Genomic DNA, 70,878 nt, shown 5'->3' with positions numbered 1-70,878 from the left:
CCGCTCTCTCACGGTCTCTCACTCTCCCCCTCCAGCGGAGGAGTGTCAGCTGGATGAGGATGACATGTTGATCCCCATCATCGTGGGCGCTGCGCTGGCTGGCCTGGTCCTTGTCGTTCTCGTGGCCTACCTCATCGGCAGGAAGAGGAGCCACGCTGGCTATCAGACCATCTAAAATCACTTCCTACCAAGAGCCAGAGAGCACAAGCCCACCCCATTTTACCCTCCAGCTACTAACCATCACCTGGATTGACTGAACCTCACTGCGACCCTTAAACTGAACTTTCCCCAATTAGAATCATTGCTGCCCCATACTCCCCTCTGAACTCTCACTAGCCCCACGTTGGGTATCCATGGGGTTGATATGCGCTTTCAGGACTGAACTGCTCCTTTGTATGAAAAAAAAAAAAAAAGTGGGAATCTGCTGAGATTTGTATTTACATAACGAAACACTCTTGACAGTAGAGCTTTTCACTGATCCACCTATACTCGAGACCTGATCCAGAATTCGAAATAATGTCACGGGTTGAATCTGAACAGATTATCACGGGTAGGCCTACATGTAACTTTAATTTACCTGTCCGGAAGAGCCCGTACAGATCCAAACGCGACTGCTACAGTAGAGAGAAATGGAGAATTTATGCTGCTGCTCTTTATGCTGCTGCCACGAGAGTGGCGTTTGTTGATGTTGGCCAGTCATAAGTTAACAAGGCTACAATAGGCTAGTCATAGAGCCTTCCTGCGTGGCAAAAGTTAGGAGATATATAATTACAAGTTAAAGGAGAGGGATGGGCTACAACGACAATAGTCTGGAGTTGTAAGTGTAGGATGAGAAAGCGTAAGCACTGAAGCCTCAGTTAGCCTAGCTCGCTAATATCAGCTAGCTTAATTAGCTTCTCCCGGTTTGATACAGTCAAGCCCGGTACTACGTAATCATATTTGATAAATCATTTAGCTATGGCAGCTATTGGTTAGTTGCTGTCATCTCTCCCTCACTCGCTCACAGTACGGCCCCTCCCTCACCTGCTGGAGCGGCCCCTCCCTCACCTGCTGGAGCGGCCCCTCCCTCACCTGCTGGAGCGGCCCCTCCCTCACCTGCTGGAGCGGCCCCTCCCTCACCTGCTGGAGCGGCACCTCCCTCACCTGCTGGAGCGGCACCTCCCTCACCTGCTGGAGCGGCACCTCCCTCACCTGCTGGAGCGGCACCTCCCTCACGCGTTTTTATCGGCTTTAAAAAAGTATTTTCTGTTGCTTCCCTCACTCGGATCGGGGCTGGATCTGACCAGGTCTATACGGAACGGGTCTAGCTGTCTCTGGGTTCGTTCGGAATGCATCTCTGACTAAATTCAAAACTTGTATTTATACATATCGGGTTCGAGTAGGGAAAGCCCAGGTCCATTTTGGAACAGGTCCAGCTTTTTGGACCCATGAAGACCTCTACTTGAGAGACACCATCACTCAACATGGTGGGGGGTGGGGTGGAGTTCTCATATAACCATATGCTGAATAATAATCCACACTCTGCTATTTGTAGCCTAGGGTTTCATATCATGCATTACATTTACTGGTGTTTAATAACAGGATTTCTGAGGGATTGTTTGTGTACAACCATTGCTGCTGCCGTTTTAATGGCTACTTCTCTGTTTTGGTTGGTGGCCATTTTGACAGTCACAACATAATAGGAGGCCGTTGTTACTCCTGTGTAAAGGGAATATTATGACTGTCGCTGGTTGCTCCAACTAAACTGGTTGCTCCAACTAAACTTAAGGTTTTCAACATCATTAAACATAATACATTTTAATTCTGAATATAATATGAAGTTGATGCAAGTCTCCCCTAACCCGAGTTTGAGGGTCAGATATTTTTGCATCCACCTAATGGGTAAGGCTATGATTTGGGGCTGGGAAATCTGATCCTAGATCTGTGGTTAGGGGCTAAGCTAGGTACCAGCGGCAGTTTTCAGAATGGTGGTGTTTCTTAATCCATTTCTTAGGGGTCCCCTAGTTGGACATAATTTTTTTTGTGCACCTTCTTGGGTTCCTCTTGGACTGGGTTGAGGAACAAGGGTAAAGGTCATTTGACGGTGAAGCAGTTGAGGTCTGCATACCACTGCTTATAGGTACATGTATTAAACAGCGCTTCATGGTCAATCCGACATCTGCATTGGCTGTGCAGCATTTACGGTGATACGGCCTCTGCAGAAGTCAGGGCATTCATACTTGTTGTGCTTCCTGAAGCAAAGCAGAGCTGTTAAGGAAGTGACGCTATACGGAGTCCTCCCCATTATTACAACATTTTGAGAGGCATGTGCTTGATTTGGCCTCTGCATGCCTCGAGGCTCCGCAATTGGTTCACACCCTCCATACGAAGCCTCTGATCACATTTGCTGACTAAGCATAAATTGGATTTAAGATGGTGATTATTTTTTTTCTTTTCTGGGGGGGGAGATGTACTGATGGTACGTCCAGTGATACACTAAGGGGAGGGTTGTTACAGTTTAATTTTATGGTGCTTACAAATGGCTGAACACTAACTCAAAATGCACCTGTGTAACTTGGGACACTTTTTAGTGAATAGTCACATTTTATTAGGTGGTTTTCTCAAGTTACAATTCCAGATATTATTGTTTAAATTGTTCTGTTGGAGTTACTGCCAAAAGAACAGCAACATTTTTAGGGAGGACATAATTTCTCCACCCCCAAATAATGTTAAGCCAAATGGAATATGTGCCTCCCCACTTACAAGAAGGATGGGATCTATGCTAATGTTCTAGATTTGCACACTCTAATCTGAAGGATGGGCTCTATGCTAAGGTTCTAGAGTTACTCGCACTCTTAATCTGTCTCAAATGACACCCTATTCCCCATGTAGTGCATATCTTAGTTGGGTGTCATTAGAGTCATAGCCTTTTGTCTCTACACAGCGTTACCATAGAACAATGAGCCATATTTCACCAGATGTATACATGGCTGTGGTCTATCTTGGTTTAGTTATAAAGATCTTTGGTGTCGTTCTGAGATCTTGCCTTGCCTGTTGAAAGATCAGAGGATGCATTATTTGGAGTAATGAAACTGCATTTTTGTTCCACCCCTCTTCTAGAAGTGTTAACATCCATAGGTAGTAATTGAAAATGGCTTTAAGAATGTTTTAATTGTTTTCTTAAGTGTAGTGGTCAATAAAATAAGCTGAAGGAATGAGGTGTGTGTGTCTTAATTTGTCGGTCTGGCGTTTGCCAACACCTTTTGCTCTATTCTAGAGGACTTGTATTTGGGAACCAATGCTTGGAGAACAAAGCAGGGCTGTAATTGTAATATAGATTGGGGGGGGGGGGTGTCACATTTCTAAGGTCTTTGAAATCCAAGTTAACAAACATCACCGACCATTTCGAATTCCACGGTACCTTCTCCGCTGTGAAATCTGGTTTCCGAGCTGGTCATGGGTGCACCTCAGCCACACTCAAGGTCCTAAATGGAAAAAAAACTGCCATCGATAAGCGACAATACTGTGCATCTGTATTCATTGACCTGGCCAAGGCTTTCGACTCTGTCAGTCACCACATTCTTATCGGCAGACGCAACAGCGTTGGTTTCTCAAATGACTGCCTCGCCTGGTTCACCAACTACTTATCTGACCGAGTTCAGTGTGTCAAATCGGAGGGCCTGTTGTCCGGACCTCTGTCAGTCTCTATGGGGGTGCCACAGGGTTCAATTCTCGGGCTGATTCTCTTCCCTGTATACATCAATGTTGTCGTTCTTGCTGCTGGTGATTCTCTGATCCACCTCTATGCAGATGACACCATTCTCTATACTTCTGGCCCTTCTTTGGACACTGTAGCCTCCAACTCCTCTTAAATGCAAGTATAACTAAATGGATGCTCTTCAACCTATCGCTGCCCGCACGTCCAGCATCAATACTCTGGACGGTTCTGACCTAGAGTATGTGGACAACTACCAATACCTAGGTGTCTGGTTAGACTGTAAACTCTCCTTCCAGGCCCACATTAAGCATCTCCAATCCAAAATTAAATCTAGAATTGGCTTCCTATATCGCAAAAGTAGCATCCTTCACTCATGCTGCCGATCATACCCTCGTAAAACTGACTATCCTACTGATCTTCGATGCCATTTACAAAATAGCCTCCAACACTCTACTCAACAAATTGGATGCAGTCTATCAGTGTCATCCTTTTTGTCACCAAAGCCCCATATACTACCAACCACTGTGACCTGTACACGCTCGTTGGCTGGCCCTCGTTTCATACTTGTCGCCAAACCCACTGGCTCCAGGTCATCTACAAGTCTTTGCTAGGTAAAGCCCTGCCTTATCTCAGTTCACTGGTCAACATAGCAGGACTTACCCGCAGCACGCGCTCCAGCAGGTATATTTCACTGGTCACCCCCAAAGCCAATTTTAAGCACCAGCTGGGCAATGCAGAGCTGACCACCTGGCTGAAAGGTCACTTTGATTTCACCAGTCCCCAAAGGTAAAAACACATTTTGATGCTGGTGGGGAATATAATCGTCAAAGAAATCTTGTGGGAAATAATGTCAATGCCAGTGGTCCAGTTCGCACTTATCATTGATGGGACACAGGATATATCAGGAGTCCATATGTTTGATGGTACACAGGATATATCAGGAGTCAATATGTTTGACTCTAGATGCAGATCTACAACCAATGGAACAATTCCTGGGGCTCTACGACGTGTCATCAACGGCAGGGCAAAATCTAGCCAAGATGGCATGTGATGTGATGATTCGTCTAGGCCTTCCTCTGTCCCAACTTCGAGGACAAACCTATGACGGTGCCAAAAACATGGCTGGATGATTGCAGGGGGTGCAAGACATTTTAAGGAAAGAACAACCGCTGGCTATGTATTGTCACTGTGATCCACACTTTGTGAACCTAGTTACACAGGCTGCCTGTGTAGCCTCTCCACTAGGAAGAGATTCAATGGGTCTGGTGCATGAATTGGGGGGGCTTCTTTAATCAATCTGGCAAGTTCAAGGTGATTTTCCAGGAAATCGCAAAATCAAAGCATTGTTTGTTGAAACCTTGTTGAAACCTCTGTCCCACCAGGTGGACTGTTCGCACCCCTGCCATCCGCTCAGTTCTCAGCCAATAGGAGTCAGTGCTGACAGCCCTTGAAGAAATGGCATCACGCAGCTCATCTGACACTTCAACTAAGGCTAATAGTCTTCATGGAACATTTCTAAAAGGGAACACTGTGCTCGGCCTTGTAATGGCTGAAGACCTGATGGGGGATTTGGAGTGTCTGAACACCTCCCTGCAGCTTAGGAAACAGACCGTTTCAGGCATGTTGGAGGCTGTGGACCATGTCAAAACAAGCATGCAGGACAAGCGAACGGAGGAGCACTTTGATGTCTTGTTCACAAAAGCAACTGCTGTGGCAACAAAGTTGGACCTACAACCTATTCAGATGCTTCATATCCGCAAACCTACAAAGCGTTACACCGGTCAGGCTGCAGCCCATATCCATCCAGATGCCCAGTCTTTGTACAGAGCCCAATTCTACAACACCTTGGACACAGTGAATACTCAATTCATAGAGAGTTTGATCAAGCTGGATTCCACAAGCTGCAGCAGCTTGAACGTGGGCTGCTACGCTGAGACATGGACAAGGTGGTAGACCAGTATCCTGAATTGAATTCAAGACTACTGCAGGTGTAGCTGGCCACATTTGGGGCTAATTACACATATCAAATGAGCTCAGATGTTGCTAGCATTATTGGGGAAATGGTGCCAGAGGTGAGTGGTCTCTTCAGTCAGTTGGAAGCTTTAGTAAGGCTTCTTCTGGTCATCCCTGCCTCCTCTGTAGAGGCTGAGAGGAGTTTTAGTGCCCTGAGGAGGCTGAAGACATGGCTTAGATCATCCATGAATCAAACAAGGCTGAATAATGTGGCCATGTGTCACGTGCACCAGGGGAGACTGGACAGACTGGACTTTGAAGGAATAGGCCAGTCTTTTATTGGTGTCAACAATAAGCACAAAAAGGTCTTTGGATCAATTGCTTGTTGAATGGCAAGTCAAAACACATGTCATTGCCTGGAGAGGATAGGAGAGCAGAGGAAAGGAGATGACTGGAGAGAGAGAAGAATATAGGACCAGAGGAGAGGAGGAAAGAGGGCTGGAGAGGAGAAGATAGGATGAGAGGAGAGCAGAGCAAACACCACTGCTGCCCACCCAAGTTTACTTGTAAATAAAAACAACAATTTGCTAATCCTTGGCCACAATATCTGGACTTGTATTCATATAACAATGCATAGAGTTCTGTTTATATGATTATGGTTATACTTTATTCATCCCTAATCTCTGCCATTACATACAATGAAACAAGATGATAACTTGGCTACATAGCTGATGCCTGCTGGACTGTTCATTAATCACGGTACTCCATTTTGCTATCTGTTAGCCCCAGCCTCGAACTCAGGCCCTGTGTATAGTTAACTGACCCTCTCTGCCCATTCATCGCCATTTTACATGTTGTTGTCTAAGCTGATTAGCTGTTGTTGTCTTTCCCGTTGTTGTCTTAGCTAGCTCTCCCAATCAACACCTGTGATTGCTTTATGCCTCACTTTGTCTCTCTCAAATGTCAATATGCCTTGAATATTGTTGTTTAGGATAGTTATCATTGTTTTAGTTTTCTGCAGAGCCCCTAGTCCCACTCATCATGCCTCAGATACCTTCTTTGTCTCATCTCCTACACGTACGTAGTACTAACTAGTAGCATAACTAGTACGTCCAGTGATGGAATCTCTCTTATCGTCACAAAATGTCTGGGTTTACCTCCACATTACCCGTACCCCACCATACCCATCTGTACATTCTGCCCTGAATCTATTCTACCACGCCCAGAAATCTGCTCCTTTTATTCTCTGTCCTCAACTCACTAGACGACCAGTTTTGATAGCCTTTATCTGTACCCTCATCCTACTCCTCCTCTGTTCCTCTGGTGCTGTGGAGGTTAACCCAGGTCCTGCGTGTCCCCAGGCACTCTCATTTTTTGACTTCTGTAACCGAAAAAGCCTTGGTTTCATGCATGTTAACTTCAGAAGCCTCCTCCCTAAGTTTGTTTTACTCACTGCTTTAGCACACTCTGCCAACCCTGATGTCCTTGCCGTGTCTGAATCCTGGCATAGGAAGGCCACCAAAAAAGATTTCCATTCCCAACTACAACATTTTCCGTCAAGATAGAACTGCCAAAGGGGGAGGAGTTGCAATCTACTGCAGAGATAGCTTACAAAGTAATGTCATTCTTTCCAGGTCTATGCCCAAACAGGTCGAGCTTCTAATTAAAAAAATGAATCTCTCCAGAAATAAGTCTCTCACTGTTGCCGCCTGTTATAGACCCCCCCTCAGCTCCCAGCTGTGCCCTGGACACCATATGTGAATTGATTGCCCCTCATCTATCTTCAGAGTTCGTTCTGTTAGGTGATCTAAACTGGGATATGCTTAACACCCCGGCAGTCCTACAATCTAAACTAGATTCCCTCAATCTCAAACAAATTATCAAGGAACCCACCAGGTACAACCCAAAATCTGTAACCATGGGCACCCTCACAGATATTATCCTGACCAACTTGCCCTCCAAATACACCTCTGTGGTTTTCAATCAGGATTTCAGCGATCACTGCCTCATTGCCTGCATCCGCTATGGGTCCGCTGTAAAACGACCACCTCTCATCACTGTCAAATGCTCCCTTAAACACTTCTGCGAGCAGGCCTTTCTAATCGACCTGGCCCAGGTATCCTGTAAGGATATGGACCTCATCCCGTCAGTCGAGGATGCCTGGTCGTTCTTGAAAAGTAATTTCCTCACCATCTCAAAAAATGTAGAATAGATATAGCCCTTGGTTCACTCCAGACCTGACTGCCCTCGACCAGCACAAAAACATCTTGTGGCGGACTGCAATAGCATCGAATAGTCCCCGAGATATGCAACTGTTCAGGGAAGTCAGGAACCAATACTCACAGTCAGTCAGGAAAGCAAAGGCTAGCTTTTTCAAACAGAAATTTGCATCCTGTAGCTCTAACGCCAAAACGTTTTGGGACACTGTAAAGTCCATGGAGAACAAGAGCACCTCCTCCCAGCTGCCCACTGCACTGAGGCAGGCTAACACTGCCACCACTGATAAATCCATGATAATTGAGAATTTCAAAAAGCATTTCTCTACGGCTGGCTATGCATTCCTCCTGGCTATCCCAACCCCGGCCAACAGCCCCCCCCCCCCCCCCCCGCAGCTACTTGCCCAAGCCTCTCCCGCTTCTCCTTCACCCAAATCCCGATGTTCTGAAAGAGCTGCAAAACCTGAACCTGTACAAATCAGCTGGGCTAGACAATCTGGACCCTCTCTTTCTAAAAGTATCCTCTGCCATTGTTGCAATCCCTATTACTAGTCTGTTCAACCTCTCTTTCGTTTCGTCCGAGATCCCTAAAGATGTGAAAGCTGCCGCGGTCATCCCCCTCTTCAAAGGGGGTGGCACTCTAGACCCAAACTGTTATAGACGTATTATCCATCCTGCCCTGCCTTTCTAAAGTCTTCGAAAGCCAAGTTAATAAACAGATCACTGACCATTTCGAATCCCACCGTACCTTCTCCGCTATGTAATCCGGTTTCCGAGCTGGTCACGGGTGCACCTCAGCCACGCTCAAGGTACTAAACTATATCATAACCGCCATCGATAAAAGATTGTACTGTGTTGCCGTCTTCATTGACCTGGCCAAGGCTTTCGACTCTGTCAATCACCACATTCTTATCGGTAGACTCAACAGCCTTGGTTTCTCAAATGACTGCCTCGCCTGGTTCACCAACTACTTCTCTGATAGAGTTCAGTGTGTCAAATCGGAGGGCCTGTTGTCCGGACCTCTGGCAGTCTCTATGGGGGTGCCACAGGGTTCAATTCTTGGGCCGACTCTTTTCTCTGTATATATCAATGATGTCGCTCTTGCTGCTGGTGATTCCCTGATCCACCTCTACGCAGACGACACCATTCTGTATACATCTGGCCCTTCTTTGGACACTGTGTTAACAAATCTCCAAATGAGCTTCAATGACATACAACACTCCTTCCGTGGCCTCCAACTGCTCTTAAATGCTAGTAAAACTAAATGCATGATTTTCAACCGTTCGCTGCCAGCACCCGCCCACCCGACTAGCATCACTACTCTGGACGGTTCTGACTTAGAATATGTGGACAACTACAAATACCTAGGTGTCTGGTTAGACTGTAAACTCTCCTTCCAGACTCATATTAAACATCTCCAATCCAAAATTAAATCTAGATTCGGCTTTCTATTCCGCAACAAATCCGCAAACTCACGCCGCCAAACATACCATCGTAAAACTGACTATCCTACCGATCCTCGACTTCGGCGATGTCATTTACAAAATAGCCTCCAACAATCTAATCAGCAAACTGGATGCAGTCTATCACAGTGCCATCCGTTTTGTCACCAAAGCCCCATATACCACCCACCACTGCGACCTGTATGCTCTAATCGGCTGGCCCTCGCTACATATTTGTCGCCAGACCCACTGGCTCCAGGTCATCTAGAAATCTTTGCTAGGTAAAGCTCCGCCTTATCTCAGCTCACTGGTCACGATAACAACACCCACACGCAGCACGCACTCCAGCAGGTATATCTCACGGGTCATCCCCAAAGCCAACACCTAATTTGGTTAGGTCCTTCCAGTTCTATGCTGCCAATGACTGGAACGAATTGCAAAACTCACAAAAGCTGGAGACTTACATTTCCCTCACCAACTTTAAACATCAGCTGTCTGAGAAGCTAACCGATTGCTGCAGCTGTACATAGTCCAACTACCTCAACCTCATTTGTTTTGTTTTTTACTTCTCTGCTCTTTTGCCCACCAGTATTTCTACTTGCACATCATCCTCTGCACTTCTATCACTTCAATGTTAATTTGCTCAATTTTAATTACTTGCTACTATGGCCTATTTATTGCCTTACCTCCTTATGCCATTTGCACATACTGTGTTATTGACTGTACGTTTGTTTATGTGTAACTCTGTGTTGTTTGTGTCGCACTGCTTTGCTTTATCTTGGCCAGGTCACAGTTGTAAATGAGAACTTGTTCACAACTAACCTACCTGGTTAAATAAAGGTGAAATAAAATAAAATAACATTTGGTAAAGAATAACAGAGCGATGTAATACAATACACTATTTGTCCTTATTGTAAAAAAATATATAAAAGTTAATCCCATGTGTAAGTGAATTGTTAAAAATATATTTTAGAATGTCAGGAAATTTGTTTTCAAATTTAGATTTTTTTCTGGGGGGGGGGCAGCAGATTTGGTCCCCCCCCCATGTTGACTCCATGGCTACATTGTTTAAATCCTCACATTTTAAACCGACAGTAACTAACTTCATCTACAAAGGTAATTGTCAGGGAGCAGTTCTTTATTGTGGCAAAACAGTAAAAAGGTCCAATTCCAAAACCTTTTACCCTAAAGTCAAAATCTATAGAGGTATGATTACACAAGCATAATTCATGCATTCAATGGAAGATGAGCGCAGAAACATACATGCACAGATCAAGTTAGGATTCGGGCCTAGGTATGCACTTGTTCATGGATTTAAAGCATTTGGATGGTGTAAGTATAGGCTGGTGTAAGTATAGGCTGGTGTAAGTATAGGATGGTGTAAGTATAGGATGGTGTAAGTATAGGATGGTGTAAGTATAGGCTGGTGTAAGTATAGGATGGTGTAAGTATAGGCTGGTGTAAGTATAGGATGGTGTAAGTATAGGATGGTGTAAGTATAGGATGGTGTAAGTATAGGATGGTGTAAGTATAGGCTGGTGTAAGTATAGGCTGGTGTAAGTATAGGCTGGTGTAAGTATAGGATGGTGTAAGTATAGGATGGTGTAAGTATAGGCTGGTGTAAGTATAGGCTGGTGTAAGTATAGGATGGTGTAAGTATAGGCTGGTGTAAGTATAGGCTGGTGTAAGTATAGGCTGGTGTAAGTATAGGATGGTGTAAGTATAGGCTGGTGTAAGTATAGGATGGTGTAAGTATAGGATGGTGTAAGTATAGGCTGTAATTTATTTTCCCAGACGATTCCTGGGTGGGAGTGTACACTTCGTGGAGGAGTGGACTACAGCCCGCGACTTCATTTCAGAGGTGACACCTCATTATCTTCAACCCAACAAGCCTATGCTTACATATTGTGGGCGGCAGGTAGCCTAGTGGTCTGAGCATTGGGACAGTAACCAAAAGGTTGTGGGATCGAATCCCTGAGCTGAGTCATTCTGCCCCTGAACAAGGCAGTTAACCCACTGTTCCCCGGTAGGCTGTCATTGTAAAATAAGAATTTATTCTTAACTGGACTAAATAAAGGTTAAAAAAATATTTAAAAATAAACTCCACTCTAACAAACCCCAACCTATTGTTCCCAAAATCCTACCACAGGAAAATTACAGTTAGCTTTTTACAATGCAAAGAATTGCTACCTGAGAACAAATAAATAATATTCAGTTAGATGGGGTACTACAATCGCTCAGACCATTTTAGCACCTCAGATGTCATCATATGGTTCCTGAGATATTACACATTTCCCCAGGGATTGTGAGATCTAATAATCTTTTTAGCGTCAGGGCAACAAAAATGACCTGGAACACGGCCAGGCGATTGCTTTAGGGAGGTTATTAGTGGTGGTCAGGGGCAGAGTCTGGTCTCCTCCGCCACGATACGCTCTCTGTACGTCTCCCGCAGCTTAGTGATGGTTGCCATGGAGAGACTTCCTGGTTCCCTGAAGATTTCCTGTCAATATCAGGAATAAGAGAAAGGAGGATTTCCTGTCAATATCAGGAAGAAGAGAAAGGAGGCCTTCCTGTCAATATCAGGAAGAAGAGAAAGGAGTTAGTAAACTGTTTGTGGAACAGATTAAGTTACCAATATACACTAATCCCAGACCCTAGATCTGTGCCTAAGGTTACTTTTCTCTTTTGGAGAACCTTACCTGCATGAAGGTGTGGCAGTCGTATGTAAAGGCTCCCTGAGTGATCAGTTTGAAGCACTCACACACCTCGACCATGGAGCGGGCCTGCAGGATCTCAGCCTGGTGGTGGCGAATCAGAGTCAAAGCCACGCGGAACAGGATCTTAGAACCCTCGTAAAACAGGCAATCCCAGATCCGCAGAACTGTCTAGGGAAGACGAGAGATGTGAGAAAGACAAAGATAATCGTTATCTTACAGAGGGTGGTGATGACAGTATTTCAGTCTGGGTCCTGTGTCAACAAGCACACGGAAACACCCCCACCCCCTCACCTCTACAGGCAGAACGTCGATGTAGAGGCAGATGAACCATTGGGAGACCACCAAGGTCCACATGACGTTGTGTTGGACCATGGTCTGCCACACAGCTGGGGCTTTGACCCTTACCAGCTCCCCCAACACCTCCTGGTCCGTCTTCAACCCCAGCATGGCCGGGCTGTAGTAGTCTACAACAACATGGACAGCTCAGGTTAATTCAGTTCTGTTTGTGTGAGATGAGGTTGTGTGTGTAAAATCTAATTTTATTTGTCACATGCGCTGAATACAATGGGTGTACACTCTATAGCCCTTCCCAATGATGCAGAGTTAAAACAATATCATAAAAATAAATATATTAACACGAGGAATAAAATACACAAGAATGGAGCTGTATACAGTAAGTACCAGATCAATGTGCAGGGGTATGAGGTATTTGAGGTAGACATGTACATGAAGGCAGGGTAAAGTGACTAGGCATCAGGATAGATAATAATAATAAGGTATTTGAGGTAGATATGTACATGAAGGCAGGGTAAAGTGACTAGGCATCAGGATAGATAATAATAAGAGTAAAAAAAATAAAAACTGTAGGAGGAGCATATGATGAGTGTAAAGGTGTGTGTGTGGTACATAAATGGAATACAGTGGGGCAAAAAGTATTTAGTCAGCCACCAATTGTGCAAGTTCTCCCACTTAAAAAGATGAGAGAGGCCTGTAGGTACACTTCAACTATGACAGACAAAATGAGAAGAAAAAAAATCCAGAAAATCACATTGTAGGATTTTTAATGAATTGATTTGCAAATTATGGTGGAAAATAAGTATTTGGTCACCTACAAACAAGCAAGATTTCTGGCTCTCACAGACCTGTAACTTCTTCTTTAAGAGGCTCCTCTGTCCTCCACTCGTTACCTGTATTAATGACACCTGTTTGAACTTGCACAATTGGTGGCTGACTAAATACTTTTTTGCCCCACTGTATATCCTGAGAAACATCCTGTGGTTATTAATCTTGTAATGTGAGCCTGACAAACCAACAACAAAACAGGGTCTTACCACAAGCCACGTGATCATGGTGCTTTTGCACAGAAGCACACAGCAATAGAGCCTTCCACAAACAAATAGGTCTACAACTACTGTATGTACAGTGACTTCAGGAAGTAGTTACACCATTTGACTTGGTCCACATTCTTTTGTGTTACAGGCCGAATGTAAAATTTTATTGTGATTTTTGTGTCACTGGCCTACACACAATACCCCCATAATGTCAAAGTAGAATTATGAATTTTGAAATGTTTACAAATTAATCAAAAATAAAAATAAAAGCTTAAGTCAATAAGTATTCAACTCCTTTGTTATGGCAAAGCCTAAATAAGTTCAGGAGTAAAAATTTGCTTAAGAAGTCACAAGTTGCATGGACTCACTCAGTGTGCAATAATAGTGTTTAACCAGATTTTTTAATGACTACAATACCTCATTTCTGTACCCCACACATACAATTATCTGTAAGGTCCCAGTCGAGCAGTGAATTTCAAACCCAGATTTAACCACAAAGAGCAGGGAGGTTTTCCAATGGCTTGCAAAGAAGGGGCCCTATTGGTAGATGGGTACTGGGAGAACCTGCCAGAAGGACAACAGTCTCTACAGCACTTCACCAATCTAGGCTTTATGGGAAAGTGGCCAGACAGAAGCCACTCCTGAGAACAAGGCACATGACCGCACGCCTGGAGTTTGTAAAAAGGCACGTGAAAGACTGAGATCATAAGGTACAAGATTCTGTGGTCTGAGATAAAAATGTAACTCTTTGGACTGAATGCAAAGTGCTATGTCTGGAGAAAACCATGCACAGCTCATCACCCATCTAACACCATCCCTACCGTGAAGCATGGTGGTGGCAGCATCATGATATAGGGATGCTTTTCAGCGACAGGGACTGGGAGATACAGACATACCCAAGATGACTCAAAGCTGATAGACATACCCAAGATGACTCAAAGCTGACAGACATACCCAAGATGACTCAAAGCTGACACAGACATACCCAAGATGACTCAAAGCTGACACAGACATACCCAAGATGACTCAAAGCTGACACAGACATACCCAAGATGACTCAAAGCTGTAATTGTCACCAAAGGTGCCTCAGAGTATTGACTCAGGGGTGTGAATACTGATGTACATTTGATATTTCTGTATATTATTGTGAATAAATTAGCAAAAATGTCTAAATACATGTTTTCACTTTGTCATTATAGGGTATTGTGTGTAGATGGGTGAGAATCCATTTTGAATTCAGGCTGTAACAACAAAATGTGGAATAAGTCAAGGGGTATGCATACTTTCTGAAGGCCCTGTATGTGTTCAGGAAGTGGAAATGTGTCTAATAAGCTATAAGAAGTTTGTTCATTAATATTTTAGTTTTAAGTTATGATTTCAGTTTTACTTGGTGTTGCTGTTACACACAATATTTAAAACTAATAACACCTCACCACACACATCCTCTTCACACAACCACTTATGCACACAGGCATACAAACACAGACGAGCAGACAAGCAGACAGACACAACAGGAGTGTGTGGTACTAACCGGGGAGTATTCTTCCCAATAATGCATCCATCAGCCAGAAGGACTTCTCTTCATCCTTAGTGATGATGATGAGGTAGCCTGCAATGAAATTCATACCCTAGAATAGAGAGAGAAACTATAACTCCCTTCACACACACACACCTGTGCAGACATGGTATGCACACAACACACACACACACTATAGAGAACAGGTGAGGTATAAGCAGTTATGGCTTGGGACAGAACAGGCACAAACAGAAGAGGCGACAGTAGACGTACAATACACACAAGGTTAGTCAGACACAGGAGACAAGTCAAATCCACTCAGTTAACAGATTATTTATACCAGGAGCAGCTCTCCAACCATGTTACTGGAATGTTACCGTCCTGTAAGTTTTCACTCCAACCCTAATCGAGTGCACCTGATTCTAATAATTAGCTGGTTGATAAGCCCAATTAGGTTAGTTACAACTGGGGTTGGAGTGAAAACCTACAGGAGGTTAGCTCTCTAGGAAGACGGTTGGTGTTAAAACCTACAGGAGGTTAGCTCTCCAGGAACAGGGTGTTATAACCTACAGGAGGTTAGCTCTCCAGGAACAGGGTGTTAGAACCCTGGTTTATAGTATAGTGTTGCCATCACTAGCACATAGAGTCTGCTGCCTATATACATAGACTTCAAATCACTGGCCACTTTAATAAACAGAACACTAGTCACTTTAAACATGTCTACATATTTTGCATTACCCATCTCATATACTGTATCTTAGTCTATGCCGCTCTGACATCGCTCATCCAAATATTTCAATATTCTTAATTCCAGTACTTTACTAGATGTGTGTGTATTGGGTGTAAGTTGTGTAATTGTTAGATATTACTTGTTAGATATTGCTGCACTGTCGGAGCTAGAAGCACATGCATTTCACTACACCCGCAATAACATCTGCTAAACACGTGCATTTGAGGAATAAAATTTGATTTGATATAAGGCCCAGTACCTGGCAGTATCCCACAACCTGGTTGTGGTGTCCGTACGCCAGCAGCACATTGTACAGAGCCTTCTGCAGACAGGGCTCAGAGCTCTTCCGGAACTGCACGTTTTCGGGGAATGTCCTGTGCATGTCTACCAAGACAGGACACTCAACCATCAACCAATCATAAAGGAATCATCAGGGTCTTGATCATCAGGGAACAAAACTGAAGAAAATTGACAGTAACATGGACCTCAAAAGCACTCATTTCTGTTTTCTGTTGCAAAACACGATAAAACATTTTATATTGCGTGCCCTAATGAACATGTTCCAGATGCATCCACGGCAGGTGAGCTGAGTTAAGTAGAGGTGAATACAATCATGTGAATATAGTTACACTACCTATGCGGACTGTCTCCTCCAGCTTGGCGTCGTGCTGCTGCTCGGTGCCCAGCAGAGAGTGGTAGTACCCCGGGTTCTTCTCCAGGTGTTCCTGGGCCCCGCTGGCTGCCATCCAGATCTGGGCTCGGTACTCGTTGGGCACACCCTTACGCACATACCGCTTCACTAAGGGAACCGAAACCATGACTAAAGCCAACAATTTTTTTAAATGTATTTTTAATGTATGCACTCACTACTGTAAGTTGCGCTGGATAAGAGTGTCTGCTAACTCAAATGTAAACGTGTGTTTCTCCCTCTCGCTCTGTATGTGTGTGTCTCACCCTTCAGGTTATTTTCCACGTGGACTTTCCCCTGCAGGAGTTTGGACCACTTGACAGACTGCCTGGTGAGAACGGCTACATATTGAGCCATCATCTCCTCATAGGATTCATAACCCTCAGGCTTCTCAAACCCATAGGTGTCAACCCTATAGAGACAGGGTCAGTCCGGGAAGAGACACACACACTTAAATAACTATGGATCATTCAGATCTATATGACCCACATTTCAGACCCAGCAGACTGTATTGATCACAGCCTGTAATAGCACAGTGATAGTCAGATGACCTGACATTGGCCAAGCCTTAGCTACAATAACCCAGACTAGGTGGGATTTCTGTGACAGGTAGCTAGTTTATAGGATCAGAAAATATGCTGTTGAATCAACCCGTGTGAAATTACAACCCGAGACAAGCTGATTGGAGCAAAAACCAAGCCAAACGAGGAAAGATCCCGAGAGAGAGGTCAAACATCCTTAAAAGATAAATATGTAATTTATTGTTTTGATCATTACAAAGAGGTGCCTTGTAGGCGTTATAAACTTGTTACCAACATAATTAGAACAGTAAACAAGTATTTTTTTCGTCACACCCGTAGTATATTGTCTATATTTAGGTGGTCATCATACATAGGTCGGCTGTTATTAAAACATTACTTACAAGACACATGGAAATATACGCGTTACCTGTCATTCGCGTTAATGCGATTGTTCAGGTGAAGCTGGGAAGAGATGTTTCCGTTCGTTTCACTCTCCATAGCGTGAACTCCTCCGAATTGACCGTAACATGTGAAAACGCACCCCATTAGTAGATGGTCTGATCCACCAACTTCAATAGCGCGCAGTTACATTAGAAATCAATGTAACTGCCAGACCGCATAGGGGGAGAGACACTGCGGTAGCTGGCTCGGAGGTGTCAAATGCAGGCCACTATTGAAAGTTTATAGCGCTGCGGGAACCGTGTTTACTTTGCTTTGTTCCGGGTCAATGTGGACCGCGCTGACTTTCAATGTAGCAACTACTTGCTTGTGGAGGACTACAGGAGCGAAGTGGCTACTCGTAACAAGCAAGTAGCAAACATACACAAGCTACTGGGGAACACACGCCCGCCTAGTTTTTATCTTTCTTCCAACCCAGTTGCCGAACGCGGCACTGGTCTGGTGGAAGTTTCGCCGCCGTGTCGGCTCTATACAGCCGACTGGTCGGTGCTCTGCAGGGTTCCATCCCCGAAGGGGTCTCCCCCTTCCCTGGAGAACGGAGATGTTCTCGACCCAACCAACCAGCCATGGATGTACGTCACCTTGCCGTGGAAGTCATAGAAAGCGTCCTCTGCCAACGGAAGTTTCCATGGAGATGTTGAACCCGGATCTGACAAAGACCAGAAACAGCTTTACCGTTCCGGCGCCTTCTTCCTTGGGGGCTTCACATTCAAGATCGGATCCGGAGGTACCTGCGTCTTTGTGCTCGGTTCTCCCTCTCCAGTGGCATCTACCTCGGGTTCAGATCCTCGGATCTCCCACCCTCATCAGACCGTGAGGCTGCCTGAGAGACCGGTGTCGTGCCTAAAATCTCCCCCCTGCCAGAATTCCCCCCCGTCGCTTGAACACGCACACACTAAATTCTTCATTGCTGCGACTTGCTTGCTAGTTGAGATTTCTGCTCTTCTGTCAGTTTAGCCACTGATCTTAGAAGCAGAAAGCAATTTTTATGTGTGTCCTTCAAGGCAGCTGTCAATGATCACGTTAGGCTGCGTTTGATCACAGGGTAGGCACTAGTAATGTCTGCAGTTTTAGGTTTGGCTATTTGTTTCAAGTGTATTAGTCTATAAATAAATCTATTTGCCAACATTCGTAATCTCTCCCATGTCTTATTCGACTAGTAGTTGTTCTGAAATGTTTATTGCTTGCCTACATTTACCTCCCTCTATATTTAATACAACACACATACATTAATTATTCATTTCGGTTGCCTATCCTGACATGAAGTTTGTTCTATAGGTAGAATTTAACTCTGATGTGTGCCACAGAAAGTGTTTGACTCTACTGACAAAATTAAGGAAATTAGAAGGGGGGGATTTAGGCAAGGCCATTTTCTTGCCTGCTGAAATTCTCTCCCCCCTTCTAATTTCCATAATTTTATCAGTAGAGTCAAATACTTTTTTTCCCTTCAATTTTTGCCTAAAATGACATTCCCAAATCTAACTGCCTGTAGCTCAGGACCTGAAGCAAGGATATGCATATTCATCAAATTTTATTGGTAACATACACATGGTTAACAGATGTTATTGCGAGTGCAGCGAAATGCTTTAATTTAATTTCGCATTTAATTTGAAAGGAAACACTTTGAAGTTTGTGGAAATGTGAAATGAATGTAGGAGAATATAGTGGATATAGATATTTTTGTACATGTTTCCTCCAGCATCTTCACAATATTCTTTGCTGTTATTCTGGGATTGATTTGCACTTTTCGCACCAAAGTACGTTCATCTCTAGGACACAGAACACGTCTCCTTCCTGAGCGGTATGATGGCTGCGTGGTCCCATGGTGTTTATACTTGCATACTATTGTTTGTACAGATGAACGTGGTACCTTCAGGCGTTTGGAAATTGCTCCCAAGGATGAATCAGACTTGTGGAGGTCTACAATTTGTTTTCTGAGGTCTTGGCTAATTTCTTTTGATTTTCCCATGATGTCAAGCAAAGACTGAGTTTGAAAGTAGACCTTGAAATACATCCACAGGCTTTGGAAGCTTCTCGTAGGCTAATTTACTTAATTTTCTGGAATTTTCCAAGCTGTTTAAAAGGCACAGTCAACTTAGTGTATGTAAACTTCTGACCCACTGGAATTGCGATACAGTGAATTATAAGTAAAATAATCTATCTGAAAACAATTGTTGGAAAAATTACCTGTGTCATGCACAAAGTAGATGTCCTAACCAACTTGCCAAAACTATAGTTTGTTAACAAGAAATTTGTAGAGTGGTTGAAGAACGAGTTTTAATGACTCCAACCTAAGTGTATGTAAACTTCCGACTTCAACTGTATGTCAATGTCCTGGGAAATGTTCTTGTTACTTACAAACTCATTAGCCCACGTTAGCTCAACTGTCTGCGGGGGACCCACCGATCCTGTAGAGGTTAATCTTTATTTAACTAAGTCAGTTAAGAACAAATGGGACTCCCAATCACGGCCAGTTGTGATACAGCCTGATTTTGAACCAGCCAGCCTGATTTTGTAGTGACACCTCAAGCACTGAGATGCAGTGCCTCAGACCACTGCACCACTCAGGAGCCCCGATCCAAGATGATCCAAGCTCAGTTAATCCCTACCGTTGTGACAGTGAGTCGTCATAATGCTGCATCAAATGTACATGATCTTAGGGGCATTGGCAAACACAATGGAAGTCACTTCATTTATGTGCCCCTAATTGCATGAGCCTATGAATCAGAGTTACACTGTTAGCATTAAGGCGGTGTACCCTAGTAGGAAGACCACTTTGTGCAGCTCACCCTGCACTATTAGCTCCAATATAAATAACATGAGTAAGTCTACTTCTGATAAGCTTCCCAGTAAAGCATTAAAAACAATCAAGCAACTCAGAAAAGTGGTACAAATATTCATATTAACATGCAGCCTGAGAAACAAGGTCCATGAAGTCAATAACTTGCTTGTAACCGATGACATTCATATTCTGACTATCTCTGAAACTCACTTATATAATACGTTTAATGATACAGTGGTAGCAATACATGGTTATAACATCTACCGAAAAGACAGAAATGCCAACGGGGGCGGTGTTGCGGTCTATATTAAGAACCACATTCTTGTAAAGCTTAGAGACGATCTAATGTTAAATACTGTTGAAGTAATATGGCTTCAGGTTCATCTGCCTCTCCTAAAGCCCATTCTTTTGGGAAGCTGCTAACAGTCAGTATCTGGATAACATGTGTGAAATGCTTGATAATGTATGTGATATCAACAGAGAAGTATATTTTCTGGGTGATTTAAATATTGACTGGCTCTCATCAAGCTGCCCACTCAAGAAAAAATGTCAAACTCTAACCAGTGCCTCCAACCTGGTTCAGGTCGTCAGTCAATCTAACCAGGGTAGTTACAAACAGCACATGAATTAAATCATCAACATGTATTGATCACATCTTTACTAAATCTGCAGAAATGAGCTTTAAAGCAGTATACAAATCCATAAGATGTGGTGATCACAATATAATAGCCATATCTAGGAAAACCAAAGTTCCAAAGGCTGGGTGTGACGTAGAAGTCCGTCACTGGCCGCGGGCAGCATTTGGTTCTTTAACGCACACACATATTCATCACTCCTCCCTGCGCCATTATACCATAAGTTAACAATGTGGGTCGACACACAATTTAACTTCTGTCTTGGTGCATGCATTTCACACTTGTCAATGTTCATATTTGAGAGATACAATAATTATTATATTTATCAATGTTGTGGATGAGCGCATTGTTTGTTTGTTCTGTTCCTCTCTCTCCATCTCTGTAGCTTCTGGGTATGCTGGAAAAGGACCCGAGCTAAGGGAATTGGGTTGGCTTTATAGTGCCTGTCCCAAATGGCTCATTAATGCATATGGGCATATTGAAAGATATTGTCAGTAGTGATGTAATGTTGTAAATGTTATGTTGTGATATTGTTTAAAACCGTGTTGCAATGTATATCCTTTAGTATGTTTAGTTCATGGAAAATGTAGGTTTGTATTGTTAATTGATTAATTAATTAGGGTTAATTGTTCTGAGGGGAGGGGCTAGCCCTACAAAAGGAGCCTCTCTCCAGTCTCTAAGGGGGATTTTTTTGGATTGAGCTGTGGATGGGGCAGCATTGTTGTTAAGCTGTCCCATAAGGTAGACGTTGATGGCAGTACTGTTGTTTTCTGTTCCGGAATCACTTGTAAATAAACACCTTTGCACAGAAGAACTTTTGCGGTTCCGCCATCTTTTTATTTTTATAGAGGTTAGGATATCCAGTTTAGCCATCTGGCCTACTCTACGTGACATATGGTGGCAGTGGTGGGATGGCGTACCGCAAATCAGTGAATTCCAACAAGAGAGGTAAAGGAATGCGTACAGGATTGCGTTCTCAGCAACAGCATCAACTGTCAGACAAGGTACCTGAAGTTGAACCGGGGTGGAATACCATGGAATCGTCTGGTGAAGAAGAGGTCAAGTATGAGAAACTAGGAGCCCGACCGCGGGGCCAAAGACAACCAGAACTGGGTGAGCTGCTGACTGAAGGAGCAGTTGGGGGACCAGAACCACACCCAACCATGGTAACCCTTTTTCAGCAACTTTTCACCTGCCTTGAGAGGAGGGACGAAGACCTCAAGCAGGAGTTACGTGGCCTACGCCAATCTATCCTCACAGCTCCCCACCAGGCGGAACTCGTCAGTGAGAGCCCAAGATTGGGTCTTCCAACACCAGGACGACAAAGGCTCGATGCAGCAGGGACTTCAACTCCACAGCAGGCACCCCAAGCAGTAATGAGGCCAGCACCAGGAGACCAGTCCAGCAGTGTTAACGTCCATCTTCCAGCATTCCTGAGGGAGGAGCCAAAGATGTGATTCATATGTTGATGATGTAAATAATATTTGTTGGTCTGAGGTGTGTAATTATTTATGTCACCTTTATTTAATCAGGTAGGCCAGTTGAGAACAAGTTCTCATTTACAACTGCGACCTGGCCAAGATAAAGCAAAGCAGTGTGAAAAAAACACATGGGATATACAAACATACAGTCAATAACACAATATAAAAATCTGTATGCAGTGTGTGCAAATGTGGTAAGGAGGTAAGGCCGAGTGGCAAAGTAATTACAATTTAGCAATTTACACTGGAGTGATATACAGTATGTGCAGATGAGGATGTGCAAGTAGAAATACTGGTGTGCAAAAGAGCAGAAAACCCAAAATGGGGATGAGGTAGGTAGTTGGTAGGATGGGCTATTTACACATGGGCTGTGTACAGCTGCAGCGATCGGTAAGCTGCCCTGACAGCTGACGCTTAAAGTTAGTGAGGGAGATATAAGTCTCCAACTTCAGTGATTTTTGCAATTGTTCCAGTCATTGGCAGCAGAGAAATGGAAGGAATGGTGGCCAAAGGCAATGTTGGCTTTGGGGATGACCAGTGAAATATACCTGCTGGAGCGCATGCTACGGGTGGGTGTTTCTATGGTGACCAGTGAGCTGAGATAAGGCGGGGCTTTACATAGCAAAGACTTATCGATAACCTGGAGCCAGTGGGTTTGGCGACGAATATGTAGCGAAAACCAGCCAACGAGAGCATACAGGTTGTTGCGAAATAGGAAGCGGATTCTAGAATTAACTTTGGATTGGAGATGTTTAATATGAGTCTGGAAGGAGAGTTTACAGTCTAGCCAGACACCTAGGTATTTGTAGTTGTCCACATATTCTAAGTCAGAACTGTCCAGAGTAGTGATGCTAGTCGGGCGGGCGGGTGTGGGCAGCGATCGGTTGAAGAGCATGCACTTCGTTTTATTAGCATTTAAGAGCAGTTGGAGGCCACGGAAGGAGTGTTGTATGGCATTGAAGCTCGTTTGGAGATTTGTTAACACAGTGTCCAAAGAAGGGCCAGAACTATACAGAATGGTGTCGTCTGCGTAGAGGTGGGTCAAAGAATCCCCTACAACAAGAGGACATCATTGATTTATACAGAGAAAAGAGTCGGCCCGAGAATTGAACCCTGTGGCACCCCCATAGAGACTGCCAGAGGTCCGGACAACATGCCCTCCGATTTGACACACCAAACTCTATCTGAGAAGTAGTTAGTGAACCAGGCAAGACAGTCATTAGAGAAACCAAGGCTGTGGAGTCTACCGATAAGAATGTGGTGATTGACAGAGTCGAAAGCCTTGGCCAGGTCGATGAAGATGGCTGCACAGTACTGTCTTTTATCGATGGCGGTTATGATATCGTTAATGAGGAGCATCCACACGCTGCACTTGACACATTTATGAAATTGCCCATTCCAGTTACTAATAAGCACACACCCATTAAGACAATTATTGTAAAAACTGTTAAATCCCCTTGGATTGATGAGGAATTTAAAAATGATATGGTTGAGAGGGATGAGGCAAAAGGTATGGCAATTAAGTCTGGCGGCCCAACTGAGTGGCAAACGTACTGCAAATTAATAAATCATGAGACTAAACTAAATACAAATAAACTATACTATGAAACAAATAAATTATTTTTTAAAGTTTTGGGGCACCTTAAATTAAATTTTGGGGAAAAAAGTCAACTTGGCTCCTTCATTCATTGAATCAGATGGCTTATTCATCACAAATCCCACTGATATCGCCAACTACTTTAATGACTTTTTCATTGGCAAGATAAGCAAACTTAGGGATGACATCACTACTTTTATTTATGAGAGGTATTGACATGTTGAATGCACTGAGCTGTCTGTCTAAACTACTGGCACACAGCTCGGACACCCATGCATACCCCACAAGACATGTCACAAGAGGTCTCTTCACAGTCCCAAAGTCCAGAACAGACTATTGGAGGCACAACAGTACTACATAGAGCCATGACTACATGGAACTCTATTCCACATCAAGTAACTGACGCAAGCAGTAAAATTAGATGTAAAAAACATTTTTAAAAACACCTTATAGAACAGCGGGGACTGTGAAGCAACAATGGCATTGGCACTGGCACAGACACATGTATATACACACACACACACACTATACATGCACATGGATTTAGTACTGTAGATATGTGGTAGTGGTCGAGTAGGGGCCTAAGGACACACAGTGTGTTGTGAAATCTGTGAATGTATTGTAATGTTTTTAAAGTTGTATAAACTGTCTTAATTTTGCTGGACGCCAGGAGGAGTAGCTGCTGCTTTGGCAGGAACTACTGGGGATCCATAAAATACAAATACTAATACCTCAGGTAAATGGATAACTTCAGTAAATTCTACATTCAACCTATACCGTAGGCCTAAAGTCTACTGCTGTAATTCACTACTCTAGGCCTATCTATTGTATGATCTCGAGGGCGCTTGAACATCACAAGCTTTAAAGTGGCAACTGTGATCAGGTGAGACTTTTTGTTGTTGTCTAAACAGAGTGCTTGTTTCGCGTTCCATCCTGGTAACAACCGATGCCAGTGATGAGCCTTTATGGTAATGTTATGGATTTACACACAAAAGACTGGCCTACTTTCCACGCTTCCATAGAGCCCCATAGAGTGTGTAGGTGTCATAATACCCATAAAACCTAGCAGTCAAACAGGAAAATGGTTCCAATCGTTTTTCCACCGTAAAATTTTCCCATAGGAGATTTTAGAAACACTTAGAATAAGAGCTGTGTTTCATGTAGGCTTACACTGGCGTGACATTTTGATAACCATGTAAATCTCTCTCGGTCCAGGTGACTTATCAATATATTCAGCCCTATGTACTCTGTTTCAAAAATGATAATTAGCATCAAAGTAGACATCATGCAAAACTATAAATCCCTGCAAGCTCCTGCATGTCATCTCTAGCTGACACCTTTGCTAACAGGTATTGTGTCCATTTAAAACTTGCACAAGACAGTTCACAGAATTGTCCATTTAAAGTGAAAAATGTATGGTGGAAAAACGATTGGAACCATGTTTGACCACTAGGTTTTATGGGTATTATGACTCATTTGGTGGTACTCTGTAGCAGCCCTCCCAAACTCGGTCCTGTGCCCCACCGGGTGCACGTTTATTTTTTGCCCTAGCACTACACAGCTGATTCAAATAACCAACTCATCATCAAGCTTTGATTAATTGAATCAGCTGTGTAGTGTTCTGTCAAAAAACAAAACTGATCTGGCGGACTCACTAAACACACATGCTTAATTTGTAAATAATGTCTGAGCGTTGTGTGCCCGACTATCCGTAAATAAAATAAATTGAAAAATGGTGCCGTCTGGTTTGCCTAATATAAGACATTTTAAAATATTTTTTACTTTTGATACTACTCTATCTTTTATCAATTACATTTACTTTTGATAGTTAAGTATATTTAAAACCATATACATTCACATTTTTACTCAAGTAGTATTTTACTGAGTGACTTTCCCTTTTACTTGAGTCATTTTCTATTAAAGGTATCTTTACTTTTACTCCAGCATTACAATTGGGTACTTTTTCCACAACATTGTGTTCAGTAGGGTGAAAGGTTAAAACATGTTCGTAATAGCAATAGAGACTTCACTAAAACGTATAGGAGACCGAGTCATCACATTACAGCAAAACATGGTTTATTCAACATTCCTTTCCAAACTAACCATACCTGTATCACTGGTGAACGTCAAAGTGTAAATATTGCTTGTTCACAAAGGCATGAATACTGGGGGGGGGGAATTGCCGGCGCTAAAGATGTCTAGATTGGTCCGCTAATACAGGACTAGTAAAGGCCCAGTACTTTTTTTTAAACTAAATGTATTTGAGTGTTTACCAGCATTTGTCATTTCAGTCGGATAATTCTGTACAAAACAGTTCATCTGAATATAAAAAGTACTTGCTTGATATGTTTTCCAGTTTCTTGAAATAATTTGCAAATGCAACTTATTTCTATGTGAACACTGAAATGGTCTATTCATTCCTTTTCCATAGATTCTTATCCAGAGCAACTTACCATAGTGAGTGGATACATTCTCATACTTTGTTTTGTATTGGTCCCCCGTGGGAATCCAACCCACAACTCTAGCATTGCAAACGCTATTCTCTACCAACTGAGCCACATCACATCCTCACAAACCACTTGATGTCTCCGTGTACTCAGTTACTGTATTGGTCATTGTTTTTCTTCTTGGTGATGGAAAGTCTACCGGTACAAACCTAGATGACCAGCCTATGTACAATACAGTAATGTACATTTACATTAAGTGGTTTGTAAGGATGGTAATTAATACTGCACAAAAACTGGTTGTTTTCCATGTCATTTGATCAAGAAAAATATTTAATGTGATGTGGATGTTTTGTGTCTTTGCCCATAACCCTTCACCTTTTGATGTAAATGTTTGAGGACAGGGTTTTGTTCATTTCTGGATTCCATTAGAATGACAATCATAGAAAAAGGCACAAGGCAACAACTTACAATTCCAACTATTGAATCCTGCAAGATACTGTTCTTAATTATACAACTAAATTTTTTGCCAAAGCAGAGACACCGATTTTTTTTTTGGCCCATGCTACAGACGTCTATATCGGTCTGCTAATACTAGTAAAGGCCCAGTGCACTACTTTTTAAAAATGTATTTTTATAATATATTTTATTACAAAAAAAATGGTATTCTGATTTTTCAGGGGTATTCTGATTTTCCAGCACCCTCCAGCACCCCTACTCCCTGCGGCAATGCCACAGTCCTGCTTTTAATTCATGCCTTGCATTTAATTTATCAATTTGTGTCATTAATTGGCCGGCAGACAATGCAGCCCTTGAAGACCTGATTTTTGTTATTTTATATAATCGGCCCAACACGACCAGGTAGAAAATAATAGTATTTCTGCCCTTTGCGGTCCAGAGAGAGCAGCCCTGCCCTACTGTGCATTCATTTGTGACTATGTTTCGTCATTTCTCCAAGACAGAAAGAGAGAGAGAGACCGTGGCTGTGCCAGGGGATGTAGCTCTCTCCTTTTCTCTTATTCTGTCCTGGAATACTGAGATTCCAAAGGGAGCATCGTCTGGAACAATGATATTCGCAAGGCCTCTGGGACATGTACTGCTGGAGTCACCAGCTAGCAACGTGCACATGGCGATTGTCATCAAACAAGAACAAAAATAAAACTCTGAGTTGATTTCCTGTGTTCTCCTCTCACTCCTCCCTGATAGGTGGTTACCTGATAATTGTGCAGTGTCACAGGTTTCAAGTGTTTCACTGTTTTCTCTTAAATTATTAAAAAAATCCTACAAAGTTCTACCCCTCTTCTAAGAGCTGGGTTGTTATTAGTGGGTTTTGCGTTTGGATTCCGTTACGATCGGCCCGGCGAATTCCACAAAGTCGTCTATGAGAACTGGCCATGCCCCTGACAGGAAGAAAACATATGATTAGAGGGCATTTTACTGACTGTCTTGCTCCAGGTAGAAGTTGCCCTAAGCACATATCTGAGAAAAGCAGGCTCTCTCTACAACTTAACTGTCAGCATTGGGGGAAAAGGCAAAACTGACCTTAAATCAGTGTCTAAGAGCAACTTCATTCTCGATCATCTAGAGCAGTGGTCACCAAACCTGGTCCAGGAGAGCTACAGGGTCTGCAGGCTTTTGTTTCGGCCCAGTACTGAATCACCTGATTCATCTAATTTACAGCTCATGAGAACCTTGATTAGCTGAATCAGGTGTATTGGTGCTGAGCTAGAACAAAAGCCTGCCCACTCAGTAGCTTTCCAGGTCCAGGGTTGATGACTACTGCATTCTGCCATTGTGTATATTCAGTTGAGGGCAATGTTGCACTGCACTTTTGCAGACAGCAATGAACCATGACTACTATGAGCCCTACCAAATACACTCCAGGTAACCAAGGGGTTTAAACTCACCCTCCTCGTCGTAATTTGACATGTCGTCTGCGATTATGTTGCCAAAATCCAAGAGTAAGTTCCACGTGTCTTTGGGACTCGACCTTTTGTGGTGTTCCTACGTAAAACACGAGAAAACCAGACGTTTTATACATGTGCTTTTCTTAATACTAATTTCTGTGTTCTATTTATGTACTTTTCTATGAACCAATTCCTGTGTTCATGCAAGTGAATGACTGAACGAATCCTCACTATCAGTAGCTGAAATTTGGCAGTACGCCCAGAACCAAGTTTTGAGAACGTAAGATATCTCAGTTTCAAGGTGTCAGCTTAGAGAGAAGAAGCCTCGTGAGGTATTGGTCAGTTACATGTTATGAACCAGTATTGGTTGGTCACATGAATGAAACAAAATGGTAATGATTCATTCATTATGCTAAATCATGCAAATAGAACTTGTCTGTGTATAGCCGTATATAAGACAACTGCTGGGACTGCCCCAGCAGAGCTTCTGTCAGACGTTCACTATGGTGCATTAAGTTTGTTGGAACCTCTCCAGCGAACTGACAAAAAACAATGATTCATTTAAGATTGCCTTCGAGTGTCCCTGTGTAAGAATTTCCACAACAATTGCACAGTAGAAAACAAGACACAGGATGTACCTAACAAATAGCATCAAATGTAATGTTAGATAGGGATGCATAGCATTACTCACTCACCAATAGGAAACTGTTCCAGAGGCCCAGGAACTTAAAATGATCTGTCAGTACCAGGTTCCAGTAGGCCACAGCCATCTCTAGATCTGAAACACAGCAAGAATCACACCTTGCTATCTCACTGTAGTTGAATCAGGTGTGTTCTCACTTGGTTGAAACACAAGCCTGGGCACCACCCTTCGATGTCCTCAGGACCAGAGTTGAGAAACACTGATGCAACTACAGCACAGTAACTCTTGTGTACACTGATGTAACCAACTCATCTGTGCTTACCTAAACCCTTCTGTCCAGGGTTCTTGGCAAAGTTGAACGTGACCTGGTAGAAGTCCTTGAACTTGACGCTGTCTTTCAGCTCCTGTTCTAATCTGGGAAGAAGCTTCTTCAGCTTCTCTGGGCTGTCGCACCTGGAGAGAAGAGAAACAGAGTGGGCAAGTCAGTGCATATCTCTATCAAAAGCATACCACAAACACTCACACACAAATCTCATCTAATCCAAGAGGTTCCTAAACTGTTCTTGTGCTACAATCTACTACCCATCATTTGGGTTCCCCAGGGCCATGTTCTGTGGGCACAAACAGGATAACCTTTTGAAGCGAAAGTTGTCCAATAAGAACACTCATTTTCAATATCCATTTAAAAACAAGTTTCCGTAGGACTCAGAGGTAACCTATGCTGACTTGGCTTCCCACCAAACATGAAGACACAGTATTAATAATGCCAATGTTGACTTAGTCAAAATATAGCAACTCACCCCACCATGGGAATAAACACTAACAACCCCACAAAAACATGCTCTGGCTATAACCAATATCACACTGTCATGCCCCCAAACTGAGCTGTGTCGCAGAGTGATGACATCACCACGCGCTCACCCCAGTTCAGACATGCCGTCAAGGAACTCCTTCTTGCTGAACTCGCACTCGGTGGTGGCCCGGAACTTCCACTCCACCACCAGGACTCTGATGCAGGTCGGGTCCAGGGTGAGGTCATCGCAGAACTGCTGTCGATGCCAATCTTATTCTCATCCTGGGGATCTGTGGAAATACATCTGTATATAAACGCTTAATAAACACACACAGTCCAGAAATCACTATCGTAGGGATCTGAGAGACCACAAACACACATTTCCTCTTCTGGTGAACAAGATAAGCAATACAAGGCATAACACCACAAATACATAATACACACACACTTACGAAACCATAACAGACACACAATCTTTGACACACACAATCTCCGCGTGCTCTATTCCTCCAGAACTTCTCCCACTTGCCTTTGTAGCAGTTGTAGAGCTGTTCCAGCTTCTTCTCCACAGAAGATTGCATGGATTCCTTATAGTAGAGGTCTGGTTCTGGAAGTAGAAAATCAATTAAAATCATGCCTGACTAGATCAATAAAATCAGAACGGTATCCTAATACAGTGTGCATACAGGAGTAGCCTATTCTACAATAATGTAACTGCGTGTGCTTGTATTATTTATATAATTGATAAATGAAATTGTAAATGTGGATGGGTACACTACGTCATTCAATGATTACGGTATTGTACAAGGTAGATACAGGAGTAGCCTGTAGTCTACAATAATAATGTCATTGAATGTGCTATAGTATAATTGATTTAAATGATAAAGAAAATTGTAAATGGCGATGGGTAGGCTACTTCATTCAGTGACAACAATGTTTTGCTATCTCGGAGTATGTTAATGAAGGCTTTTCAGCTGTTGAACTATGGCAAGGTCGAACTCATTTCTAAATCTAGCTTTCTTTTAGTCAAGAAGTGATAAGCTAGAGCAACCAATCAGTGTCACTTTGGATGATCTGCCTACCACCCACACTGCTCTCTCTCCACAAGCAACCACATCCTCCTCTCAACGGTTATTGTCACAGCCATGTATATCCCCCCTCAAGCCGATACCACGGCGGCCCTCAAGAACTTCCCTGGACTCTATGCAAACTGGAAACCATATATCCGGAGGCTGCATTTATTGTATCTGGGGATTTAAACAAAGAAAATTTAAGGCTACCTAAATTCTATCAGCATATTGCTTGTAGTACCCGGGCTGGCAAAACACTGGATCACCGCTACTCTAACTTCCGCGATGCATACAAAGCCCTCCACCGCCCTCCGTTTGGCAAATCTGACCACGACTCCATTTTGCTTCTCCCCTCCTATAGGAAGAAACTCAAACAGGATGTACCTGTGACATGTTCCTGGTAGCCTCAGAGAATAATATAGATTTATACGCTGATTCGGTGAGTGAGTTTATAAGAAAGTGCATAGGAGATGATGTACCCACTGTGACTGTTAAAACCTACCCTAACCAGAAACCGTGGATAGATGGCGGCATTCGTGCAAAACTGAAAGCGTGAACCACCGCATTTAACCATGGAAAGATGACCGGGACTATGGCCGAATACAAACAGTGTAGTTATTCCCTCCGCAAGGCAATAAAACAAGCATAATGTCAGTATAGGGACAAAGTGGAGTCGCAATTCAACGGCTCAGACACGAGACGTATGTGGCAGGGTCTAAAGACAATCACAGACTACAAAAAGAAAATCAGCCATGTCACGGACACCGACGTCTTGCTTCCAGACAAACTAAACACCTTTGAGGATAATACAGTGCCACCAACGTGGCCCGCTACCAAGGACTGTGGGCTTTCCTTCTCTGTGGCAATGATACAACATCTCCACTTCGCTGATCCTCAACACTGGGGCCCCACAAGGGTGCATGCTCAGCCCCCTCCTGTACTCCCTGTGTGGCCATACACGCCTCCAACTCAATCATCAAGTTTGCAGACAACACAACAGTAGTAGGCTTGATCACCAACAAGGACGAGACAGCCTATAGGGAGGAGGTTGTAGTGTCAGGAAAACAACCTCTCACTCAACATCAACAAAACAAAGGAGATGATGGTGGACTTCAGGAAACAGCAGAGGGAGCACCCCCCTATCCACATCGACGGGACAGCAGTGGAGAAGGTGGAAAGTTAAGTTCCTTGGCGTACACATCACGGACAAACTGAAATGGTCCACTCACACAGACAGCATGGTGAAGAAGTCGCAACAGCACTCTTCAACCTCAGGAGGCTGAAGAAATTTGGCTTGTCACCTAAAATCCACAAACTTCTACAGATGCACAATTGAGAGCTGTGTACATTTGCAAATACTGTGCCAAATCATATGTGAAGAATGCAACAAAGATGCAGAATCATCTGGCCAAGTGCATGAAGTTCCCTCAGCACTAACAACAAGCAACCTCTGACAAAAGTCCCTCTACTCCCTCTAGTCCCTCCTCTCCCTCACAGAAGGTATTTGCACTGGTGACAGACAATGCTGCGAACATGAAGGCTGCTTGGTCTAAAGTGGAGGAGTCCTACACTCACATCACACCCATTGGCTGTGCTGCTCATGCCTTGAATCTGCTCCTCAATGACATCATGGCACTGAAAACAATAGATACACTCTACAAGAGAGCCAAGGAAATGGTTAGGTATGTGAAGGGTCATCAAGTTATAGCAGCAATCTACCTCACCAAGCAAAGTGAGAAGAATAAGAGCACCACATTGAAGCTGCCCAGTAACACCTTTTGGGGTGGTGTTGTCATCCTGTTTGAAATGAAATGGCCAGCCTCATCAGGAGGATCCTCCTGGATTATGTATTTTGGGAGAGCAGTAGCCATTGCACGTATTGAGGGAGACAATGCCATCCTGTCTGATGTTCAGACTCTGCTCGCAGATGTAAGAGAAGAAATACATTCTGCCCTGCTCACTTCACTATTGCTCCAAGCAGAGGAAACTGCAGTTCTGAAATACATCAAAAAGTGTGAAGACTTCTGCCTGAAGCCCATACACGCCGCAGCATACATGTTGGACCACAAGAGCATCCTGTCTGGTGCAGAGATCAACAAGGCCTATTGTGTCATCACTACCGCGTCTCGCCACCTTGGCCTGGATGAGGGCAAGGTTCTTGGCAGTCTGGCAAAGTACACTTCCAAGCAAGGGCTTTGGGATGGAGATGCCATATGGCAGTCATATGCCAACATATCTCATCAGCCACCTGGTGGAAGGGACTTTGTAGATCTGAGGCTCTTTCCCCTGTTGCCTCCATCATCCTCCAAATCCCACCAACATCAGCCGCCTCAGAGCGCAACTGGTCCTTGTTTGGGAACACACACACCAAAGCATGCAACTGGTCCTTGTTTGGGAACACCCACACCAAAGCATGCAACTGGTCCTTGTTTGGGAACACACACACCAAAGCATGCAACTGGCTGACCAATACAAGGGTTGAAAAATTGGTGACCATCCATGCAAATTTGAGGCTTTTTGAGCCTGACAACGAGCCATCGTCAACTAGGTTGGAAAGTGACCGTGAAGATGAGGCCTCAGTCTGATGTTCAAGAGGTGGACATTGAGAAAGTCCAAGGAGACACAACAGTGGTAGGCTTGATTACCAACAACGACGAGACGGCCTACAGGGAGGAGGTGAGGGCCCTCGGAGTGTGGTGTCAGGAAAATAACCTCACACTCAACGTCAACAAAACTAAGGAGATGATTGATGATCTTTTCCAAAAACTAGACATCTTAGTCCTCAGAATAATAGTTGATTTTGCAGATGCATCATGGTTTTGTAACTCAATTTGCTACACATTATTATTATTTTTTAAACTAGTTACCCAGGATCAACACTCTCACACTCAGTAATCAGGAGAATATATTCAACTGGTCTCAACATGGTATTCAGATCTAAATGTAATGTATTAAAATCTAATGTATTTATAAAGCCCTTCTTACATCAGCTGATGTCACAAAGTGCTGTACAGTATTGAGCATACAAAGGTACATATTATTTCTCATCTCATTCGGGAATGCACAAACACCATATACTTATTTTTAAAGTCTTTCTCTAAACAGTGCAAATCAAAATGTATTTGTCACATGCGCCTAATACAACAGTTGTAGTAGACCTTACAGTGAAATGCTTATCACACTCAACGTCAACAAAACTAAGGAGATGATTGTGGACTTCTGGAAACAGCAGAGGGAACACCCCCCTATCCACATCGATGGAACAGTAGTGGAGAGGGTAGTAAGTTTTAAGTTCCTCGGCGTACACATCACAGACAAACTGAATTGGTCCACCCACACAGACAGCATCATGAAGAAGGCGCAGCAGCGCCTCTTCAACCTCAGGAGGCTGAAGAAATTCGGCTTGTCACCAAAAGCACTCACAAACTTCTACAGATGCACAATCGAGAGCATCCTGTCAGGCTGTATCACCGCCTGGTACGGCAACTGCTCCGCCCACAACCGTAAGGCTCTCCAGAGGGTAGTGAGGTCTGCACAACGCATCACCGGGGGCATACTACCTGCCCCCCAGGACACCTACACCACCCGATGTCACAGGAAGGCCATAAAGATCATCAAGGACAACAACCACCCGAGCCACTGCCTGTTCACCCCGCTATCATCCAGAAGGCGAGGTCAGTACAGGTGCATCAAAGCTGGGACCGAGAGACTGAAAAACAGCTTCTATCTCAAGGCCATCAGACTGTTAAACAGCCACCACTAACATTGAGTGGCTGCTGCCAACACACTGACTCAACTCCAGCCACTTTAATAATGGGAATTGATGGGAAATGATGTAAAATATATCACTAGCCACTTTAAACAATGCTACCTAATATAATGTTTACATACCCTACATTATTCATCTCATATGTATATGTATATACTGTACTCTATATCATCTACTGCATCTTTATGTAATACATGTATCACTAGCCACTTTAACTATGCCACTTTGTTTACATACTCATCTCATATGTATATACTGCACTCAATACCATCTACTGTATCTTGCCTATGCCGCTCTGTACCATCACTCATTCATATATCTTTATGTACATATTCTTTATCCCCTTACACTTGTGTCTATAAGGTAGTAGTTTTGGAATTGTTAGCTAGATTACTTGTTGGTTATTACTGCATTGCCGGAACTAGAAGCACAAGCATTTCGCTACACTCGCATTAACATCTGCTAACCATGTGTATGTGACAAATACATTTGATTTGATTTGATTTGATTTTGAGAAGACATGGAATCCTGAGAGGAAGACAACCAAAGCTTTAATTTCTAGACTATCATTTTACAGATGTATGTTGAAAACAATTTTTGGGAGATGCGATGGATCATTGGGGATCATTCAATCTTCCCTTTCTTTTGGTGTTCAGTGAAATCATCCCATGTGAGTCAACTCATTTAATTAAAGTTCAATTCGTAACTAAATCGTTTTTTGTATTTCTATTGGTATGCATCCTGCATACCTTAACAAATGATGTCTACTTATGATAAGGTAAAAGGTTTATGTTTCTGTCTCCATATGATATGGTAAATATATCCAATGCAAAAACCATCTACATTTAAATGGTATTTATATTGATTTGCATATATTTCCGTTAATTCCCATATATTCCCATTAATTCCCACGGACAGTTTCCACCTCTGAATATTCCCCAAAATATGCAACCCTAGGTCTACCGTATCAAAAGCTTTGCCCAACTCAATGAAAATAGCAGCACAATATTGCTTAGAATCAAGGGCAATGGTGACGTCATTGAGGACCTTTAAGGTTGCAGTGACACATCCATAACCTGAGAGAAAACCAGATTGCATATCCGAGAGAGAATACTATAGACATCAAGAAAGCCAGTCAGTTTTTCCAACACTTTTGATAAACAGGGCAAAATAGAAATAGGTCTATAACAGTTAGGATCAGCTTGATCTCCCACTTTAAATAAAGGACGAACTGTGGCTGCCTTCCAAGCAATGGGAACCTCCCCAGAAAGGAGAGACTGGTTAAAAAGGTCAGAGATAGGCTTTGTACAGAAACATGAAATAAGTTTTTTTTCTAAAGAAAAAAAATGTATAAAATGACCTGAGGAGGAGAATTTGGTGTGAAAATTGACTAAATTCAGTCAAATGTAACATGTATTTAAAATAAGACACTTTTCCAAAAACTAGACATCTTAGTCCTCAGAATAATAGTTGATTTTGCAGATGCATCATGGTTTTGTAACTCAATTTGCTACAGATTATTATTATTTTTTAAACTAGTTACCCAGGATCAACACTCTCACACTCAGTAATCAGGAGAATATATTCAACTGGTCTCAACATGGTATTCAGATCTAAATGTAATGTATTAAAATCTAATGTATTTATAAAGCCCTTCTTACATCAGCTGATGTCACAAAGTGCTGTACAGTATTGAGCATACAAAGGTACATATTATTTCTCATCTCATTCTGGAATGCACAAACACCATATACTTATTTTTAAAGTCTTTCTCTAAACAGTGCAAATCAAAATGTATTTGTCACATGCGCCTAATACAACAGGTGTAGTAGACCTTACAGTGAAATGCTTATTTACAAGCCCTTAGACAACAATACAGTTAAGAAAATACCTAGAAATGAAAGTAAATAATAATTAAAGAGCAGCAGTAAAATAACAATAGCGAGGCTATATACAGGGGGTACCGGTACAGAGTCAATAGCGAGGCTATATACAGGGGGTACCGGTACAGAGTCAATAGCGAGGCTATATACAGGGGGTACCGGTACAGAGTCAATAGCGAGGCTATATACAGGGGGTACCGGTACAGAGTCAATAGCGAGGCTATATACAGGGGGTACCGGTACAGAGTCAATAGCGAGGCTATATACAGGGGGTACCGGTACAGAGTCAATAGCGAGGCTATATACAGGGGGTACCGGTACAGAGTCAATAGCGAGGCTATATACAGGGGGTACCGGTTAGGCGAGGTAATTGAGGAAATATGTGCATGTAGGTAGAGTTAGAGTGATTATGCATAGATAATAAACAGAGAGTAGCAGCAGCGTAAAAGAGGGGTCTGGGTGGCCCTTTGACTAGCGGTTCAGGAGTCTTATGGCTTGGGGTAGAAGCTGTTAAGAAGCCTTTTGGACCTAGACTTGGAGCTCCGGTACCCTCTCCACTACATGCATGTATTGTAATAAACGATAGAAATGTACGTTTGACTCCACAATCTAAGTTCATCAATCACAATAAATTAAAGGATTGGGGTATAACACACATGGTGATGTTTCCTCTGACCACTGATCTGAAGTCAATGGTGCAACTACATCCAAATGTTAAGGTAAAGATCCAGTGAAGACTAGCTGTTCCTAAGTCAGTGTATATATAGAGATGGCTGAGCTTGTATACCAGCTATATCACTGAACAGGTGACTCATTATGACACTGACCTCTGATTTGCGATGATTTCAAATGGATCCTTAAGATCACAAGCTGTTTCTTTGCCATTTTAGCAGTTAAAAATAGTATTTTGTGTGTCAGTTTCAAATCCCGGAAAAGGGTCTTAAAACGCCGAACACCTGGAGACCAATGGAAGAACGCGGGAAAGGAGGTCCTGCCCTAAGGGCGTGGCTTTAGTAGCACGGATTGCCTGCGTCATGTTAAAACTATCCAATCCGAAACATCAGATATTAGACACCGCCAAGATTGGTTTGAGAGAAAGGATGGTAAACTGCTTAAGAGGAATTTCGAGTTTACTACTAACAAAGTCAATAGACTTTTGGTCGTTGTCGATTGAAAGGGGGACATTTATTAACGTGACATGCGAAAGGAGGATTTGTCTATCTAGTTAGCGATATAATAGCCTACCTGCTTTAAAAGTTGGAGGTAGCTTGTTATGTTAGCAAGTGAGCTAACCATTTGCTACTGCTAATTTAGTGCATTGACCGAGTTGTCTAGCATGCTACTACTGTAGCTACTTCCCGTTGTTTATACCAACTAATTTATCCATCAACTGATCATCAAAATATTAGTCGTGCTCTTGTAACTAACCAGTTATATAACTGTATATCTTTCGCTCGCATGTTTGTTAAGAATTGCAAACGTAGCTAGCTAACATTTATGCCGTTTTATATTAGTTATGTTTGCAGATATATTCTCTAAATAACGTTACCGTTATAATATCCTCAGGCAGTGGTTTGCGCTGGCTAAGTTTACTCTTCCAGTCTTCGCTTTTCGACCACTTATTAATGGCACGTTTTATTTAAGCTTTATTATAACTAGCTATACATTTACTTTTTATTTTATCGCCCGTGGCCTTCAAGCGCGAGTAATATTATTCATAGTTATTAGCAAGCTAGGTGACTAGCGAGGTTACTTTGAAAAGCATCCATTTTGAGATTGAGACATGATTGACCAGAAAGCTGACTAACTGTAATTCCATGTATGGTCCATGTATGCTCCGCAATAAAACATACATCTGTCTGATGCGAGGATTATTGGGTTGCTTAGAAACCTAAATGTATTAGCTAGCTATTATTTCAGAATCACGATAATTTGGCGTCTAGTTTTGTTTCCTGTTTGGCGATAGGGATTTAGACCTCCTCTTCCTCTGTCCTCGATGCCAACAAAAACAGCCGCCGAAGAAGCAGAAGAAAAGAGTGCACTTGTAAGTGCACTTCAAGTTAAACCTTTTAATTGCTCGGTCATTCCTGCTTGCAAATGCATGTTAGCTTCTATTAGTATAACCACATAATCTCAAATTGGATCAGTTTTCTTATACACAATCGTTTTGTACTCGGAATCGTCTCAAAACGTGCCTCAATGAATTAGCTAATGTTAGCTAGCCTGTAATATCACTAATGTTAGGTAGATAGCTAGCATCAGTTAGTCCCTTGTGCGAGCTAGCTAGTCATCGCAGGGTGGTAAATGGAAACTAATTCTCATTACGACAAGTAATCAGCCATCCAGGCACCTTTTTATTGTTGTAGCTGGCTAGCAATTTCTGCTCTGCTTGTAAACTTCGTGGGGAATTTCGGGTCTAGGACGTGGTCAACACCTACTAACGTTAGGCCTTACAGTTTGATGAAATTATGAAAGTTATGATAAGATATCATAAATATTAAAACATGAATGTCTGATACTCATCACAGCTGACCAGTCTCAGCACTTTGAAATATTCAATCGAAGTTGACTTGCAAAGATAATTTAGTCGACTAGTAATGTTTTTGTTCTGGCAATAGCGAGGCTGTAGCCAGCTAGTGGTGCTTTTGTGCAATAGCTATGTTGCTTATAAACAGGCAGACTTTGCTTCTTGATCAATAACGCAATCTGCTGCCTACCTTTGCAAACATTTCATGTATAATATGCAGTTCGTATAAATGTGCAATAGTTTGCCTGTGAAGAAAATGGTTATATCAGGGATTGTGAACTGTCCCATAACACCCATAGGCCTATACAACTGTCACACACGGTGAGGGATTAAATGTTAGTTTTTTAAAAATGCAAATCACGATTTTCTTTTTTTGCTCTCCATACCAAAGCCAGTCTACTTTCTCCAATGCCATCCTGACCTGATGGAATTTTAAGCAGGTTAACCCCAATTTAAAATAGTTTGTTTTCCAGCAGTGTATACTTCTATACACCCAGACGGCTACAATTCCAGAGCTCTAATCAAATCAAATTTACATTTTATTGGTCACATATGTTTGTGCTTCTAGTTCTGACAGTGATCTAACAATTCCACAACAACTACCTAATACACAGATCTAACGGGATGGAATAAGAATATGTACATATAAATATATGGATGAGTGATGACTGAGCGGCATAGGCAAGATGGTATAAAATAGTATATACATATGAGATGAGTAATGTAAGATATGTAAACATTATTAAAGTTGCTTTATTTAATGTGACTGGTGATCCATTTATTAAAGTGGGCAATGATTCAAGTCTGTAAGTAGGCAGCAGCCTCTCTGTGTTAGTGATGGCTGTTTTTCAGTCTCTCAGTCCCAGTTTTGATGCACCTGTACTGACCTCGCCTTCTGGATGATAGCGGGGTGAACAGTCAGTGGCTCGGGTGGTTGTTGTCATTGATGAACTTTATGGCCTTCCTGTGACATCGGGTGCTATAGGTGTCCTGGAGGGCAGGTAGTTTGGCCTCGGTGATGCGTTGTGCAGACCGCACCACCCTCTGGAGAGCCTTGCGGTTGAGGGCGGTGCAGTTGCCGTACCAGGCGGTGGTACAGCCGGACAGGATTCTCTCAATTGTGCATCTGTAAAAGTTTGTGAGGGTTTTAGGTGACAAGCCAAATTTCTTCAGCCTCCTGAGGTTGAAGAGTCACTGTTGCACCTTCTTCACCACACTGTGTGAGTGGATCATTTCATTAGACATCCGGCTCCATCATGGTTGCTCTCTGTTTCAGGAAAGTAATTGGTGACTTATCAGAGGAGGATAATGGCCAAAGATGTGAGTCTGATCAGAGACAACCAGGTGCAGTGTTTTTCCATGCTGCTCCTGATTCAATACAGAGACCAGCAGTTGAGATTTTACTGGAATAGATGTTGATGATGGTCTTTCCCACAGGTTGGTCTGATGGAAACCAATGGAGAATTGAAGGTTTTCATTGACCAGAATCGGAGTCCTAGTAAAGGTGAGCAAAACAGTGTGTTGTGTTCCAGATCGGTTTCATTCAATACAGGTCTCTCTCAGATATGTCTCAACTCAACAGCAGGGGGCAATGAGACTGCACAGATGTAGCTCATCTCATTTTACTCCTTTGAAAACATTCTGCACATCTAATCATAGGCTCCATTATCAGACAGGTGTTCTATAGATTCTGGGTACACTCAGAATTTCCTTTGGGTCAGTAAGCTTGCATCCTATAGGGCCTCCTGTCCCCTGAAGCCATCTACCTGAGAACTGGATATGAAAAGAGGCAGCCATTTTGTGGACAGTGGTTCCAGGTAACCCTAGTGTTGACTCTGTCCCCTCTCAGGTGTCCTGTCTCTGGTTGCTGTCCATCCTGTGTCAATCCCCATGGCTAAACAACTACTGCCTAAAACCCTGGGACCCTCCAATGTCAACATTGCTCCACACATGGTGAGGTTGTCCGTTTCCCAGGCCCCCTATTGCATCTACCACAGAAATATCTCAACCACAGACTTGATGACAAAGTATTTTATTTTGACACAGTGTGGTAGAGTGCAGGTTGTTATTTGCTCTCAGACATTGCAAGCACAACCTTCTTAACTGCAAGCTCACCACTTAAATACACTTGCTGAAATCTCTACACAGTTTAAACCACACACAGAATCCATGGTGTCTAAGCCCCATCCATTATCATTGTGACGTGACCGGGGGGTGAGCCTAAGCTGATCAACCTCTGCAGTCAGCAGGATTACTCCCATCATCCCATTACATACATGGTAATATATAATATATAATGGGGAACAGCTTATGCTTCACCCGATGACCAGCCGTAGACAGTGGAATACCTACCTGGCCTGCCTCCCATAACAACTATAAGCAGGAAGTTCTCTTCACCTTATCACCCCAGAGTAGATTCACTCCACCACAGGCACTTGGTACATTATGATTCTGCATAATGCTCTTTCCATCTTTCCTGCTGGTCTTGAGGGAGACACACTTGTCACACCATGATGTCGAGAGTCAGTTCAGATTGCTCTGTTGTAGGTATATGTACTGTATGATGACTGCTTGGTGCAAAGCAAGTTGCTCTATGGGAATAATAAAGATTTTCTATTTTACTCTAAAACTGAAATGGTTGGGCCCTCTCTTCCCCCCCCCCCCCCCCCCCCCCCACCCCCTGTAGGTGATTGGTACGCCCCAGAGGCCCAGTGTTTCCAGTGCCATACTTGTGAACAGCCCACAAACACCCAACTCCCAGTTCCTCACACAGAGCCAGCCGGCCGACGCGTCGCCATGGTCCTCGGGGTGAGTCACTACCCCCCCCAACAAAAAAAATTATACCCCACATCCTGGCAGGTCACTTAAGATGCACCCCCTCCTCTCTGTTCATTGATAGAGAAGCTATTTGAGCACCTAGCTGGTTTTAGGTGTTTAGGTATTGTGTGCTTCTGTGTGCGATATACCAGTGGAATCTAGAAGTAAACAGCTTTTTGATCACGTCTTTGTCCACAGGAAGCGTGGTAAGAAGGGGGAGAAGAATGGCAAGGGCCTGAGACATTTCTCCATGAAGGTGTGTGAGAAGGTGCAGAAGAAAGGTGTAACCACCTACAACGAGGTGGCAGACGAGCTGGTGGCGGAGTTCAGCGCTGCAGACAACCACATCTCCCCCAACGACTCAGTGAGTACTGAAGCTGTATGCACACACTGCATAGGGCTATACCTCAGAGCAGGCAGGGGAGGTATTTATGACATCACTTTTTCTCAGGTAGAATTCTCCGTTATGACATCGCACATTCTGTCTGACTGAATAGGTCTTCATCATCGATTTTGCTGCTGGGGGTCAGGAAGACCCCTAGCTCTATTAAAACCATTGACAACTACGTGCCATTTTCAAGGGATTGTTAAATAAATGTAATAGCTATTTGGTTTTAATATCATCTATTGAATATCTATCAATAAAAACGTGGTCAGATAAAGCAGATGCTAAGATACAGGACTGTTTTGCTAGCACAGACTGGAATATGTTCCGGGATTCCTCCGATGGCATTGAGGAGTACACCTCATCAGTCATTGGCTTCATCAATAAGTGCATCAATGACGTCGTCCCCACAGTGACCGTACGTACATACTCCAACCAGAAGCCATGGATTACAGGCAACATCCACACTGAGCTAAAGGCTAGAGCTGTCGCTTTCAAGGTGCGGAACTCGAATCCGGAAGCTTATAAGAAATCCCGCTATGCCCTCTGACAAACCATCAAACAGGCAAAGCGTCAATACAGGACAACGATCTAATTGTACTACACCGGCTCTGATGCTCATCGGATGTGGCAGGGCTTGCAAACCATTACAGACTACAAAGGGAAGCACAGCCGAGAGCTGCCCAGTGACACGAGCCTTCCATACGAGTTAAACTAATTTTATGCTCGCTTCTAGGCAAATAATTCTGAAACATGCATGAGAGCACCAGCTGTTCCGGAAGACTGTGATCACGCTCTCCCTAGCCGATGTGAGTAAGACCTTTAAACAGGTCAATATTCACAAGGCCAGATGGATTACCAGGACGTGTACTGCGAGCATGCGCTGACCAGCTGGCAAGTGTCTTCACTGATATTTTCAACCTCTCCCTGCCCGAGTCAGTAATACCAACATGTTTTAAGCAGACCACCATAGTGCCTGTGCCCAAGAACACTAAGGTAACCTGCCTAAATGACTACCGACCTGTAGCACTCACGTCTGTAGCCATGAAGTGCTTTGAAAGGCTGGTCATGGCTCACATCAACACCATTATCCCATAAACCCTAGACCCACTCCAATTTGCATATTGCCCCAACAGATTCACAGACGATGCAATCTCTATTGCACTCCACACTGCCCTTTCCCACCTGGACAAAAGGAACACCTATGTTTGAGAATGCTATTCTTTGACTACAGCTCAGCGTTCAACACCATAGTGCCCTCAAAGCTCATCAATAAGTTAAGGACCCTGGGACTAAACACCTCCCTCTTCAACTGGATTCTAGACTTCCTGATGGGCAACCCCCAGGTGGTACGGGTAGGTAACAACACATCCGCCACGTTGATCCTCAACACAAGGGCCCCTCGGGTGCGTGTTCAATCCCCTCCTGTACTCCCTGTTCACTCGTGAATACACGGCCAGGCACGACTCCAACACCATCATTAAGTTTGTTGATGACACAACAGTGGTAGGGCTGATCACCAACAATGACTAGACAGCCTATAGGGAGGAGGTCAGAGACCTGGCCGTGTAGTGCCAGGACAACAACCTCTCCCTCAACGTGATCAACGAGATGATTGTGGACTACAGGAAAAAGAGGACCGAGCGCACCCCCATTCTCATTGACGGGGCTGCAGTGGAGCAGGTGCAAGCACACCAAGACAGTCGTGAAGAGGACACGAAAAAACCTATTCCCCCTCAGGAAACGGAAAATATTTGGCATGGGTCCTCAGATCCTCAAAATGTTCTACATCTGCACCATCAAGAGCATGGTTGCATCATTGTCTGGTATGGCAACTGCTCGGCCACCGACCACAAGGCACTACAGAGGGTCGTGCGTACAGCCCAGTACATCACTGGAGCCAAGCTTCCTGCTGTCCAGGACCCCTTTACCAGGCGGTGTCAGAGGAAGGACCTAAAAATTGTCGAAGACTCCAGCCACCCAAGTCATAGACTGTATTGGAGCGCCAAGTCTTGGTCCAAGAGGCTTCTGAACAGCTTCTGCCCCCAAGCCATAAGACTCCTGAACATCTAATCAGATGGCTACCCAGACTATTTGCATTGTCCCCCCCCCCTCTTTTACACCGCTGCTGCTCTCTGTTATCATCTATGCATAGTCACTTTAGTAACTCTACCTACATGTACATATTACCTCAACTAACCAGTGCCCCCACACAATTGACTCTGTACCAGTACCCCCCTGTATATAGTCTCGCTATTTTTGTTTTACTGCTGCTCTTTTAATTACTTGTTACTTTTATTTATTATTTTCCATATTTTTTAATTGCGTTGTGGTTTAGGGGCTCGTAAGTAAGCATTTCACTGTAAGGTGAAATACCTGTTGTATTTGGCGCATGTGACTAATACAATTTGAATTGATTTGAAAAGCATAGTCTGAACTACTACACATTTCCGGTTATTCCGCATTTATCTTTAACATCAGTTATACAGCAAGTAACTTCATGCTTTTCATGATCAGTAAACATCAGTTGTTCATGTGTTTTCAGATATGTGAGGGTAGCCTATCCATTTGGCATTGTAGCTAGGTAGCTAAGCAAATAATGTGTCATTTAGCTTGCTTCATCAGAGATTAGGCTTTTGGAAAGAGCTTGACATTGGCAAGTCCTCGTCCTGGTAAAGTTGTCAGTCGGACTACTGTCGTCTCCACTATAGATAGCAAGCAAATATAGCCACCTAGTTCATCCCCTGAAAGTTGGCTTGTTAACTAGCCATATTGATGTGATCTGTTGTTCGGTAGCTAGCCAATTTGACGTTGGCCATCATTCATCTAGTCTGTCAACAGCAATCGTGATTAAACACAGAAAAATACACACCTCTCTCTGACAGAACACCTCATTATGGCATCACTCTCTTACAGAACTCCTCATTATGACACCCCTTTCTGACAGAACACCTCATTATGGCATCACTCTCTTACAGACCTCCTCATTATGACACCCCTCTCTGACAGAACACCTCATTATGGCATCACTCTCTTACAGACCTCCTCATTATGACACCCCTCTCTCTGGCAGAACACCTCATTATGACACCCCTCTCTCTTACAGAACTTTACTATCACTTTCTCTCAGACAGAACACATCATTGTGGCATCGCTCAGACAAAACAAACCTCTTTATGACGTCACAATTTCAAAGACACTACTAACCTGTTTAGGAAAAAAAGATTCTCTGATATGGTCTTCCTCAGGCCTAATTTACTTGCGCTACTACCGCTTCAGTGTTTGGACATCAAACGTCCTCTCTCGTCCACATAGGGTTTTGCGTCCTCATTCACCTCCTCGAAAACTTCTGCTGTGATTTTGAAATCCATGTGCGGACATTCCGGGAGGTAGACGGCACGGAAGTTGTAAATTAGGCTTTAGGACACTGGTTTTCTTACGAAATCGCCTCACAAATCCATTGTAAGCTCTCTGCACACACACAGGAATCAAAGTCAGAGATTAACCTCTTCCCCCTCTCCTTGTAGCATGTGTACGACCAGAAGAACATCAGACGACGTGTGTATGACGCGCTCAACGTGCTCATGGCCATGAACATCATCTCTAAAGAGAAGAAAGAGATCAAGTGGATTGGTCTGCCTACCAACTCAGCCCAGGAGTGCCAGAACCTAGAGGTAAGTCTAGGCGCACACACACACACCTGGCCAACTATGAACTCTCCTCACTCCACCTTTTCTCTTATGCTCTGACACCCTGTCTGCGTTCTGCTCTTCCTTTGTAGGTGGAGAGACAAAGGCGACTGGAGAGAATCAAGCAGAAGCAGTCACAACTCCAAGAACTCATATTACAGGTGATCGTAGGACAAGCCTGCCTCATAGATGACAATACAATCAATGATTAAGGGAAGCATAAAATACAGGACCACGGGTTGACTTAACGTCATTCTAACGTTCTCTCCATGATGTTCCTCTCCTGCAGCAAATAGCCTTTAAGAACCTGGTGCAGCGGAACAGACAGACGGAACAGCAGGCCAACAGACCTCCGCCCCCCAACTCTCTCATCCACCTCCCCTTCATCATCATCAACACCAGCAAGAAGACAGTCATCGACTGTAGCATCTCAAACGACAAGTGAGTGACTGTGTGTGTGTTGGTGTATGCCAGTGACAAGTGTGTGTGTGTGTTGGTGTATGCCAGTGACAAGTGAGTGACTGTGTGTGTGTTGGTGTATGCCAGTGACAAGTGAGTGACTGTGTGTGTGTTGGTGTATGCCAGTGACAAGTGAGTGACTGTGTGTGTGTTGGTGTATGCCAGTGACAAGTGAGTGACTGTGCCTGTGTTGGTATATGCCCGTGTAAATTGATCATCAATTTAAGTAATGTAAAGACATTTTATTTTATCTAACATCGAGGCCATGGCAACACACCGATTGAGTTTTTCATGGTTGACTGTTTTTAATTAATTTATTCATGTTCTAGCCATGCTATTATAGTCTTAATGTCTTCCTCTCCCATTCTGCTGTGTTCAGGTTTGAGTACCTGTTTAACTTCGACAACATGTTTGAGATCCACGACGATATTGAGGTGCTGAAGCGCATGGGCATGGCCTGTGGCCTGGAGGTGGGCAAATGTTCCCCGGAGGACCTGAAGGTGGCACGCAGCCTGGTGCCCAAAGCCCTGGAGCCCTACGTCACAGGTCAGAGGTCATAGGGATCAGGGGTCATAGCGCATACTTAAACTTCATGCCCAAATCATCTGTCATAGCTTGAGCCATCGAGCTACACACAATCTCTATTAAAGTAAGTAAATTGGGCAACATTGTAAAACGGTGATAATTCGGGGTACATTGGCTATGAGAAACAAGGGCCTGTGTGGTTCTCTCTAAGGTCTATATCAAATCAAATATTATTTGTCACATACACATGGTTAGCAGATGTTAATGCGAGTGTAGCGAAATGCTTGTGCTTCTAGTTCCGACAATGTGAATGTGTGTACTACTGTCTGTCACAGAGATGGCCCAGGGTCCCATCAGTAACGTCTACATCACTGGAGGATCCTCCACCAACGGGCGGCGCCATCACGGCCAGGGCAGGTGAGTCTCTCTCCTCTTTAGTCAGGCTTGCCATCTGCACTTTCACATAGAAATATATGGTAACTCTTAGGGAGGTAACAATTCACCAATACGCATCGGTCCCCGATTCAAATGTTTAAGATACAAGTGCATCAGTCCGTGGACCCCAACCCGATCCAAATGTAGCCGTCAGAAAATCGATACAAACATTACGAATCAGCAGTTCACACATTTCTTTAGCTCATATTACATGGGCCATATTACATAATCTCTTGTGAGAACTGATGCTTCCTCTCCTTCAGTGTGGAACTGCATGTAACTGTGTTGACAGTCATTGATCTACAAGACCTTTTGCCTGCTGAACAACCTCAGGGAATATTGGTAGGCTAGTCAAACTGCGCACTGTGCCCGGCTTTGCACACTGACCAACGGGAGGTAAAAGGCCTGTTCCTGATCTTGCACATTGCGCAGCAGCTTAAGCATTCAAATGCTAAAATGTCTTGCGTGATATTAGGCTTTATTAGTTGAGTGACAACCTGTGTAATTAGTTGATTGTTATCTATGCGTTGTTGAAAATGGTGTTTTACCAGAAATATAAAGTCATCGTCCCGGAGACAAGTCATCTGGCTATACCTGCTGAATGGTGCTTACAATAGATTTTATTTTGATTGTTCAGGTTCACCATCAGCAATTGTTTTGGTAGTGGGAAGTGTAATTTGTAAATAATAAATATTGATATGTTACTAGCTCAAACACAATCTGCAAAAATGACAAGTTAATTAGTGAGTGATGGTGATTTCAGAACCACAAAATGGGCTACATTGCCACACCTAAGCCGATAGTGGTAGTGAGTGGTTGATGCTTTGTCTCCCTTATGGCTCAGCTCAGGTGCCTACATAGTACGTACACCATAGTAGTCGGCTCAGATCAGGTGCCTACATAGTACGTACACCATAGTAGTTGGCTCAGACAGATCCAGCTCACGAGCTCCATCAGCAGCAGGTTTTCATTTAGAATGGGAAATGAATGTGTTTATACAGCAAATGTTTGTGCGATTCGTTCTCTAATCAAACTAAAACGTTTAGTTCCTGTATGGTATCAGAGCCCATGTGTCTAGATATAGTGCCTTCGGAAAGTATTCAGACCCCCTTGACTTTTTCCACATTTTGTTACATTACAGCCTGTATCTAAAATAAATTAAATAAAAAAATCTCTGTAATCTACACACGATACCCCATAATGAGAAAGCGAAAAATACATTTTTGCAAATGTATTAAAAATACAAAACAGAAATACCTAATTTACATAAGTATTCAGACCCTTTGATATGAGACTCAAAATTGAGCTCAGGTGCATCCTGTTTCCATTGATCATCCTTGAGATGTTTCTACAACTTGATTGGACTCCACTTGGGGTAAATTCAATTGATTAGACATGATTTGGAAAGGTGCACACCTGTCTATATAACGTCCCACAGTTGACAGTGTATGTCAGAGCAAAAACCTTGAGGTTGAAGGAATTGTCCGTAGAGCTCAGAGACAGGATTTTGTCAAGGCACAGATCTGGGGAAAGGTAGCAAAAAATGTCTGCAGCATTGAAGGTCCCTAAGAACACAGTGGCCTCCATCATTCTTAAATGGAAGAAGTTTGGAACCACCAAGACTCTACCTAGAATTGGTCACCCGGCCAAACTGAGCAATCGGGGGAGAACGACCTTGGTCAGGGAGATGACCAAGAACCCGATGGTCACTCTGACAGACTTCTTCTGTGGAGATGGGAGAACCTTCCAGAAGGACCGCCATCTCTGCAGCACTCCAACAATCAGGCCTTTATGGTAGAGTGGCCAGACGGAATCCACTCCTCTGTTCATCATGTAGCCCGCTTGGCGTTTTCCAGAGCAAAGTACAGAGAAATCCTTGATTAAAACCTGCTCCAGAGCGCTCTGGGTCTCTAACTGGGGTGAAGGTTCACCTTCCAACAGGACAATGACCCTAAGCACACAGCCAAGACAACGCTGCAGTGGCTTTGGGACAAGTCTCTGAATATCCGAGAGTAACCCAGCCAGAGCCCGGACTTGAACCTGATCGAACATCTCTGGAGAGACCTGAAAATAGCTGTGTACCAACGCTCCGCGTCTAAGCTGACAGAGCTTGAGAGGATCTGCAGAGAGGAATGTGAGAAACTTCTCAAATGCAGGTGTGCCAAGCTTGCAGCGCCATACCCAAGAAGCCTTGAGGCTGCCAAAGGTGCTTCAACAAAGTACTACTGAGTAAAGGGTCTGAATACTTATGTAAATGTAATATTTCAGTTAATTATTTTAATTATAACTTAACAAAAATGTGTAAACCTGTTTTTTGCTTTGTCGTTATGGGGTATTGTGTGTAGATTGATGACGGGGGAAAAACATATCATAGATTAAGGGAGGTGATAAGAACAAGGCTGTAACCTAACAAATAGTTAAGGGGTCTGAATACTTTACGAAGCCACTGTAGGTATAGAATTGTCCTGAAAGGGAAAGATGCACATCCCTACTAACTCTACTACTCTCTTCTTCCCCCTCTGTATCTCTCTGTAGTGACAGTGGTGCAGATGGTCCCCTGGCCTCCAGCTCTAATGACTCTCACTACAGCAGCTCCCGTGTTGAGACCCCCGTGTCGTACATGGGGGATGATGACGAGGAGGACGACTACGACGAGAACGACGATGAAGATTAACTTTCTGCCGCGCCAAGCCTCTCGAACAAGCAGTCTGTCTCTTTTTCTCGCCCCCCCCTCTCTCTCTCTCTATCCCTGAGTATCTCTCCCTGAGTATTTCTCCCCCTCCGAGTATCTTTTTCTCTCTCTCTCTCTGTAAGGGGCGTTGAAGAATGTTTTTCTGGGTATGAAGAGTGTGCAGCCCTCTTCTCCTCAGAGGGGGTGGTCCTGAATCACATGCTGCACATTGGCTCTCTGGGAAGTGTAGTCTATGGCTTTGGCACTGTGCTGCAGCATTTCTCTGTCTATGATCACCCTCTTCTTGGCCAGCCACCCAGCTGGAGAATAAAGGGAAAATAAACATCTTCCAGACAACTCACTGCTGTTGGAGAATGTATAGTGTTCCTTGTGTGTGAAATAGTTAGCTTTGTTATGTTTTGATTTCTTTGGACAGATTCAATGGTGAACCACTGTTTCAAGATGGCTGCCAGTGCAACTGCCCCCAGACCGCTGGCTCAGAGACACTCACTGGATCCAAAATGTCCGGTTTAGTCGCCACAACGCCCTAAGAAAGTTTGGGACTGCATTTCGAAAGTGTGGACACTGTTTTGTTATCCCCCTCTTTTGTGGCATTGATATCAATGGGCTGGTGTGTTGGGCTAGCTTCCTCTCATTCTGTAGGCAGCTGCTTTTCTGGTCCTTATTTGTTTAAGTTTTGGAGAGCGCCCTTCCACACCATGGTAGTGTTTACAAGTGACGGGCACGAGCGAGGAAAATAACTCTCCTACCCACGCTCCCCTATAGGAAAATGTTAAGCTTTGTGTTTAAATTATGTAAACTGATCCTATGAAGATTGTAGTTTATAACATCCTTTACAGGGCAGTGGCGGAAGGAAGACCTGGACATTATTGATGTATCTAAGATGTGGGTTGTATAGGTCTGTCTCCATGGACCCCCTTTGAAGATCTCCTCTTTTTTTTAAACTGAATAACATGTACTGACTCTTCCAAAATACCTTTTCTGTAATCTAATATAATTTTGTCAATTAAATATAGAGAATGTTTTAACAAGTTTACTTCAGTTAGTGGTTTTGTGCGGTGTTATAATCTGAAAAGCATATGGTATTTTGCACTACTCAATTGGCTTCAACAGCTGAAATAGCACCGTAATAACCTCAAATAGGTCAAACATTTTTTATTTTTTTATTTTATTTTACCTTTATTTAACCAGGTAGGCAAGTTGAGAACAAGTTCTCATTTACAATTGCGACCTGGCCAAGATAAAGCAAAGCAGTTCGACAGATAAAACGACACAGAGTTACACATGGAGTAAAAACAAACATACAGTCAATAATGCAGTATAAACAAGTCTATATACAATGTGAGCAAATGAGGTGAGAAGGGAGGTAAGGGCAAAAAAGGCCATGATGGCAAAGTAAATACAATATAGCAAGTAAAATACTGGAATGGTAGTTTTGCAATGGAAGAATGTGCAAAGTAGAAATAAAAAAAAATGGGGTGCAAAGGAGCAAAATAAATAAATAAATTAAAATGAAATACAGTTGGGAAAGAGGTAGTTGTTTGGGCTAAATTATAGGTGGGCTATGTACAGGTGCAGTAATCTGTGAGCTGCTCTGACAGTTGGTGCTTAAAGCTAGTGAGGGAGATAAGTGTTTCCAGTTTCAGAGATTTTTGTAGTTCGTTCCAGTCATTGGCAGCAGAGAACTGGAAGGAGAGGCGGCCAAAGAAAGAATTGGTCTTGGGGGTGACTAGAGAGATATACCTGCTGGAGCGTGTGCTACAGGTGGGAGATGCTATGGTGACCAGCGAGCTGAGATAAGGGGGGACTTTACCTAGCAGGGTCTTGTAGATGACATGGAGCCAGTGGGTTTGGCGACGAGTATGAAGCGAGGGCCAGCCAACGAGAGCGTACAGGTCGCAATGGTGGGTAGTATATGGGGCTTTGGTGATAAAACGGATTGCACTGTGATAGACCAAACATATGATATCCTTTGGGAATTTTCCTCTGGGAAATCTGATGTGCTGTCTCTAAAGCCTTGTGCACATTTGGTATTTTGATGTGACTCAAATCCTTTTTCCTGCAGTCAACAGCCAAAAAGCACATGGAATCAGATATTTCATGCCACATTTAAAACCACCTTTGTAAGGTTTTTAGACAGTTTGGTATATCTTGTTGCTTGCTAGCTACTCTGTTGACAATTTTGACAAGAACATGTGTTAACTAGCTTGTTAATTGTTTACAATCAAATTAGGGAATGTGCTGAAGGCTAGCGGGAGATATAAACATTTTGCTTTCACCTTTCTGATCCTTCCATATCTATGAAGGCCAGGGGCCATTCTGATGTTTCGAGAGGTGTCAATTTTAGACTGCGCCTTACTCCCTCTCCCTTTTCTACTGTGCTGCTCCCTTGTGTCTTGTTCTTTAGATAACAGGTGCTGCTCTGGCCTCCATGACACAGTCTGAATACATCAGTCACAGATTGGGCTCTCACTCTCAGCCTGAGGTATTAGGGAGTTAGTGGATAAAGGCATTACTGTCTGAAAGGTGCTGAGCCAGGTGTGTGTGAGAGATACGGGTAAAGCGCTCGGGTCAGGAGGAGGATCTTGTGTCCTCTGTCCTGCTGCTGGCACGGCTCTCCTTTTCCTTTCTCTCCCGCTGTTCATCTTTCCTCTCATCATTCCTCTCTAATCCTCCCCTTTTACTGTTTCACTCCCTCTTTCTCCTCTATCACCTTTTACTCACACTTCAACATATTCTTCGTAATCTCTTTATCTCACACTAACCCTCCTTGCCCCCCACTCTCCTTCACCATGCTCTCCCTCTGAGTGTCCTCGCTGTCGGCGACAGCCTCTCTCCCTCCGTTGCCATGGATTTGGGCAGCCTGACCACGGTGGTTGCCAACTCTGCCTACATAAGCGCCCGCGGCAGCTTCGATGGCTCCAACCCGGCAGCCTCGCGTGACAAGAAGTACCACGCCCGCCTCAAGCTGCCCCATATCACCGTGTGTGAGGGCCTCCAGGAAACCCTGGACCTAACCTTTCAGTCAGTCTGCGTGGAGCAGCCCATCGGCAAACGTCTGTTCCGCGAGTTCCTGGAGACGGCGCCTGAATACCACGGTCCTTGCCACTTGTGGCGGGACATTGAAGAGTACGACTTAGCCGAAGACACAGACCGGGCCCAGAAGGCATCTAGGATTGTCCAGCGTTACCTGGAATCCTCTGCTAAGCTCTACTGCCCCTTCCTGACCCCGGAGACCGTGACCCAGGTGAAGGAGGCACAGCAGGGGGCTGGGGACACCCTCTTTTCCCAGACACTGGTCTCGGTGCTGGGCTACCTCCAGGAAGTTCCCTACACCTTCTTCCTGGAGAGCATGTACCTGAAGAGGTTCCTGCAGTGGAAGTGGCTGGAGATGCAGCCCATGGACCAAGACTGGTTCCAGGACTTCCGTGTGCTTGGGAAGGGGGGTTTCGGAGAGGTGTCTGCCTGCCAGATGAAGGCCACGGGGAAACTGTACGCCTGCAAGAAGCTCAACAAGAAGAGGCTGAAGAAGAGGAAAGGCTATGAGGTGAAAAGACGGGGTGGGAAGGAGGTAGTTTCTGAGGGTCTTTGGTATGGTCCATCATCTCTAGTCATGTGATACTTCCTGTATGATATCCCAAGAGGAAATCAGTTAATTAGAATACAGGTCGCTTCTGTAGCCCATTAACGCTTGATCAAGCTGAGTCACAATGACTATTGACATGGAAGGGTAGTGCTACAGTGTGTGGCCAGGTGTCATACCCTCTGTGACTGTGTTAGAACCCCTGTAATCTTGAGTGAAACATTTGCCTCCGTCTTAGCTCTCTGTGTTAAACACAACAAAGGGATAGAGGGATTACGGAAAAGCTGTTCTCAATGGAACTGCTGGGGAAGGTTAGTCCATGTCCTTTACAGCTAGTACAATGCCCTGTTAAAATTCCCCCTTGCTGATATGATTAGATAGGTCAAAGCAATGATTCCACTTCATATCTTTCACCTATTCAGGTGTTTGGTCAGTGATTGCTTCAAGGATAATTGAGCAGGGCCTACTGCTGAGATACTGTATATAACAACCAGATTGTCTCCCTAACAATGGGAGTCTTGGGAGCTTATCACTGTATTCCCTCAGTGGACAGATTTTGACTGGAGTGGATCCTCTCGCTTTACCTCTTCCTCGCTGCCTACCGGTATGAATTTGTGAGTGATGGTTGCTATTGTCATGTTTGTCCCTCTACTCTAGGGGGCGATGGTGGAGAAGAGGATTCTTGCCAGGGTTCATAGTCGCTTCATCGTGTCACTGGCCTACGCTTTCCAGACCAAGGATGAGCTTTGCCTGGTTATGACCATCATGAATGGAGGAGACCTGAAGTACACACACACACACACACACACACACACACACACACCTTATGATAGATTTGTAACATGTTTGTTCTCATACATTTGAGTAATTTAGCAGACACACTTATCCAGAGTGACTTACAGGAGCAATCAGGGTTAAGTGCCTTGCTCAAGGGCACATCAACATATGTTTCACCTAGTCAGCTTGGGGATTCGAACCAGCGACCTTTCGGTTTCTGTCCCAACGCTCTTAACCACTAGGCTACCTGCCACCCCAGGTACCACATCTATCTGGTGGATGAGAACAACCCAGGGTTTGAGGAGCCCAGAGCCTGTTTCTACGCAGCTCAGATCATCCAGGGCATGGAGCACCTCCACCAGAAGAGAATCATCTACAGAGACCTCAAACCTGAGAACGTGCTGCTGGACAATGAAGGTACACAATGAGAGGTGTGCATGTATAGACGAACACACCCACACGCATGTGATGCTTGTGTGATGTGACGCTGTCTGTATGTCCTTAGGTAACGTGCGTATCTCTGACCTGGGTCTGGCAGTGGAGCTGAAGGAAAACCAGACAAAGATCAAAGGCTATGCCGGAACTCCAGGTCAGTCTCGGGCTGCAGCGGTCCGACCTCATCTCACAATGGGGTTTCACGTTTAGTCTCTCCAAGAGGTTCCGTATTGGCTCTTGTGACTGTCCTTTTGATATCTGCCCCCAGGGTTTATGGCCCCAGAGCTCCTGAAGGGGGAGAAGTATGACACCTCAGTGGACTATTTCACCCTAGGGGTCACACTGTTTGAGTTTATGGCCGCCAAGAACCCCTTCAGGGAACGCGGAGAGAAGGTAACCTGCTCTATCCCTCCTCCCTTTCATCCCTTCACACTGAATGTGCACACCGGATAACAGTGTAGTTCGTCAATTCTGGTCGTATAGAGCCACTGGGGTCTGAAGGCTTTCGTTCCATCCCAGCATTTACACACTTGTCTTTGATTCTTCCTTCAAAAACCATCATTATTTGAATCAAGGGTGTGTCTGTGCAGGTTTGGAACAAAAGCCTGCACACCCAGTTGGTTTATGGCTTTGATGTACTGTTGCTAACCTGCGGTCATCTTCTGGTCAGGTTGAGAAGGAGGCACTAAAGGAGCGCATCATGACCGGGACAGTGGTCTACCCAGAGACATTCAGTGAGAACGCCAAGTCCATCTGCTCTGCTCTGCTGGAGAAACAGGTGGACAAGAGACTAGGTTTCAAGGACGGGACCTGTGACGAGATTAGGACACACCCCTTCTTCAGCGCCATCCACTGGACGAGACTGGATGCAGGTACCAACTGCTATTTCTAAGTGCTAACTGAACCAAATGTTAAGTTGTGTTTGTGGGCTGGATTTGGGCCATGATAATTTTGCTGTGTCACACTCTACAGCTGCCACAAAGACAGACTCCCAATCTGAAGCACACCATCCCTCCTTCTGAAGTTCACTCAGTAAGAGTCTCTCTAACCCCCTCCCTCTCTCCTACAGGCATCCTGCCCCCCCCGTTTGTCCCTGACTCCAAGGTGGTCTACGCCAAGGACCTGGATGACGTGGGGGAGTTCTCCTCGGTGAAGGGAGTGGGGCTGGACGACCCCGACCGCGTGTTCTTTGACGAGTTCTCCTCTGGGAACATTGCCATCCCCTGGCAGGAGGAGATGATTGAGACGGGGATCTATGGTGAGCTCAATGTGTGGGGACCCGCAGGCACCATACCCAACGACCTGCGCAGAGAGTCCATCTTGGAACAGCCCAAGTCATCCACCTGCTGCTTGGCGTGATTGTCTCTTTGGAAACGGAGGACGAAGAAGGGAGCTCAGACGTTCCGGATCAGACCAACCGTAGCTCGTTGAAGTTGTGTTTAGTACACGCGGAAGTGCTGCCAACTGAATATTGTTTTGAACGCTTTATGTTTAGAGTAGAACAATGAGAGAAACTGTAAAAAAGGAAGAAAAAAACATACACCTCAAAGGGCATTGATGGGAAAATGCGTCGCCATCGTGACAACACCTGGACCCAGACAAACACTCAAGTCCAGAACAGCAAATCAGGTTCTACACAATAACGTTGCCATGGAGATGGAACACCTGAGTGGCATGGCATTCTGACTGTTCATTGGTTGAGATTGAGAGAGTGTTCCGCTGCTCTTAGAGTGAAACTGTTAGATGGACTTTGGACCTTTGTACTTCAGTTGCGCCCAGCAATAGATATTCTGTATTCTCAAAGCATACTGACAGATCATTTAGCAGCATCAAGATATAAGTGGGTGTGAGTGAGAGAAAACGAGATGCTTACTGATTCTGCTCACTACAACACTAGTGAAATGTGCTAAGAAACATGAAATATTGCAGTTCTCTAAATATGTCGATATACACTGAATCTACCAAACATCAGGAACACCTTCCCAATATTAAGTTGCCCCCCCCTTGCCCTCAGAACAGCCCCAATTGATCGGGCATGAACTCTACAAGGTGTCACAGGGATCCACAGGGATGCTGGCCCATGTTGACTCCAATGCTTCACACATTTGTGTCAAGTTGGCTGGATGTCCTTTGGGTAGGAGGACCATTCTTATTACATACGGGAAAATGTTGAGCGTGAAAAACCCAGCAGCGTTGCAGTTCTTGACACCAACTGGTGCGCCTGGCACCTAATACCATACCCTGTTCAAAGGCACTTGATTTTTTTCTCTTGCCCATTCACCCTCTGAATGGCACACATACACAATCCTTGTCTCAGTTGTCTCTAGGCTTAAAAATCCTTCTTTAACCTGTCTCCTCCCCTTCATCTACACTGATTTGAAGTGGATTTAACAAGTGACATCGATAAGGGATTATAACTTTGGAAAGAGCACTTGTTAATGTTTTGTGTACTCAGTGTAAGAGCTTACCTTCTTGAACTAGTCTGTTTTCATGTATAGTGGAAAAGGGTTTGTTTACCATTGTCATAAATGCAGGTGATACTGTCTCTAGTAGATGTCTATGTATATATAGTAACTTTCAGAATATCTGTGTTGATGCCAATGCAGACTATGCGTAAGTAGCGAGAAATTAACACATTTTTCACACTGTAGTGCAAAGCAAATTTATTTACAAAACATTTGTCAATGTATCAAATGTATGAAAAAAACATTGGTAGATAAAATTGCATTTTGAAAAGTCACATGGTTTAGATTCATTTTGGTTTCTGGGTTTTTTGCAGGACACGGGTTGTAAATATAATGTAGCTCACACCAATGTCCTTGAAACCCAGAATCTGCTTTTGTTATCTGTCTAATAAGAATGTACCCACACAATGGGCTCCAGGCAGTCTGTAGTGAGCTCCTGTTTCATCCATCCACAGTGGAGAACAATCTCTCTTATTTCTCCTTCTCAACACTTTTCCTCTGAGTCTCCTCTACTCCCTGGTATCTCCATTCTATCCTCTCTTCACTCTTGTGCCGTGGCCTTGAAGATCATCACGTCCCCCTCCTTTTGCTCTGTCATCAGTGTTGTATCAAAACAACTCTTAAATCTCTCTGTGAACTTCAGGTCTGACTGGAACCTCACCTTATTGGCCCACATCAGCGTGGTGCCACTTCCTGGTTTGCAGAAGTGGTGCATGGTCGCCAGCAGCTCCTCCAGGTAGTTGTGGTGATACACTACATCGGCTGCCAGCACATAGTCATAGTGACAGGAAGTGCTGGGGAAGTCTTTCTCAAGGTCGTGACCCCAGGTGAGGGCAGTCACCTGGGGCGTGTAGCGACAGCGGCCCTTGGAGTTCCAAGAGAGGTTAAAGGTCAGGTTTGGAAGGATTTCGGGTAGGTCGGTGGCCGTTACCCAGGCACCTGTAAAACAGGACACAAGGGGAACAGTCAGGGAAATGGAATCAGTCTGTCAAACCATATCACCAACTGACAGACTCATCTAGTAGTCTGGCCAATGGCCATTATACAGTTAGCCAGACTGAAAAAGTGACAGATGGACAGACTCACCCAGTAGACTAGCCACAATAGACAGTAAGCCTGTCCCTGCTCCAATCTCCAGTACCGCTTTATCCAGGAGATTCACCTGCTGCCGGTTATTCTCCAGGAACTGACTTAGAGCCACCGCCTACCCATACACACGCACAAACACATCATCACCAGCAGTGACCGCATTATTATCATCATCACTGCGATCAACATCTACACACAATGATAGATAGAGCAACACAGATCAGTCAATATGAATTAAAGTCCCAGTGCAGTCAAAATTCTGTTTTCGCTGTGTTTTATATCATATCACACAACAGCTGATGAAACTAACACTGTAAATGTGTGCTGATTGAAAATACAATCTACGCGGGAATTTCTGCTTTCCATGGTGACATCACCATGCAGTAAATTGGTTAATAGACCAACAGTGTGCCAAACCTCTCTGCCAATAACAGCTTCCACTCCACACGAAGACCACTCCCAGACAGTCCTAGCTAAATTGTTGCTTGAGAAATATACTGAACAAATATATAAATGCAAGTGTCAAAGATTTTACTCAGTTACAGTTCATATAAGGCAGGTATTCCCAAACTGGGGTACGTACGCGCAATGCCATCATGGTTACGCCAAATAAAAAGGTGAAAAACAAAAAGTTCACATTTTCAAACAGCACATTTTATATTTTCCAATGGGGCTATACGTTTGGGTGAGCATTTTTTCTCACCTGAGTAGCCTTGTTTCACTGCCAAAAATAAATGTTTATTTTATTTTTTATTTCACCTTTATTTAACCAGGTAGGCCAGTTGAGAACAAGTTTACAACTGCGACCTGGCCAAGATAAAGCAAAGCAGTGCGACAAAAACACAGTTACACATGGAATAAACAAACATACAGTCAATAACACAATAGAAAACTCTATATACAGTGTGTGCAAATGTGGTAAGAAATAACAACACAATGTCAAATACAGGAAGCCTAGTCAAATAATTAACATCCAACCACATTAACTGTTACTCTATTGCAGGAAACCTTCACTCTTGCGCAGACATTTAGAAACATGACAATTTGAAAGATAAGCCACAGCAGTTTTTTTGAGTGAGAATAAAGGTGACTTTTGAGTAGTAAGACATGTATAAAAGCAACAGATACCATTAATAAGAAGGGGCTAGAAGCATCTTATATGGTGAGCTACCGAGTGGCTAGGACAGGCAAGCCTCATACTATTGTGGAGGACTTAATTCTTCCTGCTGCCACGGATATTGCTGGGACAGTGCTGGAGGAAAAGGCCAAAAAAACTATACAGACAATGTCTTCATCAAACAACACTGTTTCATGATGCATCAGTGACATGGCAGGAGATATTTTAAAACAATTACTGCTTCGCATACAAGCTAGTGAATTATATGTGTTACAGCTGGATGAGTCAACAGACGTGGCGGGCCTGGCACAGCTCCTGGTATGTCTGTTACGTTTATGGGGGTCAATTAAGGAAGACATCCCCTTCTACAAACCATTGGAAACCAGGACAACATGAGAGAATATTTGAAACTACTGGACATCTTTGTGACATCAAATGGACTTTGGAGATCAAGATGTGTTGGTACCTGTACTGATGGTGCAAAAGCCATGACAGGGTGACATAGTGGAGTGGTAACACGTGTGCAAACAGTTGCCCTCGACGCCACTTGGGTACCCTGCAGCATCCACCGAGATGCTCTTGCTGCCAAGGTAATGCCTGACAGCTTGAAATGTGTTTTGGACACTACAGTGAAAATGGTTAATGTTGTTAAAGCAAGGTCCCTGAACTCATGTGTATTTTCTGCATTATGCAATGATATGGGCAGCGACCATGTAACGCTTTTATCAAGGGGCAAAGTATTGACACTTTTTTTTTAAATTGAGAGACGGGCTTCAAGTTTTGTTTACTGACCATAATTTTCACTTGTCTGACCGCTTGAATGATGATGAGTTTCTCACCTGACTGGCCTATCTGGGTGATGTTTTTTCTCACCTGAATGATCTGAATGTAGATTTACAGAGAATCTCCGCAACTATATTCAATGTGCGGGACTAAATTGAGGCTATGATTAAGAAGTTGGAGCTCTTCTCTGTTTGCATTAACAAGGACAACACACAGGTGTTTCCATCATTGTATGATTGTTTGTGTGCAAGTGAACTCAAGCTTACAGACAATGTCAAATGTGATATAGTGAAGCACCTCAGTGAGTTTGGTGAGCAATTACGCAGGTACTTTCCAGAAACGGACGACACAAACAACTGGATTCGTTATCCCTTTCATGCCCTGCCTCCAGTCCACTTACCGATATCTGAACAAGAGAGCCTCATCGAAGTTGCAATAAGCGGTTCTGTGAAAATGTAATTGAATCAGAAGCCACTGTCAGATTTCTGGATAGAGCTGTGCTCAGTTTCAACATTTGAGAGTGCGCTGACCCTGGTGCTAGAGGTGGTACGCAGCTGGAGGTGGAATGTTTGAAGGGGTATGGGACTATAAAAAATGTAGGCCCTAAGCTATGGATTTGACATGACTGGGCAGGGGCACAGCCATGGGTGGGTCTGGGAGGGCATAGGCCCACCCCACCCACTTGGGACCTAGGTTGACCCACGGGGAGGCAGGCTCAGCCAGTCAGAATGAGTTTTCCCCCACAAAAGGGTTTTATTACAGACAGAAATACTTCTTAGCACCCCCTGCTGCATTGCCTAAGTTCAATCATCATGTTACTGAGTGTCTTTTGAACTCACCCCTGGCCAGACAAGGGCGCCATAGGAGTCCAGAGACTCTCTAATGCAGATTTCATGACCAGCGATAAGGAAAAACTCCTTCCCCAGGGTGTAGGAAACACTGGACTCCCTGGCCATCTGCTTACAGTCAGACACCACTGTAGAGGACAGGACCACAACATAACCAGGTACACTACACACCACACTGGACGGCCAACTGTTAATAACCAGTACTACACATGGTCACAACATAACTAAGACTGACTGTTACACACAACAGCATCAGAACCACAACACAACCACACTGGACTGCTGATATAATTGACCGTGACCACTAGAACACATTCACCATTCCTTACTGTTAGGGTTAGGAAACCACTGCTTGCGTTCATCTTGTGTTCCATTTTCCATCACCTGTGGTCTCTCTTCTTCCTTGTTCTCACCCGGCTCTCCGTCTGTCCTCTCCTTCTTGGGATCCTCTTGGTCTGGCTGTTTGACTGTAGAGGGGATCTCCATCGCCACAGAACACTGTCGACATTAGACAAAACTTTAGTTGACCTTGTGTGTGCGTCCATCCTTACTTGTGTGTGTAAATACTGTATTGGTTAGGCTACATGTTACATGTGTGTAAATCCAGCTTAGGAAGCTTGGACTGGGCTATGATGAACTGGGCTCTTTTCCCTTATCTCCCCTGGGTCTGGTTGTCTGGGTTCGGGCCCAGAGAAATACTTATTTATAACCAACCATCAGCAGACCACTCGGACTCTGGAGGGAAATACCTGCCATAGCTTAGGACCCACACCACTGAATTTCCTAGGTTCCATGCACTTAGTTTCTCTTCTCCACACACAATCACCAGACATCACATCAAACATTGTTAGCTAAGATGGTGTTAGAAACGGAGCAGCATTAGTACCAAGGTTTTTACAGACTCAAATTCTGCATTTCCATACAGGATTTACCCAGTGTTTTACCCCAAAGGCTAGGACTTTTCTGTTTCCATCTACGCGGGCCGGCACCCGTGTCTCACTGGGCCATGGCTCCGGCAGACCAGCTCTCACTTGGGGAGAAAGCCAGGCCACTGGTACTTTTCAGCTTGCATTTACATAACACTTGTTAACCATAAACTTCAAGACCTTCTCACAAAGCAACTGTTCTGATTATGCAGAAGTTGTTGATTCTGCTCTTCACAAGTCCTCACTGTCAGCCCTAGCTATGGAAACACAACACAAGGGTGTATATACACTAGTGTAACACTGGTGCTACAGTAAAAAAACAGCAGAAGACACTGATGCAAACACATGAATAGACACATATTGATGTTCACGGGGGCTTGCAGACTCATGCTCCAGAGAGATTAATAAAGTTCCATGGAATTGAACAGAATAAACAGGAGGGTGTTGTATGTGATACAGACCTGTATGAGGTGGTTGTCTCTGTCTCTCTCTGTATTTGTGACTGTCCTACTGCATCCTGTTTATACCTGGGCAGCATCCCTTCAAACACGCCCCCAAAATCACTGAGCTATAATAGAGAGAGAGAGAGAGAGAGAGGCAGAAAGTCAGACGGACTAAGCTAATATGATAGTGACAGACCGACAGACAGAGTGAGAGCAAATGAAATACTGCCTAAAGTGAAACTCCCTCTTTGATCCCACTCTCATGGAGCCAAGTAAAGTCCACATTTTCAGAGACGTGTGTGTTAGACTGAGGCTTCTGCGTGATGTGACACATCTGCCATAGTGCTCAGCAATAGCGGCTCTGAGTCAGAGCCCTTCACTGGGGAGACATGGGTCAAACAGAGCAGTATCATCGCGCCCACCCTGTTTGCTGTCTTCATTGCTGTCTTCATCTTCCACCACATTGGCCAAGACCTGTCACAGGGAATTAAAATCATGTACCGAACAAATGGCAGGCTGTACAACCTCAACAGGTTCAAGGTCAAAAAACAACGTCTTCACCATCACCATCATGGTGCTTCGGTGTCCTGACAACAATGCCTTTGCAGCACACTCCGAAGCAGACCTCCAGTGTGTCCTGGATGCCTTTGCAGCACACTCCGAAGCAGACCTCCAGTGTGTCCTGGATGCCTTTGCAGCACACTCCGAAGCAGACCTCCAGTGTGCCCTGGATGCATTTGCAGCACACTCCGAAGCAGACCTCCAGTGTGTCCTGGATGCCTTTGCCAAGGCCTACAGGCTCCTGGGTCTAGCCCTGAATTTAAAGGAGACTCAAATCCTTCAACAAGCCCCCTACTCCGCCCACAATACAGGTTGACAATAACACCCTTGAAAATGTGGAACCCTTCCCATACCTCGGCAGCCTTCTCTCCTCCAAAACCTACAATGACCCTACAGTGAAATACACCTGTTGTGTTCGGTGCATGTGACAAATACAATTTGATTTCATTTGATTTTTGATTTGACTGAGTGACAGCCAACTTGGCTGCCCCCTGCAGTTGAGGACAGACACACAAACATCCATCTTCGCGCCGCTCCTAATCTGCTTGTTTTTTTTGCAGTGACAATGTGCAGGGAGTTATTTGACAACATCTATTTAGGTACAGGTATATTAAAACACTTCTGGTTTTTTTCCCTATCAAGAGTATCATCGAATCCGACTATCAACTGTAAATTTACACATACGAACACGTGTATGGCCATGTCGGCACACATCATAATTTACATGTTTGTACACTTACTTAAGGCACTATTTAAAATGTATAGCACACGACTACCATGTAGTCTTATAGTCTCCACTGGCACAGCCAGAAGAGGACTGGCCAAGCCTCAGAGCCTGGTTCCTCTCTAGGGCCAGGAAACGAAAGGTCGCTGGTTCGATTCCCTGATAAAAGGTACAAAATAATCTGTTGATGTGCCCTCTACACCCGGCTTCTTCACCCGTGGGATCATCTGGGACCAGCCACCTGGACAGTTGATGAAACTGTGGGTTTGCACAACCGAAGAATTCCGACACAAACTATCAAAAATAGTCTCAGGGAAGCATATCTGCGTGCTTGTCGTTCTCACCAGGGTCTTGACCTGACTGCAGTTCGGTGGGAAAATGCTCACCTTTGATGGCCACTGGCATGCTGGAGAAGTGTGATCATCACAAACAAAATGTGAAAGGCTTGCTTACAAGCCCTTAACCAACAATGCAGTCTTAAGAAAATATAGCTAAGAAAATATTTACTAAATAAATTAAAGTAATAAAATAACAATAACGAGGCTATATACAGTTGAAGTCGGAAGTTTACATATAACTTAGCCAAGTACATTTAAACTCAGTTTTTCACAATTCCTGACATTCAATCCGTAAAAATTCCCTGTCTTAGGTCAGTTAGGATCACCACTTTATTTTAAGAATGTGAAATGTCAGAATAATAGTAGAGAGAATGATTTCTTTCAGCTTTTATTTTTTTCATCACATTCCCGGTGGGTCAGAAGTTTACATACACTCAATTAGTGTTTGGTAGCATTGTCTTTGAATTGTTTAACTTGGGTCAAATTTTTCAGGTAGCCTTCCACAAGCTTCCCACAATAGGTTGGGTGAATTTTGGCCCGTTCCTCCTTACAGAGCTGGTGTAACTGAGTCAGGTTTGTAGGCCTCCTTAATCGCACATGCTTTTTCAGTTCTGCCCACGAATTTTCTATAGGATTGAGGTCAGGGCTTTGTGATGGCCACTCCAAATCCTTGACTTTTTTGTCCTTAAGCCATTTTGCCACAAATTTGGAAGTATGCTTGGGGTTATTGTTCATTTGGAAGACCCATTTGTGACCAAGCTTTAACTGATGTCTTGAGATGTTGCTTCAATATATCCACATAATTGGCTTTCCTCATGATCCTCACCAGTCCCTCCTGCAGCAAAGCATCCCCACAACATGATGCTGCCACCCCCGTGCTTCACGGTTGGATTGGTGTTCTTCAGCTTACAAGCCTCCTCCTTTTTCCTCCAAACATAACGATGGTCATTATGACCAAATAGTTATATTTTTGTTTCATCAGACCAGAGGACATTTCTCCAAAAGTATGATCTTTGTCCCCATGTGCAGTTGCAAACTGTAGTCTGGCTTTTTTATGGCGTTTTTGGAGCAGTTGCTTCTTCCTTGCTGAGCGGCCTTTCAGGTTATGTCGATATAGGACTCGTTTTACTGTGAATATAGATACTTTTGTACATGTTTCCTCAGGCATCTTCACAAGGTCCTTTGCTGTTGTTCTGGGATTGATTTGCACTTTTCGCGCCAAAGTATGTTCATCTCTAGGAGACAGAACACGTCTCCTTCCTGAGCGGTATGATGGTTGCGTGGTCCCATGGTGTTTATACTTGCGTACTATTGTTTGTTCAGATGAACGTGGTACCTTCAGGCATTTGGAAATTGCTCCCAAGGATGAACCAGACTTGTGGAGGTCTCCAATTTGTTTTCTGAGGTCTTGTCTGATTTCTGTTGATTTTCCCATGATGTCAAGCAAGGAGACACTGAGTTTGAAGGTAGGCCTTGAAATACATCCACAGGTACACCTCCAATTGACTCAGGATGCTCTCAATGGTGCAGCTGCAAAACATTTTGAAGATCTGGGGCCCCATGCCAAATCTTTTCAGTCTCATGAGGGGGAAAAAGTGTTGTCGTGCCCTCTTCATGACTGTCTTGGTGTGTTTGGACCATGATAGTTTGTTGGTGATGTGGACACCAAGGAACTTGAAGATCTTGACCCGCTCCACTACAGCCCCGTCAATGGGGGCCTGTTCGGCCTGCCTTTTCCTGTAGTCCACGATCAGCTCCTTTGTCTTGTTGTGTCGTCAGCAAACTAAATGATGGGGTTGGAGTCGTGTTTGACCAAGCAGTTGTGGGTGAACAGGGAGTACAGGAGGGGACTAAGCACGCACCCCTGAGGGGCCCCAGTGGTGAGGATCAGGGTGGCAGACGTGTTGTTGCCTAGCCTTACACCTGGCGGCGGCCCGTCAGGAAGTCCAGGATCCAGTTGCAGAGGGAGGTGTTTAGTCCCAGGGTCCTTAGCTTAGTGATGAGCTTCGTGGACACTATGGTGTTGAACTCTGAGCTGTAGTCAATGAACAGCATTCTCACATAGGTGTTCCTTTAATCCATGTCTGCAAACTACAAAATAACTGTCATCAAGTGGTGAAAGGCTTCAACAGTATAATACAATCAAATCAAATTTTATTTGTCACATACACATGGTGAGCAGATGCTAATGCAAGTGTAGCGAAATGCTTGTGCTTCTAGTTCCGACAATGCAGTAATAACCAACGAGTAATCTAACCTAACAATTCCACAACTACTACCTTATACACACAAGTGTAAAGGGATAAAGAATATGTACATAAAGATATATGAATGAGTGATGGTACAGAACGGCATGGGCAAGATGCAGTAGATGCTACCGAGTACAGTATATACATATGAGATGAGAAATGTAGGGTATGTAAACATTAAGTGGCATAGTTTAAAGTGGCTAGTGATACATGTATTACATAAAGATGGCAAGATGCAGTAGATGATATAGAATACAGTATATACATACACATATGAGATGAGTAATGTAGGGTATGTAAACATTATATTAAGTGTTTAATGTGGCTAGTGATACATTTTTACAATCAATTCCCATCCATTTCCATTATTAAAGTGGCTGGAGTTGAGTCAATATGTTGGCAGCAGCCACTCAATGTTAGTGGTGGCTGTTTAACAGTCTGATGGCCTTGAGATAGAAGCTGTTTTTCAGTCTCTCGGTCCCTGCTTTGATGCACCTGTACTGACCTCGCCTTCTGGATGACAGCGGGGTGAACAGGCAGTGGCTCGGGTGGTTGTTGTCCTTGATGATCTTTATGGCCTTCCTGTGACATCGGGTGGTGTAGGTGTCCTGGTGGGCAGGTAGTTTGCCCCCTGTGATGCGTTGTGCAGACCTCACTACCCTCTGGAGAGCCTTACGGTTGTGGGCAGAGCAGTTACAGCCCGACAGGATGCTCTCGATTGTGCATCTGTAGAAGTTTGTGAGTGCTTTTGGTGACAAGCCGAATTTCTTCAGCCTTCTGAGGTTGAAGAGGTGCTGCTGCGCCTTCTTCACAACGCTGTGTGTGTGGGTGGACCAATTCTGTTTGTCCGTGATGTGTACACCGAGGAACTTAAAACTTACGACCCTCTCCACTACTGTCCCGTCGATGTGGATAGGGGGGTGCTCCCTCTGCTGTTTCCTGAAGTCCACAATCATCTCCTTTGTTTTGTTGACGTTGAGTGTGAGGTTATTTTCCTGACACCACACTCCGAGGGACCTCACCTCCTCCCTGTAGGCCGTCTCGTCGTTGTTGGTAATCAAGCCTACCACTGTAGTGTCGTCCGCAAACTTGATGATTGTGTTGGAGGCGTGCATGGCCACGTAGTCGTGGGTGAATAGGGAGTACAGGAGAGGGCTCAGAACGCACCCTTGTGGGGCCCCAGTGTTGAGGATCAGCGGGGTGGAGATGTTGTTACCTACCCTCACCACCTGGGGGCGGCCCGTCAGGAAGTCCAGTACCCAGTTGCACAGGGCGGGGTCGAGACCAAGGGTCTCGAGCTTGATGATGAGTTTGGAGGGTACTATGGTGTTATAATAATCTTCAGAGGACAACACTCTCTGTTTAGTGACTGTGACTAACACGGCTTGAATGTGTTGAATCTCCAGATATGATTGGATAAGGTCGTCATATTCATATAATGCGTTGTGAAGCTGATCTAGAGTTCAACACCACGAGAGTTGTGTTGATGGGAGTTGCATTGTGGGGGCTGTTCAAAGTGGCCCGGTTCTCTAGAAATGAACAATGAACCTGTTTCGGATCATCCAAACAGGCATCCCTTTAAGGTTGCCTTTCTCAACCACTGGGAGGGAGATAGGGAGAATTTGTGTAATGACGTGTGTGTTATGCCTCTGTGTGTGGTAAATATTGATGAAAATAGAAAGATTAGACAGGGTTGATTGTCACCTGAGAGCTGATAATCCTGCCTCTGTCTCAGTAGCCCATAAATAGCCTCTGTAATCACACTCATACACAGCTATGTGAGTTCCAACATGCTTCATACTGTGTGTGTGTCAAAGACTGCTAAGCTCCTGGGGGATGGGTGTGGATGGGCGTACTGTTGTTCTGTCTATTCTCTCAACTGCTCCTACAAACTGGCACATATTCGCAAACAGATGCATACACACTGTCATCCCTGTGGGCAACGAGAGACTGAGAGTTGTAATATAAGAGCTGGATGTGAGCAGCCCTGGTCGTCATGGGAGACTGTTGGCTCAGGAACTAATGCTTGCTTGGACAGAGTGGCTCTTCCCTGATCCTACAGATGACATGCAGAAAACACTGGAACGTTTGGAATTGTGAGGCAGATGAAGAGAGAAAAGCCATGTGTGGGTTGTATATGGGCCATGTAGCTAGTGGGTCGTTCCACAAAATGAGTGCCTTTTGTGTCCCTTTGACATTGAAAATAGAAATTGTGCACAAATATAGAATTTTAAAAGCCTGTTTTATTAAGGGCCTGTTATATGAAGTGCCCTTTAATATAGAATTTTAAAAGCCTGTTATATTAAGGGCCTGTTATATGAAGTGCCCTTTAATATAGACTGAATGGAAAATTTTATAAATCAGATTGTTAATACAGATTGTTAATACGAATGAAGACTTTTTAATGTGTCCAAATGAAGCATTTTGTCATGTCTCTCTGTGACTTCTAGGAAGATTTTAACTGAATTAATCCCAACATTTCTCCAAGATTTCACCGTCATTGTATATTGTTGATTTGACAGAGTCAATGTCTGAAGATTATTATTTATTAGTGATTCATTATTTTAAGGTCAACCTGTTACGTGAACTGAACTTTCATTTTAATATGGTGAAATTCTTATTATTCTTTTTATTTTTTATTTTTTACATCAATTAGTCAAATGATAGTGTAAAATCAGGTGAGTTGGTTACATTTACATTTTGGTCATTTAGCAGATGCTCTTAGGGATCCCCCTCCCCAACGTTTTTCATATCACCCTCTCCTGGTTCTGGAAAACAATTGCACACCCTCCCCCCTCATAGAATTAACTCCAAATAATGTTTACGACCACAAATAAAAATAATTGTCAGGACCCTGTGTTAATAAACGTGGATATCGACTGTGCCACTTCAGCGTGCTTTTGTGGCACAGCTGATGCTACGCAGGGCTATGGGCGAGAAGTTTGAGGTTTCGCTAACCACCACCGACAGCTAACTCTCCCTGCCTGTTTCATTACACTACAATCAGAGCCGGCTGCAGACAATGATCAGCTAGGTGGAAATGACATTTTCAACTTTTTTATGCTATATTTATAATTGATATTATCCAGGCTGTATCACAACCGGCTGTGATTGGGAGTCCCATTGGGCGGTGCACAATTGCCCCAGTGTCATCTGGGTCAGGCCATTTTCCTTCAGCAGGTTTCTGTGCCAATGCACCACAGCCAATAAGCAAAGCATACCGACTTCGGACGCTTCAACTTCATGGTTTGTGTTTTCAGCAACACAATCTGCACAGTTTGGATTCTGGAATTATATTTTGCATAACATGTGCAGCTACAGTGGCAGATTTAGGCGTAGGCAACATGAGCAGCTACAGTGGCAGATTTAGGCGTAGGCAACATGAGCAGCTACAGTGGCAGATTTAGGCGTAGGCAACATGAGCAGCTACAGTGGCAGATTTAGGCGTAGGCAACATGTGCAGCTACAGTGGCAGATTTAGGCGTAGGCAACATGTGCAGCTACAGTGGCAGATTTAGGCGTAGGCAACATGTGCAGCTACAGTGGCAGATTTAGGCGTAGGCAACATGAGCAGCTACAGTGGCAGATTTAGGCGTAGGCAACATGTGCAGCTACAGTGGCAGATTTAGGCGTTGGCAACATGTGCAGCTACAGTGGCAGATTTAGGCGTAGGCAACATGCGCAGCTACAGTGGCAGATTTAGGGGTAGGCAACATGTGCAGCTGCCCAGGGCGGCATGGGGCACCAGCACAAATTAAACAAAAAACACACAAACTAAATCGCACAACTAATTGCATTAGTAATTGCAATAGTACTGTACAAAGTTAGAGGTGCGCAATTTGATAGAATCCCCCACTCCCCCTACCTCGGGCTTCCAGTGGTGAGACCTGGTGAGATCTGGTGAGACCTGCGCAAATGTCACCATTCTGAATATATATATATTCCGAATGGTGACATTTGGTACACACAGTTGAAGTCAGAAGTTTACATACACCTTAGCCAAATACATTTAAACTCAGTTTTTTAAATATATATATATATTTTTTACAATTGCTGACATTTAATCCTAGTACAAATTCCCTGTCTTAGGTCAGTTAGAATCACCACTTTATTTTAAGAATGTGAAACGTCAGAATAATAGTAGAGAGAATTATTTATTTCAGCTTTTATTTCTTCCATCACATTCCCAGTGGGTCAGAAGTGTACATACATTCAATTAGTGTTTGGTAGCATTGTCTTTGAATTGTTTAACTTGGGTCAAATGTTTCAGGTAGCCTTCCACAAGCTTCTAACAATAAGTTAGGTGAATTTTAGCCTATTCCTCCTGACAGAGCTGGTGTAACTGAGTCTGGCTTGTAGCCCTCCTTGCTCGCACACACTTTTTCAGTTCTGCCCACTAATTGTCTATAGGATTGAGGTCAGGGCTTTGTGATGGCCACTCCGATACATTGGCTTTGTTGTCCTTAAGCCATTTTGCCACAACTTTGGAAGTATGCTTGGGGTCATTGTCCATTTGGAAGACCCATTTGCAACCAAGCTTTAACTTACTGACTGATATCTTGAGATGTTGCTTCAATATCTCCACACAATTGCCATTCCTTGATGCCATCTATTTTGTGAAGTCCCCCAGTCCCTCCTGCAGCAAAGCACCTCCACAACATGATGCTGCCACTCTCGTGCTTCACAGTTGGGATCGTGTTCTTTGGCTTGCAATGTCACAAATGGTGACATTTGCGC

At 43.9% G+C, this 70,878-nt stretch overlaps 5 protein-coding genes and 1 pseudogene across 12 annotated transcripts in view; 3 read left to right on the top strand and 3 right to left on the bottom strand.

Moving 5' to 3' along the window:
- LOC109870481 (lysosome-associated membrane glycoprotein 1-like) overlaps positions 1-3,194 on the top strand; it is a 9,282-nt gene extending 6,088 nt beyond the window's left edge. For all 3 annotated transcript variants that reach the window (XM_020461003.2, XM_031800399.1, XM_031800394.1), the window contains exon 6: positions 36-3,194. In XM_020461003.2, the coding sequence (XP_020316592.1) occupies positions 36-175 (140 nt within the window). In that variant the 3' untranslated portion in view covers positions 176-3,194. The remainder of the gene's footprint in view (positions 1-35) is intronic.
- Positions 3,195-10,431: 7,237 nt separating this feature from the next.
- Positions 10,432-18,282, bottom strand: LOC109870462 (growth hormone-regulated TBC protein 1-A-like). 2 transcript variants are annotated; one of them, XM_020460983.2, is made up of 8 exons: positions 17,239-18,281; positions 16,557-16,702; positions 16,237-16,401; positions 15,862-15,986; positions 14,888-14,984; positions 12,317-12,489; positions 12,008-12,193; positions 10,432-11,808 (listed from the first exon to the last, which is right to left on the bottom strand). In XM_020460983.2, the coding sequence occupies exons 1-8, from the start codon at positions 17,355-17,357 to the stop codon at positions 11,704-11,706; spliced, it is 1,116 nt and encodes a 371-aa protein (XP_020316572.1). In that variant the 5' UTR covers positions 17,358-18,281; the 3' UTR covers positions 10,432-11,703. The 2 variants fall into 2 exon arrangements, with proteins under 2 accessions (XP_020316572.1, XP_031656241.1); XM_031800381.1 differs by having other exon boundaries at positions 10,435-11,878; positions 17,239-18,282.
- Positions 18,283-25,824: 7,542 nt separating this feature from the next.
- Positions 25,825-30,012, bottom strand: LOC109905147 (DCN1-like protein 2; annotated as a pseudogene).
- Positions 30,013-37,324: 7,312 nt separating this feature from the next.
- LOC109870437 (transcription factor Dp-1-like) lies at positions 37,325-50,834 on the top strand. Of its 5 annotated transcripts, none has more exons than XM_020460958.2 (12): positions 37,325-38,318; positions 40,078-40,145; positions 40,239-40,305; positions 40,651-40,754; positions 41,488-41,609; positions 41,817-41,982; positions 45,531-45,677; positions 45,785-45,853; positions 45,982-46,133; positions 46,531-46,697; positions 47,012-47,093; positions 49,647-50,834. In XM_020460958.2, exons 2-12 carry the CDS (start codon positions 40,110-40,112, stop codon positions 49,783-49,785), a joined length of 1,251 nt encoding a protein of 416 aa, XP_020316547.2. In that variant the 5' UTR covers positions 37,325-38,318; positions 40,078-40,109; the 3' UTR covers positions 49,786-50,834. The 5 variants fall into 5 exon arrangements, with proteins under 5 accessions (XP_020316547.2, XP_031656229.1, XP_020316560.2 ...); XM_031800369.1 differs by having other exon boundaries at positions 37,334-37,377; XM_020460971.2 differs by having other exon boundaries at positions 37,349-37,377; positions 40,078-40,121.
- Positions 50,835-52,004: 1,170 nt separating this feature from the next.
- On the top strand, positions 52,005-57,338 carry LOC109870420 (rhodopsin kinase GRK1). The gene is made up of 7 exons (XM_020460931.2): positions 52,005-53,350; positions 54,044-54,171; positions 54,423-54,580; positions 54,669-54,752; positions 54,867-54,991; positions 55,269-55,470; positions 55,668-57,338. The coding sequence occupies exons 1-7, from the start codon at positions 52,652-52,654 to the stop codon at positions 55,955-55,957; spliced, it is 1,686 nt and encodes a 561-aa protein (XP_020316520.1). The 5' UTR covers positions 52,005-52,651; the 3' UTR covers positions 55,958-57,338.
- On the bottom strand, positions 57,320-61,127 carry LOC109905140 (protein-lysine methyltransferase METTL21C). The gene is made up of 3 exons (XM_031800355.1): positions 60,892-61,127; positions 58,150-58,267; positions 57,320-58,002 (listed from the first exon to the last, which is right to left on the bottom strand). The coding sequence occupies exons 1-3, from the start codon at positions 61,006-61,008 to the stop codon at positions 57,605-57,607; spliced, it is 633 nt and encodes a 210-aa protein (XP_031656215.1). The 5' UTR covers positions 61,009-61,127; the 3' UTR covers positions 57,320-57,604.
- Positions 61,128-70,878: the final 9,751 nt, after the last annotated feature.

Source organism: Oncorhynchus kisutch, linkage group LG2, assembly GCF_002021735.2.
Source record: "Oncorhynchus kisutch isolate 150728-3 linkage group LG2, Okis_V2, whole genome shotgun sequence".
Taxonomy (NCBI): domain Eukaryota; kingdom Metazoa; phylum Chordata; class Actinopteri; order Salmoniformes; family Salmonidae; genus Oncorhynchus; species Oncorhynchus kisutch.
Note: the sequence above shows the minus strand (reverse complement) of the source record. Positions and strands in the feature narration are given on the sequence as shown.

Excerpts from the sequence above, each read along its gene's own strand:
- LOC109870462 (XM_031800381.1), bottom strand. The coding sequence starts at position 17,357 with ATGGGGTGCGTTTTCACATGTTACGGTCAATTCGGAGGAGTTCACGCT. Across the intron at positions 16,703-17,238 it reads CGCATTAACGCGAATGACAG|GGTTGACACCTATGGGTTTG; the intron begins GTAACGCGTATA and ends CTGTCTCTATAG. Across the intron at positions 12,194-12,316 it reads TCGACGTTCTGCCTGTAGAG|ACAGTTCTGCGGATCTGGGA; the intron begins GTGAGGGGGTGG and ends CGTCTTCCCTAG.
- LOC109870437 (XM_020460950.2), top strand. The coding sequence starts at position 38,271 with ATGCCAACAAAAACAGCCGCCGAAGAAGCAGAAGAAAAGAGTGCACTT. Across the intron at positions 41,983-45,530 it reads ACATCTCCCCCAACGACTCA|CATGTGTACGACCAGAAGAA; the intron begins GTGAGTACTGAA and ends CTCTCCTTGTAG. Across the intron at positions 45,854-45,981 it reads TCCAAGAACTCATATTACAG|CAAATAGCCTTTAAGAACCT; the intron begins GTGATCGTAGGA and ends CCTCTCCTGCAG.
- LOC109870420 (XM_020460931.2), top strand. The coding sequence starts at position 52,652 with ATGGATTTGGGCAGCCTGACCACGGTGGTTGCCAACTCTGCCTACATA. Across the intron at positions 53,351-54,043 it reads AGAAGAGGAAAGGCTATGAG|GGGGCGATGGTGGAGAAGAG; the intron begins GTGAAAAGACGG and ends CCTCTACTCTAG. Across the intron at positions 54,581-54,668 it reads CGTGCTGCTGGACAATGAAG|GTAACGTGCGTATCTCTGAC; the intron begins GTACACAATGAG and ends GTATGTCCTTAG.
- LOC109905140 (XM_031800355.1), bottom strand. The coding sequence starts at position 61,008 with ATGGCCAGGGAGTCCAGTGTTTCCTACACCCTGGGGAAGGAGTTTTTC. Across the intron at positions 58,268-60,891 it reads GCGCCCTTGTCTGGCCAGGG|GCGGTGGCTCTAAGTCAGTT; the intron begins GTGAGTTCAAAA and ends GTGTATGGGTAG. Across the intron at positions 58,003-58,149 it reads TATTGTGGCTAGTCTACTGG|GTGCCTGGGTAACGGCCACC; the intron begins GTGAGTCTGTCC and ends CCTGTTTTACAG.